The sequence below is a fragment of the Heterocephalus glaber genome, unplaced genomic scaffold, assembly GCF_053883595.1.
Source record: "Heterocephalus glaber isolate CG9 unplaced genomic scaffold, H.glaber_assembly_v1.0 deba00001472, whole genome shotgun sequence".
Taxonomy (NCBI): domain Eukaryota; kingdom Metazoa; phylum Chordata; class Mammalia; order Rodentia; family Bathyergidae; genus Heterocephalus; species Heterocephalus glaber.
Genome location: NW_028258315.1, coordinates 11,014,627 through 11,086,715, shown reverse-complemented (window position 1 = coordinate 11,086,715; position 72,089 = coordinate 11,014,627). Strand labels below are relative to the sequence as shown.

The 72,089-nt window shown below is 38.4% G+C and overlaps 1 protein-coding gene across 2 annotated transcripts; it reads right to left on the bottom strand.

The window, feature by feature from the left end:
- Positions 1-15,516: 15,516 nt before the first annotated feature.
- On the bottom strand, positions 15,517-53,389 carry Tmem170b (transmembrane protein 170B). 2 transcript variants are annotated; one of them, XM_004847693.3, is made up of 3 exons: positions 52,735-53,376; positions 32,246-32,416; positions 15,517-23,261 (listed from the first exon to the last, which is right to left on the bottom strand). In XM_004847693.3, the coding sequence occupies exons 1-3, from the start codon at positions 52,985-52,987 to the stop codon at positions 23,131-23,133; spliced, it is 555 nt and encodes a 184-aa protein (XP_004847750.2). In that variant the 5' UTR covers positions 52,988-53,376; the 3' UTR covers positions 15,517-23,130. The 2 variants fall into 2 exon arrangements, with proteins under 2 accessions (XP_004847750.2, XP_087037900.1); XM_087181774.1 differs by lacking the exon at positions 15,517-23,261 and adding an exon at positions 25,930-31,654 and having other exon boundaries at positions 52,735-53,389.
- Between the last annotated feature and the right edge of the window lie 18,700 nt (positions 53,390-72,089).

Here is a 72,089-nt window from a genome sequence, read left to right as displayed (position 1 = left end):
ACCACCTTAAGGAGAAAGCATTGTATCTTCTCCATTCACATAAGGCATTCTCACTGGAAATATGGAGTACATCTTTAATCTGTTGAAAAGGTTCTGTTCTACTTCTAGTCTCCTGATAGCTTTTACCATGAACAGCTGTAGAATTTAGTCCAATACGTTTCCTCCAACTAGTGACAGGATCATATGGCTTTTTCCTTTCCTTTGTTAAAATGATGACTTTTGGGGGTGAATCTTCCAATGCTGAACCAACACTGCCATCCCTATAACAAAACCACTTTCTACATACTGCCAGATCTGACTTCTAATAGTTTGTTTTGTTAAACAAATTTCTATGTTCATACTTTTTTCTATTATCTTTATCCAGTTTTAGGATTAGCACAATGTTGATTTCCTAAAATGAGGAGAGAAGTGTTCCTTCTTTTTTCTGCTTTAATTGTTTGATATAATTTAACAGTCAAAAGGTATATGAGCCTGCTGTTGTCATATAGGTAGGTTTTCAAGCTAGGAATATACTTTCTTTAATAGGTGCTATTCAAATTTTATATTTCCTCCAGAGTTAGTTTCATTAATTTGTCTTCCAAGGTACTTCTTAGAAGTTGTCAAACTTATTTCAAAAAATATTTTTTGTAATATGCTTTCTATATCCTTTTAAATTCTGTAAAATCTATGGTAATGTCTCCTAGGTCTTGATATTGTAATTTTAAAAATGTATAATTGATATTGTGTAATAGGAAGAAAAGGTCTAAAAGAGCAGGGGAAGTGGGAGGGGCAGGGGAAAGGAAAAAAGGGAAAAGAAAAAATATGAGAAAAGGAAAAAAATGGAAACAAAGTCTTTGCAAATAGGGAAGGGTGGAGGGGGTGAAGGGAGGGCAGGGAAAGGGGAAAAAAAGTAAGAACCAAGATACTCATGTAATGGTACAGGATCCCAATGATGAATGTAACTGTATTTTATACCTAAAATGCACCAATAAACTTAATGAAAAAAAAACCAAAAAACAAATGCTGGCAGGGCTGTGGGGAAAGAGGAACCCTGGCCCACTGCTGGTGGGAGTGTAGACTGGTGCAACTACTGTGGAAATCAGTATGGAGATACCTCAAAGAAGTAGGACTGGAAGTCCCATTTGACCCAGCTATTCCCCTGCTGGGGATCTTCCCCAAAGAATTAAAAGAATCATACCACAGTGATATGTGTGCGCCCATGTTCATAGCAGCACAGTTTGTAATAGCTAAAGCTTGGAAGCCGCCCAATTGCCCAACAATTGGAGACTGGATAAAGAAAATGTGTTTTTTTAATAAAATGGAGTACTACTCAGCCATAAAAAATGAGAGATTAGAGACATTTATAGCTAAATGAATGCACATTGAGGCGATACTCTTAAGTGAAATAAATAGGACACACATGTGTAAATACCAAATAGTTTCTCTGGTGTGAGAAACTGAAAGTGTAAATAAGGACTAAAAGGTATAATAGATAATGTGAAATAGGAAGAAAAAGGGCAAAGGGGAAGGGGAAGTGGGAGGGGTATGGGAAAGGAAAGAAGGGAATGGAATTCATATGAGAAAATGGAGAAATGGAAACAAAGTCTTTGTAAATAGGGAGGGATGGAGGGGTTGAAGGGAGGGCAGGGGGAGGCTGAAAAATAAGAACCAAGAGAGACTATGTAAAGGTGCAAATTTCCAATGATGAATGTCGTTATATTGTACACCTAAAGTGTATCAATAAAATTAATTTTAAAAAATCCCAGGCAGAGATCTATCAAACATGACATCATAGGCCCAGGAGGGCACTCAAGTCCAGGAGCCAGGCAGGGGACGAGGACCCATGTCAGCAGACCCTGGAGGGCCAGAAGGGAGGAGGCACTCTGGGCAGAGGAGATTGAGAGCACAGGTTAAAACTTAGACGTCAGAACCGAGGCTATAGCATGGCTGCCAAAGATCTTAAGGACAGGGACACCAGGCTGAACTCTAAAAATATGCCTGCAAATGTTTCCCAAGAAACCACAGAATGAGCAAGGAAGGTTTCTCTTGTTGCTGTTGCCATTTTCGGAGAATTGGTGGGAATAAAACAAAGTCAAATAGGTTCTTATTTCAGAGCTTCTCAAAGTCCTTAATATGGATATATGAATTATGAATCTCTAGGACAGTACAACAGAGGCTGGTTTTAGTAAACATTTTGGCCAAAGAATTCTTATTTTTAAGAGAAGCCTTCCAGGAATGTTCTTTGAAACATCCTTAATAAATGCCATTTACATTTACTCTGATCCATGTTTTGCTGTGGCTTAAAAAATGAAAGACTGGGCAATTTAGAGAGATGGGGCCATATTTTATCAAATTTTGCTGTATTAAAAACTAAGAGTTATTGGTAATATTGAACCAAAAACAATGAATCCAGGCTAGACTAAGAACAGCTAAGATAACCAAAGAATTCTTTGAGGTGTACATCATAAAACTGGAATCCTACCAAATGATTTGATACTTTTCTCAAGCTGACATGTTACTTTCCTGAGTTAAAAACACTGACTGGATATTTAAGAATAAACCAATTCTTTTTTCAGCTTGATTGTCCACATTTAGCTCATGAGTAAAGCTTGCAATCATAACAGAACCTATATCAAGGGCATAGTTCATTCACTTTTGGGTCAGTTTTTTTGTCTACTGTTTTACTCTTAGGGTTCTCTATCTATGGTGGATGTGAATTAAACTCTGACCATCTCTGCTTCCTTCTAGAAATAGTGAGTGAAGTCAAAGTTCATACACATTTGAGATTAGTATATTCAAAAATAGAATACATGTAAAATAGATACATGTAAAGCGATACAAATGTCATTGTCAAGCAAAAATTCTTTTGGAGTTATTTGCTAATTTATTATCTCTGCCTCTTGTCTCTTCTATTGTGGAAGTGACATAATGTTGAGCTGGTCTTTATATATGGACACCATTGTAACCTGAATTTTGGTTCAAACTTTTATCTTTCCTCAATACAGTCTCAAATACCACAGATTCCTGATGTCACAGGTAGATGTGTTTTTATTTGATCCTGATCCTGGGGATAGTGAGCATACTGTTCATTTTTTTCCATCCCAGCCGACAAATCTGCTGTGGAGATTCTTCAGGCTCTAGTGTACAGATGTCCCTAAAATACAGTATGATATCAAAAGTACACCCATTTCATTTTGTCTATTTTAGGCTCAAAATATCCAAACAAACTTACTTTTTTCTTTGACTTGGCAATTTTTCCCATCCAGATAATTGGTGGTGTGCAACAAGCAAATGAAGATGAATTAAAGGTCTGAAAATCATGCTGTTTTATTTATGAAAAAAAATAGTCTGCTTAGTTAGGATAAATTTTGAAACAATTTTAAGTAAACATGGGGCTTAGCTATTGATCTGAGCATTCTATCAACACTGGCACCTAACTCTTATGACTGGAAGATTCCATCCCAAGTAAGATATTCTTGGTAGAAGAAAGTCAGTTAACTCTCTCAAATAAGATCTCATGGAAAGATTTGGGGTTTTTGTATCTTTTCTTAATAAAATCTTAAGCCAAAGCTGTGGGGCAGGAGAATGAGCAGGTCACAGGTTACCCAGAAATGATCCATTTCTGAGAGGATTTATTCAGGCCTTTGAGGGATTCCTGAGCCCAGGCAACTAGGCTGTTGTGACCAATGCAAGTCTGTTCTCAGAAGTGACATCTTCCCAAACAGCCTTCCAATCTCATAAAGGCCTTTGTTTACTCAAGTAAACAAAGCATTTGGGATGGAGATGTAGCTCAGCTGCAGAGATGTTGCATAGCACGCGGCGGGGGGGGGGGGGGGCTGAGTTCAACCTCCAGCACTGGAGAAAAAAAGGCATTTTTTTACACAAACAAGAATAGATTAGGAGGATAAAATGAGATGATAGATGTGAAAAAGGTTCCACAGTAAAAGCTGAATATCACGATTACAATGATTATCTTATCAATTGTAAAAATATACACATAAACCAGAAATTATGGTTCACATTTAAAATGTTCGTCTGTTTTCATTTGCCTGGCAAAAACAAGAAACAAAATACAAGTTGAAATTAAGAAATCTGCAGATGGCTATGGGTTAAAATGCACTGGACATGGTAAATGTCAAACTCATAATGCCAACCAGGTCCCGTCTGGGAAAAATCCAGTAGTAAAAGGGCTCTGCTGATGCTGCCCCATTGAGTTTCCAGCTACATCCATGAGAAGAGAGGGAGTTTGTCTCTTTCTATGTGCACTGGAGGTGTTAAGTGTACTCTGAGGTCTCAGGCGCACAAGGGGCCAGGCCAGGGAGAGGACAGAGTCTCCTGCCTTCTGCCCCTAAGTAGCACACACAGGGCTCTCAAGTCCCAAGTCTCTCAGAACTGTAGTTCCCTCCACTCTACACCAGCCCCCTCCTCTGTGGCTCCTCCTATTTTCCTCTCATTGATAACATGAGTGTCTTCTTGTGTCACATTTTGGAGACATAGACTGACACCAGTTTCCACAAAACATCAGTAAAAAGGGCAGGTGATGGTTTATGAAAATGTGTCTGGACCTCTTTCCGGGTCTCTAAGTCCAGCCCTGATTTAAGACCCTCAGTGCATGGGCCGGTTTGTCTTCACAGCTGCTCCAGACCATGCTGTGTAATGAAACAGGTGCTTTTAAAGTCAGAAGCTCCGGACCTCAAAAGCCCAGCCCTTTCCTCTGAGGCTGAGCGAAGCTCGTCTCTGCAGAACAATGAACAAAGCAGAGAAGCCCGCTTGCAGCAAGAGCTGAGGTGGCCCATGACTATGTGAAGAGCTGAGGGGCCAGTCCTGAGCGTCCTCCAGGGGGACCTCATTCACGTTGGCTGTTTTGGCTTCCTCGTCTTGGACATACTTGGTATAGGGAATGCAAGGAATTTGCCAGCTGAGCAGGGTTATGCATTCTGCTTTCTAATGAGCCTCCTTGTCACTGAACTATGTCTCTAAAAAACAAATTCCCTCAGCAGGATCTGGTGCAGAAGCAGCATATGTTCAAAGGAACAGTTTAAATAGGAAACAAACCCTGCCAGAAAATGTACCCTGTTCCACCGGAACGCAGACTCTGGCTCTGAGTGTGAGAACAAGACATTTGCATTTACTACCAAAACTTGTAACAAAATTCTAGAACTACACCACCCGTCTACCTTTCTCGCCAAGTGTACAGGAGGAAAACCGACGGGACAAAGTGGAATGAATATATGCCACATGCTTACAATGTAACATGTCAGTCCCATTTTACTGATGTACAAACTGAGGATCACCGAAGTTAAATCATTTGGCCAAGTTGGAGCACTAGATGACACAGCAGGAATTTAAAAGCAACTCTTGCGATACAAGAAGGCTATGTTCAGCTTATTCCCTTTCTATCCCAGGAGGCTGACCAACTATGCACCTGTCCCTCAAAGTGTAGACTCTTCAATTTGATAAAATACCACATGTACTGTGAGTTGTCATTTAAGAATATATAAATCAGAACAGGTTAACGACTTGCCAAAATCATAAAACTAATATGATTTTTTAATTTGCCAACAACCTTGAACACTATCTTAACATTCTTTGGCCTAAAACTGGCTGGAGATGACACGTAGAACACTTGATTTTTCTCACGTTTGATTTACTCACCTCTTTCAGGAAAAATAAAATATTATTACATACATTGTATGGGAATGAGTCCTAAAGCACTGTATTAGCTTGGGTTCCTAAGAGCTAATGGCCAAATCAAAAGCAAAAGCAAAGGGGGCCGGGGATTTAGCTCAGTGGTCCCACCGCCTGCCTCATAAGCACAAGGACCAGAGTTTGATCCCCAGTACCAAAAAAAAAAAAAAAAAAAAAAAAAAAAAAAAGCAAGGGGAAAATAAAATGGAGCCGCAGCATCCTCTAGTGGTGAAACTGTTGCTTTGCAAGTAAACCACTTCCTGACCCTGAAGAATATTCATTAAATTGCCCAAAAGAATGTCTGGTGGCACATACTAAACTAAAATCAAAACAGTTCAAAGATTTAAATATTTTTTTTGTTAAATTCTTTTATTGATACATATTTTTGTTAAGTTCTTTTATTGGTACATTGTAGGTATACAACACATTTACATTTCTCATTGGGAATTGTACCTTTACATAATGCATCTTGCTTCTTATTTTTTCCCCATTCCTAGCCCTCCCTTCACCCCCTCCACCCTTCCCTATTTACAAAGACTTTATTTCTATTTTTTCCATTTCTCAGCATTTTTCCTTTCCCTTCTTCCTTTTCCCCTGCCCCTCCCACTACCCCTACCCCTTTGGACCTTTTCTTCCTATTTTGCATTATCGATTCATTCTAATCATTGGTACATTTTAGGTGTACAATATAATGACATTCATCATTGGAAATTTGCACCTTTCCATAGTCTCTCTTGGTTATTTTTCACCCTTGCCCAGCCCTCCCTTCAACCCCTCCATCCCTCCCTATTTACAAAGATTTTGTTCCTATTTTTCCATTTTCTCATATTCCATTCCCTTTCTTTTCCCCTACCCTCCCAATTCCTCTTCTCCTTTGCCCCTTTTCTTTCTATTTCACATTACCTATTACATATTTTAGTCCTTACACTTTCAGTTTCTCACACCAGAGAAACTATTTGATATTTACACATGTGTCCTATTTATTTCACTTGAGTATCGCCTCAATGTGCATTCATTTAGCTATAAATGTCTCTAATTTCTCATTTTTTATGGCTGAGTAGTACTCCATTTTATTTTTTAAAAACCACATTTTCTTTATCCAGTCTCCAGTTGATGGGCATTTGGGCTGTTTCCAAGTTTTAGCTATCACAAACTGTGCTGCTATGAACGTGGGTGCACATATATCACTGCGGTATGATTCTTTTAATTCTTTGGGGAAGATCCCCAGCAGGGGAATAGCTGGGTCAAATGGGACTTCCAGTCCTACTTCTTTGAGGTATCTCCATACTGATTTCCACAGTGGTTACACCAGTCTACACTCCCACCAGCAGTGGAGCAGGGTTCCTCTTTCCCCACAGCCCCGCCAGCATTTGTTATTGGTTGATTTCATGATAGCAGCCATTCTTTCTGGAGTGAGGTGGAATCTCAACGTTGTTTTCATCTGCATCTCTCGAATGACCAGTGATGTTGAACATTTTTTCATGTATTTATTTGCTATTTCTACTTCTTTGTCTGAGAAATGTCTGTTCATTTCAGATGCCTATTTTTGGATTGGGTCTTTAAATTTGGGAGGTCTGATCTTTTTAAGTTCTTTATAGATTTGAGATAGTAGACCTTTGTCTGAGGAAGAGCAGGTGATTTTTTCCCACATTGTGGGCTGTCTCTTCACACTGCTGGTGGTTTCTCTTGCTGTGAAGAAGCTTTTTTTCTTCATTAAGTTTATTGGTACATTTTAGGTATGCAATACAGTTACATTTATCATTGGGATCTTGTACCTGTAGATGATGTACCTTGGATCTTATTTTTTCCCCATTTGAAACAAATTGTTCATGAATAGATTTATTGATGTGAGCAAATTGGCCAAAGACTCCCATAAGGACAGTGCAAAAGCATTTGTTTAATAAGCTGGACAGCATCAACCTGGATCCACCCTTAGCCTATCATAGATCATTTTTTTTAAAGCCAGATGGCTCTTGCCATAATCTTTAAAAATCTTTTTTTTAATTCCAAGAAAAATGCTTTTGATCTTTGTCCATCTACTTATGCACTGTTACTGAGCACACGTGCGTGCGCGCGCACACACACACACACACACAAAACTTTATCTACAAGCTTTGGCTTAAGAATAGGCTACAGAGCAAAGGATAAGAACACTTTCAAATACTTTAGATGGTCTTCTCAAAATGCTTTAAATTCTGATGGAAAGAACTGGTATTGAGTGGACTTCCCACCATCAGGTACCTGGCAGAAATATATATGGAGTAGCCTAGGTCAGAATAGCCACAGACTCTGAGAAAGCACATTTTCACAATAAGTTGTTAGGAAATGTATTGCTGTGATCTATTGACTTTTTTTAATTTACTTTTTTCACTAATTTAAAAAAGTACCACCACATAGAAGTTGCTCAATGTATATTTGTGGAATAATGTTTAAATGAAGGATTACCATGTACCAAATCCTTTCTAAGACTTCTTGTAAGTGTTAATTCATGTGACCACCAAAACACCTCTAATGGTGTTGGCATTGTTTTTCCTCCCCCTATTAAGTTTATTGGTACATTTTAGGTATAAACTACAGTTACATTCATCATTGGTATCTTGTACCATTACATGAGTATCTTGGTTCTTATTTTTTTTCCCCTTCCCTTGCCCTCCCTTCACCCCCTCCACCCTTTCCTATTTGCAAAGACTTTGTTTCCATTTTTTTCCTTTTCTCATATTTTTTCTTTTCCCTTGAAGAAGCTTTTTTAATAAGAAGAGATCCCACTTGTTGATTGTTTGTGTTAGTTCATGGGCAACTGAGGTTTTCTTCATAAAATCTTTTCCTACACCAATGTCTTCAAGAGTTCTACCTAACCTCTGTTCCAACTGGTTCAGAGTTTCTATTTTAATATTTAGATCTTTAATCCATTTTGATTTTAGTTTACTGCATGGTAAGAGATATAGGTCCAGTTTTAATCTTTGGCAAGTTGAAGCCCAATTTTTCAAGCACCATTTATTAAAGACGCTATCTTTCCTCCAGTGAGGGTGTTTGGCTCCTTTATCAAAGATGAGATGGCTGAGGGTGTCTGGCATTGTTTCTGAATCTTCTAATCTGTTCCACTGGTCCTCAGGTCTGTTTCTTTGCCAGTACCATGCTGTTTGTATCACAGTAGCTTTGTAGTAGAGTTGCAGGTTGGGGATTGGGATACCCCCTGCCATGTCTCTGTTACCTAGAATTGCTTTTGCTATTCTGGGTCTCTTCTTGTTCCAAACGAATTTTTGGACTGTTTTCTCAAGGTCCGTGAAGTATGCTGCTGGGATCTCAATTGGAATTGCATTGAATCTATATAGCAGTTTTGGAAGTATGGTCATTTTCACTATATTAATCCTTCCTACCCAGGAGCAGAGGATGTCTGTCCATTTTCTGATATCATCTTCAATCTCTCTTTTCAGAGTGCTATACTTTTCAGAGAAGAGGTCTTTGATTTCTTTCATTAGGTTGATTCCTAGGTATTTCAGTTTTTTTGGATGCTATTGTGAAAGGAATAGTTTACCCTATTTCTCTCTCAGTGAGTCCGTCATTCGTGTAGAGGAAAGCTATTGATTTTTGTGTGTTGACCTTGTAACCAGCTACTTTACTGAATTTGGTTATTAAGTCTAGAAGACTTTTGGTGGAGTTCTTGGGGTCTTCTATATAGAGTATCATGTCATCTGCAAATAATGACAATTTGACTTCTTCATTTCCTATCTTTATTCCTTTTATTTCTTTCTCTTGTCTAATTGCTGTGGCTAATGTTTCCAGAACTATATTGAACGAGAGTGGTGATAGTGGACATCCTTGTCTTGTTCCTGATTTTAGTGCGAAGGATTTCAGGTTTTGACCATTTAGTATGATATTGGCTGTTGGTTTTTCATAGATGGCTTCTATCAGTTTGAGGTAGAGACCATCTATTCCAATTTTTGTAGGGTTTTTACCATAAATGCATGTTGGACTTTGTCAAATGCTTTCTCTGCATCTATGGAGATAATCATATGGTTTTTGTCCTTGGCTCTATTGATATAGTGTATTACATTGATTGATTTGCATATATTGAGCCATCCCTGCATCCCTGGGATGAATCCCACTTGATCAGGGTGTATGATCTCCTTGATGATCTTCTGCATTCTATTTGCCAGTATCTTATTAAGGATTTTTACATCTATGTTCATTAGTGAGATTGGCCTATAGTTCTCCTTTTCGGTTGGGTCTTTCTCTGCTTTGAGGATCAAGGTGATGCTTGCTTCCAGGAATGAATTTGGGAGTATTGCTTCCCTTTCAATTTCATCAAAGAGTTTAAACAGTAGTGGCAGCAGTTCCTCCCTAAATGTCTTCTAGAATTCAGCAGTGAAGCCATCAGGGCCCAGGCTTTTCTTAATCGATAAGTTTTCAATTACGTTTTCATTTTCATTGGTTGATATTGGGTTGTTTAGAATTTTTAGGTCTTCTTCGTTCAACTTTGGTAATTCATATGTATCTAGGGATCTGTCCATTTCTTCTGTGTTATCCATCTTATTGGCATATAGGTTCCGGAAGTAGGTATGGATGATCCTCTGGATTTCTGCTGAGTCTGTTGTAATTTCACCCTTTTCATTCCTAATTGCATGGATTTGGGCCTTTTCTTTCCTTTTTCTGGTAAAGTTGGCTAAGGGTTTGTCAATTTTGTTGATTCTTTTGAAGAACCAACTCTTGGCTTCATTGATTTTTTTGTATCATTCTCTTAGTCTCCATTGCATTGATTTCTCCTCTGATCTTTATAATTTCCTCCCTTGTATGAGCTTTGGGTTTGTCCTGCTCTTCTTTTTCTAGAAGCTTGAGGTTCAGCATCAGGTTGTTTAATTGGGCTCATGCTGTTTTCCTAATATGCATATTCACTGCTATGAATTTCCCTCGCAAGACTGCTTTCATTGTGTCCCATAGATTCCGATATGTTGGACTGTCATTGCCATTTAATTGAAGGAACTGTCTGATTTCTTCTTTAATTTCCTCTGTGACCCATTGGTTATTCAGAAGTGTGTTGTTCAATTTCCACGTGTTTATGAAATTTTTTGAGTTTCTTTTGCTATGGATCTCCAATTTCATCGCCCTATGGTCTGATAATGTACAGGGGATAACTTCAATTCCTTTGCACTTACTTAAACGTGTTCTATGTGTGAGTATGTGGTCTATTTTGGAGAATGACCCATGTGCAGCTGAGAAGAATGTGTATTCTGACTTTGTGGGGTGGAAGACTCTGTAAACATCTGTTAAGTTCATTTGTTCAAGAGTTTGATTGAGTTCTAGAATTTCATTACTTATTTTTTGTCTAGTTGACCCATCTATTTGTGACAGTGGGGTATTGAGGTCCCCCACCACAATTGTATTAATGCATATATGACTTTTCATGTCTGTATTTGTTTTATATAGTTGGGTGCACTAGTGTTTGGTGCATAGATATTTATGATTGTCATCTCTCCCTGTCGGATTGTTCCCTTTACAAGGATGTAGTGTCCTTCTTCATCTCTCTTAATCAGTGTTGGTCTGAAATCTACTTGATCTGCAAAGAGGATAGCTACTCCTGCTTTTTTTCGTGTTCCTGTCACATGGAGTATTGTTTTCCACCCTTTAACTTTCAGTCTATGAGTTTCATTTTGAATTAAGTGTATTTCTTGTATGCAGCATATTGTTGGATTTTGCTTCTTGACCCATTCTGCCAGTCTATTTCTTTTGATTGGTGAATTGAGACCATTAATATTGATGGTTATAACTGAAACGTATTGACTTATCATTGCCATGACTTATTCTTTTTGTTGGGTTCTCCCCCTTTGCATTTAATTTCTTGTCATGCCAGATGGGTTCATTCTGCTTTGCTTCCTGGGGTTGTGATCCTCAATGTCTGTTCCTAGGACATTGTGTAAAATTTTTTGGAGTGCTGGCTTGGTATTCACGAAGTTCTTAAGGTGCTCTTTGTCATGAAAGTATCTTATTTCTCCTTCAATTTTGAAAGATAGTTTTGCAGGGTACATCAATCTGGGTTGGAGGCTGTTTTCTTTTAGGGCTTGGAATTTGTCACTCCAAGCTCTTCTTACCTTGATGGTTTGTGTTGAGAAGTCTGCTGTGATTCTGATGGGCTTTCCTTTGTATATGATTTGTTTCTTTTCTCTAACTGCTTGTAGAACTTTGTTCTTCTGTTGAGTTTCTGGAATCTTAACAATTATATGCCCATGTGTAGATTTTTTTTGGTCAAGGATATTTGGAATCCTATATGCCTCATTTATCTGTATGTCAAGTTCTTTTCCCCTGCTTGGGAAGTTTTCTGCCATTACTTCTGTGAAGATTTTTTATGTCATCTGCACTCTCTCCTGTTTCTTCTTTGACTCCAGTCTTACATTATTCTTCTTTACATCGTCTAGCAGCTGCTGGATTGATTCCTCATGTTCCCTTATAATTTTGAAGCAATTTTTCTTTTCCTGGTCATTAATTGCAATCTTATCTTCTATATCTTAAATTCTGTCCTCACATTGGCTCATTCTGCTGCGCAGACTTTCAATGGAGTTTTTAATCTCCTGGAAATCTATTTGCACCTGTTTTATGGATTCCATTTGTTTCCTATGTTGGGATTCCATCATGTTCCTCAGCTCCTCTCTAGATTTATTAATCATGTCTTGGACTAGGAGCACAATCTCTCCTATTATCTGAGAAATTATTTCTGATTTTGTTTTTTCCAGATCCCCTTTTGTTGACAGTTCAGTGGGTCCAGGTGGTTGAGTATCAGGTTGTTCCATCTCATTTCCCTCTGGGGTTGCTGTAGGTGATCTGGAAGCCTGGTTTTGAGACTTATTTACGTGTCTTCTCATTTTGACTGGGGGGGGGTGCTGTTGGCACCTGCATGGGTGGCTCATCTCCTCTGAGCTGGAAGAGGTGGGACAGGGGCCAGGAGCAGCGGGAGGGATGGTGGCCCAGAAGCTCCTTCTTCTGGACCAGGAGCAGTGGGATGTCAGCTCAGAAGCCCCTTCCTCTGGGCCAGGAGCAGCAGGACCGAAAGATTTAAATATTAACACAGAAACACTTAACCTGCTGGAAGGTAAAATAGGTAAAACTCCTGAACTTAAAGGCATAGGTAAAGACTCTGAAGAGAACCCCAACTGCACAAGAAATATCAAAAAATCAACAAATGGGATTATAACAAATTAAAAGCTTCTGCACAACAAAGGAAACAACTAATGGAATGAAGAAAAAAACTCCAGAATGGGAAGAAAATTTGCCAGCTACTTTTCAGACAGAGCACTAATATCTAAAATTATTTTTTAAAAACTCAAGAAATTAGACCCGCAAAAATAAAAGACCCAATCAAACAATGGGCAACTGAAAGGAAGAGATACTTCCCAGGAGTACAAATTGTCAGTAAATACATGAAAAAATGTCCAACACTGCTGGTCATTATAGAAATGCACATTAAAACAACACTAAGATTCCATCTTACTCCGGAAAGAATGGCCACCATCAAAAATCAAATAAATGCTGGCGAGAAGGTGGAAACCATAGGGGAAAAGGAACCCTTCTACCTTGTCGATAAGAATGTAAACTAGTACAATGGAAAGCAGTATGAAAATTCTTCAAGCTAAACACAGAAATTCCATTTGACCTAGTTATTCTTACTAAGTAGATAAAGACATCATATTCCAGTGATACATACACAATTTATAATAGCTAAATCTTGGAAGTGGCCTATATATCCATCAACAGATGAATGGTAAAGAAAATGTGGTGTATGTACACAGTAAAGTACTTCTCTGCTATAAAGTAGGATAAATTTCAGTCATTTGTAGGAAAATGGATGCACCTTGAGACCATAATGTTGTGAAATAATCAGACACACAGACTGAACATATGGTTGCTCTTATATGAAAAACTCAACTATGAATAAAAGAACGAAATAAAAGACAAATAATAGGAAACAGGGAGATAGATCTTTTGCAAATAAGGGTACCAAGAGATTGGGGGGACAGAAGGGGACATAAAAAGAATTGTCATGTACATGTATCAACTCCTCACAACGAATGCGATCATTATGTATCACTAACACGTACTTAGAAAAAAAGAATGCCTAGTGGCAATGAGAAATGAAGAGCACATGAACTGGAGCAGTGGATAGATGCTGCTGCGAAGCAAACCCAGTATCTACTCCTTTCCTTTCCTCCCTCTATCTTAAAACTTCAGGTACTCTTTTTTGCAATCAGTAAGGGTTCAAGTTAACAGATCAATACCATTAAGTCCCTGGTCAGTAAATTTGAGATGTTCTTCCCCCACAAGTCTGACGGGACTTGTTTGCTACCATAAAGCTGTTTAAGATCAAACCATCTTTCTAAATTTTCTTGCCTTGGTTTGGATCTGCAATGTCCCCAAAAGTCATGAACTAAAGGTTTGGTTGCCAACTGACGGAATTTTAGGAAGTGATTAGATAGTCAGGGCTCTAACTTCATCAAGTGGGTTAATCCATTCATGAGTTCATAGGTTGATAGCATTCTTGGAAGGTGGTGGGAAAAGGAAAGAGCCCCCAGCAGGAAGGAAAGGACCACAGGGGTGTGACCTAGGTTCTCCCCCTGGCTTCTTTCCACTGCATCCTGTGTGCCCTGAGGAACGAGGTGACATCATGTGCTGCCTCCCTACAGCCCCAGAAAAAACGGAGCCATCTGACCATGGATTGAAACTTCTGAAACCAGGGGCCAAAATAAAGCTTACTTCCCCTAGGCTTTTTCTCAGGTATGTGGTCACAGTGACAAAAGGGTGACACCCTCCAGCTCTGTCCTACCTGGGTGGAAAGTGTGAAACTTAATGCCATCTTGAAACACTCACCAAGCATCAGAGAACCCAGATAGCTTACTTAGCACATAAACATGTACTTCAAGAGCCAAAGGTAAAATAAAAATCTTGTTTTATGATCTCAAAATTTAAATTTTGGTCAAAAAGTTTCTAAATTTGTGGTCAAGGAAAATATGTATTTGGTCGTCTTATAATTCATATGGTAGAATTAAAAAGTTACCTGGAAAAAAGTAAAATACCCTTCAATTTTATTACAGAAAATAAATGTCAGTGTTATGCATGCACAACTTGAAAAGGGAAGCTAGTTTTTATTCCCACAGGGTTGGTAACATTTACAGGCACTGGCTGTCAGTTCCATTCTCTCTGCGGGCAGGAGAGTAGCTGAGCCTCCTTCAGAAATTCCTAACAAAAATTCCAATTATGCATAACTTTGACAATTCAAATGATGAGTTGTTAACTTTTCCGTGTTTTTTTCTTTTTGTACTGGGGATCAATCTCAGGACCTTGTGCTTGCTAGGCAGGCGGCGGCAGCACAGAGCTAAATCCCCATTTTTCAACTATCAATAATGTCATCTGGTCCTCATATAATATCTCATTATAGGTAAGAGAGACTATTCTGGAACCAACAGAGCACAGTGGGGGAAATACAATAAGACAACAGAAAAACCCAACTCGGTAGCCATGAGTTGTGTGATGTTAAGAAATTTCCCACCTTAGATGCATTATCTACAACATGGGGATGGAAGACATCATTTGAAGGATTAGCTTCAGTGCCAAAGGGTACATATGAAATGTCCACCAGATACTCAAGAAATGGTAGTGTATTATTACTACAAGTGACAGCATGTTTCTTAATATAGTATGTGACTCAGGACTGGTCCTAGGTCAACCTAGAAATAGGGCTAAATTTGCCTTCACCTCCAAAATCCACAGGGAAAATTAGCCCAGAAAAAATAGACAAAAAGCCAGGAAAAGACACTGAATCTACCACAAGTACAGAAGATATATCACCAAGAGTCACACACCCTGTAAAGCTTTTAAAGACAGGTTTATTTATATATAAGTGCATGAAATTGAATACAGAAACTTTATTAAAATACTGTATATTACAAATTTTTAATCCAATAAATTCTGTGTAATGACATTGAAGTGCTGGATTCACTTTTAACAGATGTTTTGTGTGTTATCAACAGAGTTCACCCTGTACATTACAAAGAGGAGAGCCGCACGTGGACCTTAGAAGTGGTCCGTGATCAGACAGCGGATGATATTAATTGTGCATCTTTTCTTTAAAGTAATGAAATTGAAACCCAAATCTTGTCCCGTTAGACCAACTTTTTCATAATCAAAAATAACTTGCATACGTTATTGCTGCCCTGTGAAGAAAACGAGTGGTGAAAAATAATTTAAATGAAGATCAACATTTCTAAGGCTAACCTGATACTGCAATTAAAATACTTCAAATTCACTGCAAAATGTTCTCCGGGAAAGTATGCTATATACACAATGAGATTTGTACATGAATCGGGAAATAAAAAATTGCTTATATAAAATTAAAAATCAATAGTATACAATATTTACAGTTTGTTAGGTATTATATATAAAGTTTTTTTAAATAATCCTTCAAAGTTAAACTATTATGTAAACATGCAGTACACATACTCATACAGTGTAGTTTATAGTCTTAACAGAGGGGGAAACTGTGTTCACATAATGCAGGGTACTTCATCAAATATGCTTTTGTTTTTCTGTATTACCCCTCCAATGCTTATTCTTGTCTTTAAGCTTCACAGTACATTTAATATTTCTATAGTAAAAATAAATCCCTGATGATAAACATATTTCTAAAGTGTCTGCCCCATACTAAAATATAAAACTAACACAGTTCACACTAGGATCTCTAGTTTACAACAAAACTAAAAATCTAAATGGTTGACTACATTTTTCTCTGTTTCATACTTTGTTGGAAAAATTTTAAAAAAGAGAGGAAAATGCCACATCATGAGAACATAATGAAAGTAGTTGTCATCTGTCCTAGCTGATGGCTAAGTAGCTGATTTAGAGTGAACCGTAAGGAGTTAGTAGCCAGGACGTGTTTCCATGACACCCTTCATAACTCTGGGTCTCCAGTCACAAGTGATGTGAACACAGACACCTCATTGGCGCCAATTCTGACTTTTGCTAAACCACTTGGCAAAAGTATTTTAACTTCCAAGGCACTAAGGCATCATTTAGCTTTTAAAACTGGTACTGTGATTTAACTGACTCATCAATGGTCTTCTAATGCCTACCAGGTAAACTATATTGTTGGTACTTCAGTGAAGACATTTTATTAGCTAGTCAACTTTAAGATGAAGTTGCTCCCAGAAAGACTAGAGTCAAGGGCTAATACTTATGGTAGAAATCATATGAATTTTAACAAGTTGTAAATTTAAACGAAAAATACTGTGGAATTTCATATTTGTTCGTCTAAACATGCAGAGCCCCTGTGTGAAGGTATGTGGGCATGTTGGGGAGAGACCCATAATGTTTTGAATTCCTCCATGGTAAATGCACTCCATATTACAACACTAAGAAAATGTCAACAATTAGCTTATCAACTCACCCACTACTGAAAGTAAACTATTTTTATATGTACTCAAACAAGTACCTCTATTTGCTTTCTATGGAAAAACTTTAAAATGTCTCATCCCCAAGATACTCGATGAAATCTATATACTTTAATTTTTTTTTAAAAAAAGCTTTTCATCATCAATAGTACTTTCAAGCTAATATTCATTGAAACAGGGTTCTAAAACAGGTAATGACTTTTAGTAATCACCAATTTGTATTCAGGAAAAAAAGTTATGGTCATGAGATTCAGATAATTATGCATTTTAGTCTCTCTTTCCATACATCTGTGACATACTGCTTTCCAGTTTCAGTTATAAACCTAAAGACATTTCCCAAAATAAGACAGTCACGTTACTACTCATGGTTTATACACTTCGTACTGGTACAGGAGACAATCCAAAATGAAACATAAGAGCTGCATGCTATCCTGACTTGCCTATAGCTATTTATTTTTCAAAAAGATAATGGCTGCATAACCATTGGTGTTGAAAATTATCTTCTGTATCAGCATTCCAGCTTCTATCAAAACACTGTGCATGTTTAAACTATAATGTAGGACATCTGTTTAGAAAAAGGAGGAAGGACTTTTAAAAAACTGTCAAATTAGTTCTTAAAATCAAGGAAGGGTTATTATGCAAGTTCAACATATGTGCAATGCATGTGAAGAGTATGAAAGTGAATCCCCTAAATTCAGAGGGAGATGATTACTTTTATAGCTAGGCTCTCAGAAATTTGAGTGGTGATATTAATTTAATAAAGAATTCATCAGTACATCTCCACATTTAGTGAAACTATTTAATATATTAAGTACTATTTCCCCCAAATTCACAGCTATATTTTGAGATAAGTAATTCTGCAACTTTAATAACAGTGCATTTTCTGTAACAGAACAGAGATGCTCAAATTACAAGGGCAAAACTATAATCACACACACACACACACACAAATACACACGTAGCAGAACTTCAAATACACTGTGGTTAGGGGCACGCACACGGAAGGAACACAGCACTACGTAAACATGCAGGACGCACAGTCATACTGTGTAGTCAGAGTCTCAGCAGAAAGGGGAGCTGTGTGCTCACAGGGCAAGGTGCTTCACGTACCCATCAGACCTCCAACATTTCTTCCTGTCTTTAAACTTCCCTCAGCTACAAAACGCTACCACATTTGAAAAATGTTAAAAATTTTAATCAAATGATGTCCCTTCTATCTTGACGAGTTTTAAAGGATGGGACATGAAGGGAGATTACCAGACCATTTGATTACTAGTCAATTTTAGTCACTGAGAGTCTCACTCCTGATTATTAAAAGAAACAGTAATTTACCCAGTTACCCAACATATACACCAAATTCTCTGCAATCTAAATCTAATACTAATTTCTTCAGTAACTTTTCATGTTCCTCAGATCCTAAAAACTAGGTTTGAAGAGATTCTGTTTGAGGCTTGCTGGGAGAAAAATTTTAGCAAGAGAGAAGTTGTCTGTGAATGCTTCAGAAAGTGCTCTTGGCATCCTGTTACTTCCTGAATTATAAAATGGATATATATTTTAAATAAAAGCATTGCCTTTTGGGTTAAAGAAAACAACCAACAACCACCAGGGCCAACAACAGGCCCGGTCCACGGAAAGGACATAAACACTGAAGCCCAGCTCCGTGTTCTAACAGAATCGGCAGCGCAATGCAGAGGCTGACGTCCAAGATGGCAGGAGGAAGGTGGGTGTGTGGGGCAGAAAGGGCTGTATCTTACCCACTTTTCCATCTCTAAAACAAAGAGAATAATCTGCATGTATCAGAGGGTCAAGAAATGTTCTGAGTGAATCTAATCCCTAGGAAATAGGTAGGAAATGGTACAGGAGTAAATACTGGCCACTTCTATTCTTTCTACTATGACCAATGGCAACAGGAAGCCATAATTTAATCCTGATTGTCCTGGCCATTCCCACCCTACCAATTCCCAATGTGTTTTTAGATAAGTATCTGCTGATTTTAAAAATAAAGGGGTAGAGAAGAGGTGAAGGAAGTAAGATTACAAGAGAACTTTTTTAGTTTTTTTCATATATATATATATATATATATAGGAAAAATGTGGAAATGGAAGAAGAGTGAATTGTACAAAACAGAATCAACTGCTATGGTGAAATATAATTTTTAAAATATCCTGGTGACTAATTATTCACCATAATTACATATTGCTTTGTCATCATAAACAATTCTTATAATAATGATACAAAGTGTTAATACTTTCACAAGAAATGAACTGAAGCTCAGAGAGGTTTAATGAGTGTTTGGATCAAAAAGTTGGTGAGTGACAGCCTGGATTCAAGCCTATGCCTCTAGAGTCTAATGTTTTCACTGTGTCACAGCAACGGCATCTCAGCTAGTGAAATTCCATTTAGTAGACATATTGGGAAAATCAGAAGGGGAGTGGGGGACAGAATCTGAACTGCTAACCAAAATCATGAACTGAAATGCTGCCCCAAGCTTTTTAGGGTCTGAAATTGCTTTGCTAGCTCTTGGTGGGCTCGATCAAGGGCAGGAATCCCACTGTAGCCATATTTATTCTGACAGACAGCATTTCGTATAGCACTCTGCACACATGAGATCTGCAAGAAGTGTTTACAAAACTGAGTTAGCTGGCATGGTGGGTGCTGGCATGGGCACAAGAGAGTGGAAACTCCACCTTCCTCGGCTTATTTAGAGGCTCGGAGAACCTTTTCCAACAACATTCTTTGATTTTGTAATTATCCCTGTTCCTACATCACAAATAGCAAATATACAGGCCAACTCATTCTTTTTCCTTTCTCTCATTTAAAGAACACACACAACACTTGAGGGTTTGGAAATGTAGCAGGTGAAATGTATATAGCAAATCCTAAGACAGCATATTGGGTAAGACTCTAACACTGCTTGGTAAACATTAGGATCTAAAATAACAAGCTGCACGCAATGAATATGCCATGATTCAGAACTTTCCACAGCAACCAACCGAACTGTGCCATGGGGTGGGTTAGCTGTACTTCCTTCTTTTAAAGGTTTTGAGTACTGTCTATAGCTTACATGAGGCCCCCTTGGCTACTCTGTTCTATGGACATCTCTAACCAGATGTTATGTGGTAACTTTGGGCATCTAGGAGTTCCTTCTTAGGGGACCTGATTTCACTATCAGAAATATTTTGATAAATATTTTAAAGCAAGTGTCAACTGCAGAGGATTCTCTCACTTCCTTTTTGCACTTGTCACAAAGAAAACGTACTGCTAAATCACATACAAATTTTAAGAAAGTGTAGCCCAATTATGTCAGTAAGGGCTTTTGTCATGTCCCAAACAAGGATCTCCCACACTACTACACCAAAAAAATTTTCCCGGGATTAAAAAAATCTCAAACATCTTCAAATCTACTTAAAAGACCATTCAACCAAACAAGTGTAACAAATTCACTAGAACATCAAAGTGTTCATTAAGCAAAAGCTTTCCAATTGGAGTGTATCCATATATAGCTCTTTATATATGTATATAATGATATATATATCTGTGTATATATATCATTAAACATTTATCTCTATAAGAAAACCATTTACTTTTAGAAATGCAGTGTATAAACAGTTATTAAGACAATTGATAAATTCATACTATTCAACATTTCAAACATCAAAACAGTGAGAGATGCACTAGATCTCAATGGAAATAACTGAGAGCAGCAAAGAAATCAAAAATGTCCCCCTAAATATTAAAGTATACAACACACTCAATTCTTAATGTAAATCAACTTGATAGTGGCATAACTTCAGGGCATTCTACAAACTAATTATTAACCACTCAATCATACTTTCATCCTAGAGGAAAAATAAGAGTTCAAATCTCTTTGGTCCATAATTCATATAGTTAATGTATCCAAGGTATTTTCTGGATTATGAACCATATGTTCTATATTATCTTACCATGTAACTGTCACAAATCAAAAAATAACCATATGTTAAAATATTCAGTCTATAGATCTGAAACAATTTCCATATGCTATTAGTAATTTCTCTGGAAGAACATGAATGTTTTAAATTATTGATAGAACAGCCAAAGTAAAGGAAGAACACAATTCAAGTCTATCAGAAAAGGAGAAATCTAACTGACTTGAAAAAGTTATGTCTAAATTTAATTTGAGGAAACATCAGGAATATAAACAACATATGAAAATAATAATAGGCTTTTATATCATAAAAGAATTAAGTTTAAGATTTACCTTAAAGATCTCTATGAACTCACAGTTGCTCATTTTTTAAAACAAATTTCCAAGCCACAATGTTAGTAAATCCCTAAAATGGGCTTTGAGACTAAAAGGACCCCTTCCTCAAATCCTAGCTAAGTTTATATATTCACTTTGGTGGAGAAAAAGTATTTAAGTCTGAAATTTCACCAGATCTAAAAGAAATCTACTTAAAAAAATAAAATCAGGTCAAACAAAAAGGCTAGGGTGCTAGGTTATCTTTTGAATTTTCTTAGCTTCTGGGCAATGGCTCTTCTGCAACTGATGCCCAAAATGTCTCAGAGGAGACCGACTTGACCAGGGTCTGTGTTCTACCTACTTCTTGTATTTTTATAGAAAACTATGTACCTACCAACACTTCTTAAAATGTTTTATACAAAGGACATTTCCATTTTTAGTAAGTGTGATAAGATTCTAATAAACTTAAATCATAACTTCTCAAAGTAAATAGGCTTAAAACTGAACAGTATAAATCAAGAACTGAACAGGGCTGGGGATTTAGCTCAGTGGTGCTGCCGCCTGCCTCGCAAGCGCAAGGTCCTGAGTTTGATCCCTGGTACCAAAAAAAAGAACTGAACAACCGAACTGAATCACTTGAGTATACATTCTGTGCTGCACTGATATGCTGAGACTGACAAATTTTTAAATTATTTACTATATTCCCCATGATTAGCAGAATCATGACGCTGCAGTAAGATAGCTTATTATCCTTCCTATATAGCTTACTGGTTACTTATCTACAAAAGGAGCCTTTTACTTCCAGAGCCTAATTTAGTCCACTCTTTAAATAGTTAATACTCCAGAATGAAAAAGTTTTGTCAAAGATCAAGATGTACGATATAACCCCACTATAATATTAATTATAAAGATGGTTTCTCCATGAGATACAAGGCAAAAGCTTTCTTTAGAGGAGACAAAGAATGTAACATGCATTCCAGACGTTTTTCCCTTACAAAATCTAGAAAAAAATTTCAAATTATATTTTATGACACACAAATGACAATCAGTATGTGTGAAACATAACATTTTTGAATTCTTATAAACAGTATTTATGCATGAGGGAAACTATTAAAAGGGTGTTGTTAGTGAAAAGTACGCACCCTATAGATCTAATTTGAGTCCTTAAAACAGTTTAGCTAGTCTTCCATTAAGAAGACTATTATTTTTCACATAAGTTAAAAAACAATAATGCCTAAACATACTAATGCCCTAAATCCCAGAGATGCTCAACATTAAAAACCAAGCAATTTCTCTCACATGATATGATTCAGGGTTTAGCACTCAGACGGGATTTAGCATTACAAAACAGTCTCACTACATTACCTGGATTCATGTCAACTATGCTCACAGCACTCATCTACAGCTACACTTGCAAATCGTCACACGATCAGCGTGAACAAAAGCGAAGAGTTTGGCACATGTATCAATTCCTCTCAGAACGTCCCTGGAACTCAATACAACACTGGTAAGAACGATGATCCGAACACCAACGTTAACCTGATTGGCAGCTAAACAAGGTGCTTTTTCTTGCAGCTTCACGTAGGTCTCAGTGCACCTTGCCTGGAACAGAGGCACGTAAGGTGCAGGGCGGTAGTGCAATCGCTTGAACACCAGAGGGCAGTCTTTCCATACAGCGCGAGGGCTTCCTTAGGCTTTGACTTGCTCTGGCCTTGTTCTTGCACAACTTCATTTCCGCTTGCTAACAATGCCATTTTCAGGAAATCTGTACATCCGTTTTCTTGTGTGAAATAAGACATTCCCTCAGAAACCTCAAAGTGTAGCGAGGATCCTTGAGAAGGAGATGATTAATGTCAATACAGTCTGCCCGACGCCCCACACCAGTGCTTCCAAAGGGGCCATGTTCTTCCCCGCCACTCTATAGATGCCCGCAACCGCTGCACCTGCAGGGAGACAAAGCACAGCTCACCGTCTACCGCATACCTGGGCGGCCACTTAGGATCTCTGCTCAGTCAGCAAAAGCCTGTTCCTCACCGCTCATTCTCATTTGGTACATTTTCCAGGCTTCCGTGTGACTGGTAAAGTCACCTTTACTTTACCACATTTAACCACATAATTGAAAAACCAAAAGATGTATGTGTATAGTACATACTGAATATGTAATTCCAAATTTGCTCATAACATTAATAACCTGAATCAAGAAAAGGAATATCAAAGTAATTGCTAGCTCAGGCTGCCTGGAACTGGCAAACAATGCTGTCACTTCAAGCTTCCTATACTTCCATAAGGTGAAGAGCAAGGTTCTAAAGCTGGACTCGAGAATTAAAATCCAATTTCTACCACTTAGAAGCTCATTACACTGGGTAATCACAACCTCTCATACCTTATTTATTCAACTACAAAGTGGGTGCATGTCCACACTAAGAGGCCATATCATAACTGCATCAATAGTGGCCAGTCCTAGTACATGCCCCACAAATTTCAGCTAGTAGTCCTCGCAGTAAATGATAAAGGTTATTCCAGTAGTTTACCACTCCACAAATGGGGTTGGAACAACTGCATAGCCATTTGGAAGAAAGAAATTGAGATCTCTGTTTTACAATGTTCCCTACAGTAAATCTCAGGTGGATTAAAGAACTAAATGCTAAAAACAAAACTACAAATAATTAAAATATAAGCAGATGTGTTTAGGATCCTATGAAAAGAGATGATCTTAAACCATAAGAGCAAAAATTCTAAAGCTTTGACATCGTGGCAAAATAGAAAACTGTTACATGTGAAACGAACTGAGTATTAGCATCCAGAATATAGACACACACATACACTTGAACAAATACACATCTAATAATCAGTGCAGCACTTGCTGCAATCAAACAAAACAAAAACAACTGTCCTTCGGCTGGAAAACAGGTAAAGTATATAAAGTCCATACCGTGCAATGCATACAACTTCAAAATGAAAATACAGATCTTTACAAGGTGACACTGAAAGAACTTAAGATACATCATTGATGCGACAAAGACACAGTAAATAAAACATAAAACCATATGTAAGTCCCACAGTACAAATATACATACATATATGGTACCTATGTGTACATATGTACAAATGAATGTAATGCATAAACAAAACCTGGGGGATAAATACCAAACTCAAAGGAAGGGTGACTTTTGAGAAGAGCACTGACTTGAGAGTGCTCAAGGAACTACTTTATTCACATGTATTAAGTTTGTAATACATGTGGCACGCCAAAGCGGGATGGTGATGAAAAGCAAAGGAGGGAGGGTATATGGAAACCCTCTGCACTTCCTGTGAACCTAGAACACTCTAAAAATAAGGTACTGTTTGAAAACAACACAAAAAAGTTTTACATACAAAACACAGTGGCATATTACTTATATATTTAAAATCCAATTTCTGCATCTAATTTGACTAAACTTCCCTATACTTCTAAGAAGCTTTCCTTTTAAAGGCCAAGATATCTTTTCATTCTATTATTCAAACAAAAATATCTGTATATGAGGACAAAGTTCAGTAAACTCTTGATTTTAAGTAGCAAGGAATAAATGTACTCCAAATACGAATATACCACTGTTCATCCATTCTGCTGTGTGCCAGGTATCTTCATTGCTGACCTGACTGAATACAGAGACTCCTGGGGAGCTGATGGGGTCATGCAGCCAGATCAATCCCCAGATGTTCACACCAAACGTGCTGCTGCGAGGCCCCCAGGAGGAGGGGGTGATCACAGGGCTGTGCCTTTGGAGGGTGTGTCTCTTCCTGCTCCTCTTCCTCTGTGCTTTGCTTCCAGCTGCCACGCAGAGAGCAGCTGTGCTCCACCCTCGCTCTCCCACCCTGACGTTCCAGCTTTCCAGCAGCCATCCACAGACTGAAACCTCTCAACCGGAGCCAAACTAAACCTCTCCTCCTTGAACTCCAGAGTGTCAGGTATTCTGTCCCAACAATGTGAAAGCTGACCAATACATATTACTGATGACACTCCAGTCCTTGACAACCATAAACACTACTTCTATGAACATCCTTGTACCCCTTGCACACAAAAGCAGTCAAGAGTCTCTCCATGATCTATGGGTAGAAGGAGACTTGCTCAGCCTTATGGGATGGGCATTTTCAGCTTTACTAGGCAATCCAAATTGTTTTTCCAAATTAGTTGTACCAACTTACGTTCATTTCCTCAGAAGCAGTTGATAATTTTCTTGCCAATCTGGTAGGTGAGAAATCTAATCTCTATGATCAGTTATAATTCCCTGATAATGTCATTAGGCTTCACTTCATGTATTATTCCCCATCAGGTTTTCTAAGTCTATAAAATCCTCATCAAATCTTGTGTTCATTTTTCCACTGGGTCATCTTTTTTCTATTTGAGTTTAACAGTATAGTTTGATAATCTTTTTATATTTATATATGTTAATAAACATCTCCCTCTAATGGACAGTGTAGCTTTCAGTCCTTTTTTTTTTTTTTTTTTTTTTTTTGGTACCGGGGATAGAACTTGGGTCCTTGAGCTTGCGCAGCAGGCGGCGAAACCACTGAGCTAAATCCCTGGCCCGTAGTTTTCATTCTTTATCTTCTGCTAAGCAAGAGCTAGTAGAAAAAATACAGTCTTTATTTTCTTGGTGAATTAGGAGGCTAAATTAATAAACAAGAATAAAGAGAAAATAAATGGAACTGAAAATAAATATAAATATATAAATATAATATAAACAATATAAATGTCAAAATAAATGATATATATCTGGAATTTCCTCTGTGAACAATGGCAGAATCAGTTAGAAATAGGGAAAACCCTTAAGTGTTCAGTAGCAAGTGAAGACTGGCATAGTGAGTATAAAGTAGAGAAAGCAATACTGCTGAGCCACTCTGAAGGAGAGTAAAAGGAACCGAGAATGGAAGAGTCATCAGTGAACAGGGTGATTTGCTCTGCACATTTCCTGACAGAGAGCAAGTAATACAGGTACGGGCAGAATGTGCTTTAAGAGTGCATTGATTCTGTCAGTCTGTGTAGTCAGGTTAGAGGCAGGCAGCCTACAGTCCACGTCTTAGTCACTTTTCTCATCACTGGGACAAAATACCACTAAAAGGAAAGGTTTGTATTGGCTCGCATTTTAGTCCACAGTCCTGGCTCCAAGATGGCCTGGCACAGAATATGGTGGAGGAACAGCTACTCACCTCACCACACCCAGGGAGCAGAGAGAGAAGGGAGGAGCTGAGACAGGAGATAAACCCTTCTAGGCCACGCCCCCAGTGACCATCTCCTCTGACCAGGCCCCACCTTCTCTAACAGCAAGTTGGCTATGAGCCCCCACAATCTCATCTCCTTCTAAATTCCTGGCCTATGAGCTATGAGCCCCTGAGGCCCTTGGGGACATTTAGATATAAACCATCACATCACAGGCCTAATATGGCCCACTTCCTGCCTGTGAACTGAGAATGGTTTGTACACCTTTGAATGCTGGGGGAAAAAAAAACCTAAAGAATATTTTGTGATACATAAAAATTACACGAAATTTAAATTTTAGTGCCCACACATAATGTTGTATTGGAATAAGCTGCACGTATGTGTGACACTGAGCCACCTTTGCAATCCAAGGATAACATTTGCACAGTGAATGAGCCTCTACTTTTTGTTTAGCAGCACATTAGTGCTGGTCTCAGACAATTAAGCTGTGCACGACTTTCACTCCTATTTTCTACAATTAACTTGGTAAATAGGAACCATTTCTTGAAAATTTGATTGATCTCATCTGTGAACCCCATTTGGGCCTCAGGTTTTTGGGATAAAGAGTCTATAACATTTCTTTAAAAAATAATTATTGTTCTACTAATATTTTCCATGGCTAATTTTGATATTTTAAATTTAGGAATATATTGGTGTTCATAAAAGTATTTTATTGTTATAATTCTTTTGTTTTATCTTTATTACTGGAAAATAGTTATTTCTTCTACTATAGTGTATAATTTACTTTTCTGTCTTTACAGTTTACCAGCAATCTATCTCATCTGTCCAAATATAGTTTTTGTTAATCTTCCATAATGACAACTTGCAAAAGTTATAGTAACTCTCCATATCAATAAGACTAAACAATAATAAAAAAGATGTCATATGTAACAGTCCTAAGTGTTCAGGAATTAACTTAGTCAAAAACATATACAAATCTCTTATAAAATCTCTTAAATCTCTTTAATTCTCTTTAAACTAATAAAACACAAAGATGATCTCAATAAATGGAGATACATTACACGTTCACAGGTGGCATAATTTAATATGTCAATGAGTCCCAAATTAACGTCTATATTCAATTAAATCTGAATAAATATCAGAATCCATACTTTCTGGGGACTGCGTAGATATATTCTAAAATTGACATGAAAGAACAAAGGAGCAAGGCTAGCTATGTTAAATGTGAGAAGGAAAGTAACAGTAAGGACCTACCTGACAGACAGCAAGACTCACTGCAGAACCACAGGCCTAAGACAACACTGGGCCCACTGAACACAAGAAAGGACCGACAGGTTGGAATATTCAGACACAGAGCCCTGGACCTCGAGGGGGTAATGAGCAAAACGAAGGCACGAGGGAACGGGCAAGGTTTTAATGCCTGGTGTGGTAAAGACCGACTTAGCATGTGGGAGGGAAAACCCCACCTGGAGCCCTAATACCAAAGACAAAGGAAGACGCTGGGCTGGGGTGAACTGTGTGCTGTTTTGGTGAGAAAACGTCTCCATTGGCACAAGCTCTGCCTCTCCTTCCAATATGCCGCCATCTGCCTTTGTGCCACAGCGGCAGAACTGAACAGCTTTGACAGAGGCCGCTGACCCAGGAGGTCTAAAACATTTACAATCTGGCCCTCTAAGAAAATGTTTGCTAACTCCTGATCTAGATAAATTAAAGAGCTTAATATAAAACAAAAATAACAGAAGAAAATACATCGGGGTATCTTTTGACTTTGATATGAGAAAGAACTTCTTCAACAAAGCCCTAATTAGACTATAAACCATAAGGGAAAAAAAACTCTTTAAACTGATTGCACTAAAGTAAAGCATTTTTACTCAATAAATGACACCATGGATGAAAATAACTGAGCAAAGGCTGAAAGAAGTTATTTGCAAAGTCCAAGACCAACAGGAGAACAATCTCTAATACATGAGAAACACCTGTAATTTAATAAGGAAACAAAAGCATTCAAAGAAAATCGCAGACTTCCTGCCAATTGTTTTTCTAGGATAATCTTTTTGGGGTGGCTGATGCTAAGAAACAAATGCCATCTCTACAAATTCAGAGTCAGGAGAAAGAAAAACCCTTGGAATAACCTACAAAGAAAGGCTCTGCCTTACTACTTAGCAGTGATGAGATGAGTTATGGTTTCGCCTGAAGATGAGGAGCGTCTTATTGGATGGGATTGAAGAGTTACAGCTAGCCTGGGCACACTGAAGGGGACATTTACAAGATTGTGGTTGTTTTTAAAGACTAAAAGTATAAATAAAGATCAAAATGTATAATTGATATTGTGAAATACGAAGAAAAGGTCTAAATGAGTAGGGGAAGTGGGAGGAGCAGGGGAAAGGAAAGAAGGAAAAAGAAAAAATACCAGAAAAGGAAAAAAATGGAAACAAAGTCTTTGTAAATAGAGAAGGGTTGAGGGGGTGAAGGGAGGGCAGGAGAATGGGGCGAAAATAAGAACCAAGATACATCACGTAGAGGTTCAAGATCCCAGTGATGAATGTAACTGTACTGTATACCTAAAATGTACCAATAAACTTAATGGGAAAAAAAGAAAATCACAGAATTTAAAGAAGCAATGTACAGAAAAAACCCTAAATATATAATAAACATGGGAAGAGATGCTGCTCATTAGTACACACAGAAATGCAAATTGAAGGACCCTAGTTAGCAAGACAGACTCCATATTGCTGCTTGACCCACTCCCTGCCTTTTAGATGAACTCAGAAGGAGGAAGCTTAGAAACCTCCTCCCCTTAGAGAGTCTCTTAGAAACAACAATTAATCCACTATTGTTTCACAAATGTTCTAACAGCAGGACTTTCCACTTCTGTACCTTTTGCTTGCTTTACTAGTTCTATCCCATGGGGGGCCTAGAAACTGTTGGCCTAAAAGGTGTATAAAACATGTTTGTCAACCCCCAGTTGAGGCTCGAGTCCGATGCTCGGCTCGGGTCCCGGCCGGTAACAAACTCCTATGTGGATTTAATATTGGTCTCTGGTTGGTTCTCTCTCACTGGGTGTAACATAAATAAGCCAATAATGAGATATCACTTTACACGTGCAGTCTGGCTGAAATAAAAGAGCTAACAGTTAGACATAGATGGAAAGGAACTCAGTTTATACTTCTGACATGAATTACCAATATAAACCACAACAAAAAAAAGATCACTCGCTTTTAGAAATAAAACCCCAGAAGCAGCAAATATAATAGAGAAGTACAAAACTGATTGAATGAACATCTTAGTGAATATGGGTATTCAGCTGCTTGCTGAATGAAGAGATAGCTAATCTGTGTCTACAGACACACAGAGAGAGCTGTGAGTGACCTAGTACCAAGAGCTTGCATTAAGAAGATAAATACAACTCAAAATTCATGTTTACTAGTTTCAATTCAAGTCTTTCCAACTCATAAAATCAGTGAGAAAAATTTAAATATTTTATTAATGTAGGCATAAATTCTTCCTTGAAATTGTGTCAGACACCTATTTTCAAGGATTTTAAACTATAACACTGCAGTTTCTAAAATCACTGGCTTATTTTATTGACTGAATTAATAGTGGGATATGTGTGTGTATAGATATGTATGTATCATTAGAAATGAATAGAAATAGAATTACATTTCTCACATACTCTTGAAAGTTTTCCAAAAACATGTACACATGCAAGCTGCTCCTACACCATCCCTCCTCCATACGTGGTTACAGCAGTTGCCAACAATGGCAGCTCTTTCCCCTCTCTCTGAATGCCACCACAGTGAATAATAATTGATTTGGATTCACTATTCTTTGTCACAGTTCTTACATCAACTCCTTTCTTTTCTTTTCTTTTTTTTTTTTTTTGGTTGTTTGAGGCAGGGTCTCCCTTTGTAGTTCAGGCTCGCCCTGAACTCACTATATAGCCCAGGCTGACCTCGAACTCACAGTGCTCCTCCTGCCTCAGCCTCCTGAGTGCTGGGATTACAGAACTCCTTTCTTTTCAACCCACAGCCATTACTCTAGATCAGCTCTGGGTCTCAAGCTTAGAAGCTAATTGATACCTCATAAGTTCTTTCTCCTCTATTTTTCCTTCCTTGCCTCCCTTCATTCTTTCCTTTATTCCTCATTCTAACCATTCATCCAAACAGTACTCTTCAGGCATCTATTATGTTCCCTACTGTTTTATTGTTCGAGGTACGGTGGTGATACAGATAAACAAAGTCCCTACTCTTTGTGCATTTTCTCTTGGTTCTTTACCTATACTCTTATGTTCAACCATAAAACAGATTTTCCCATTGAACTCTGTCTCTTGCCCACCCCATTCAAAAATATCTACTTATTTTCCATGGCCTGCAAGATAAAAGTCCAAACCTTCTGGCTGGTCTGCCAAGGCCCTCTAGGATCTGGTGCCATTCTCTCTTTCCAGCTGAATCCTCTATGCCTCATTATGTATATCCTGTGCTTCAGCTAAACCTGAGTCTTTATTTAAAGCCCCAACTATCACAGAATAAGGTGGTACTAGGCTACATAGATAGAACAAAAGCACGTACAAAAACTCAATACAACATAGCACAGAACATCCAAATACCAAATAAACAAAGGATGAGAAAAGAGACTACTATTTCCCACGAATATTTAATGATCCTCATCTTAGTGGCAGGGGACATACCAAGAGACACGGAAACAGGACTTTCCTCTCAAGACAAGAGATGCCAATCACTCTGGATCAGGTGAAGGAGGGAGGCCCCTGAACTATGAAGATAAAAGTCTTCCCCTTAATTCTGGGGCAACAGTCCACTAAAAGGAAGAAGCCCTTCATGGAGAACCCCAAACAGATGCAGTGGCAGCAGTGAGCTGTCCAGACATTTGGAAGCAGCCAGAATCGAATGCAGTGGAAGCCTCTGTTGCTCAGTGGGGGGACAGAGTGAGTAGCAGCACAGAGAAGGGGCAGCTGCTGCACAACCATGTTGAGGGCGCAGCTGTGGCCCTCTCCACTCTCAGCAGGACGCATCCAAGCTCTGCTCAAGCAGCAGCTGCAGAAACACGGCTAACTCTGTGACAGCAAGGCTGGAGCTGGGGCCCGAGCTCAGTGCCAAGAGGAGAACGTGGGGAACAGGCCTGTAAGAAAGTGCAAAGGGCAGCTGAGGACAGCACCTGCAGATCATCAGAGGACCCTCAGTTCTGGCAGGCCAGAAAGATTGTGTGTGTCATCACAATTTGTGTATGAAACAAAGGCAGTTATATTTTGTCGTCACAAACAGATGCCACAAGGGCCGGGGATGTAGCTCGGTGATGCCACACTTGCCTGGCAAGCCTAAGGTCCTGAGTTCAATCCCTTGTACCAGGAAAAAAAAAGATATTAAGAACAAACAGATGACACAAAGGACCAAAGGGCTACATTTTCACTTTTTAAACAACAATTATATTTTTCTGCCTACCTTTCCTCTTTATTAGAGAGAGACTTTAAAAGCAGAAAGTACATTCACTATCGGATAAATTTTCCCACTGAATTTCCAGATTTTTCTATTTCCCACAAAACCTTGCATAGGGACAAATATCTGTTCAATGAGTAAATCATCATCTTTACCATGCAGGTGACAGTTGTAACATGCTGAATATTCCACATGAAAGATTCCACTAATGTTATATTTATAAGAAGATAGAACAGTGCATAAAAAACAGTCCTTTAGCGAAATCAAGTCAACTCACTAGTAATCATTGCTCCGGTTACAGAGGCCAGAAAGCCGACGCTGACCGCAATGACCGAGATCACTCTTCCGTGCCTGTGCCTCTGCAGCATCACAAACATCAACACTCCTGCAGCACCATGGACAAACAGGGAGGAGAAGAGAGCCCAGAGAAAGATCCAGTACCACATCTCTGAAAGGGAAAGCAAAGTGTTAATCAGTCCACTGGGATCCACCTGGGAAAATTCGTGATTAGGGGAAGAGTAGGTGAGAGACCGCACCTGCATGCCCAGCACAGTACTGACAGGCAGGGGTACTACGTGATCACAGCGGTCATCAGCATCATCACTAGTGCTGATGATGCTCTCCACAATATCAGAAGGCTAAGGTCACACTGTAATTTCGTCTTCGTGTCCCCATTGTATGGCTGTCTCCATCCATCATCTCCTAAACCCCATACACCTGCAAACCTCTTGGAACTAATTATAAAAGTTAATTCATTTCCATTTAATATAAACTTACTTTTTTTACACTAACGAGCAGTGTTAATATGTTTTTAAAAACCGTGCCTAATTCATTTCAGAGATCAGTCGATGTTTTTATCTGTTATGACTAAGATTTTCAGCTAATTCTCCTTGTGGCCTCAGCCTACCATACATACATAGGTGTTTTGGTTTCTTTTGCCGCTGGTCATCCTAATAGTGCTTCCCCAGAACTTCTCCAACTACATTCTTTTGTTCAGTGTATTCTCAATCAACTGTTCACAGATGTTTCAGTTCACAAACAATGGACAAGCACTACTTTCAATGTCTCTCTCCAGCATTCACTCTGTTTCCTCAGGTACCCTCCTGTCTCCCAGTCAATCCCCAGATTTCCCACAGATACAATCCTACAGAGCCTCCCTCTTCCTGGCCCTACTTGTGACTGTACAATAGCCCAGCAATTACTCCATGCTGGGTCAATCATTCTCTTCCCCTGAGAATTCTGGATTGGGACCGAGTCTCCTTAGCCTTTGGGTAGCTGAAGCAGAAGCCATCTCTTCATCATAGTATGAAAGCCACAAAGCAGGACGAAAAGGAAAAACAGATCCACCACAGTCTAGTGACAGCCAAATCCCTTATTCCAGTGATTTCTAAGGGCTCTTACATTACTCTCCTTAGATACAACACAGCATCCCAGTTTACTTACAATAAAAACCTCTCCTTTTATTTAAACAAGTTTAGGTAAGGTTTCTGTAACTTATAACTGAAAGAACTGACTCCAAAAATGCGTAGCTGTCCCCTTGAGAATCATTCCTGGTATACAAACACTCTACAATGCATTCTATAATCCTATCTGCTATGTGTGCTAACAAGTCACTCTGTCTAGTGTAAAAGTCAGAAAGATAGTCATTAAAGAGCACAAAAATGAATTAAAATAAATTTACCCAAACATCATTAAGGTATGAATATATAATGTTTGTGGGAATTTAAAACTTAAAATGGTGCAGCTAAGAAAAACAGTATGACAATACCTTAAAAAATAAAAACAGAATTACCATATGACCCAGCACTTTCTTCACTTCTGGTTATATACCCCCAAAATGAGCCCCCGAGAGATGCTGGCATAGCCATGCCCATAGCAGCATTATTGACAATAGCTAAGGGGCAGAAGCAACCCAAGTGTCCATCAGCAGACACATGGATAAACAAAGCATTGCACATATATACAGTGGAAAGTTACTCAGTTTCAAAAGGGAAGGAAATCCTGTCACACGTTACAACATGAAGAAACCTTGAGGACATTATGATCAGTGAAATACACCAGTCACAAAAGACCTAATAGTACGATTCTGCTTATATGAGGTCCCAAGCAGTCAAATTCGTGGAAACAGAAAATAGAATTGGCTTCCAGGGGCTGCGGAGGTGAGAACAAGGAGCTGTTGGGTCTAAATGGGACAGAGTTTCAGTTGTGTAGGCTTTAAAGGAATTGGAGATGTTGCAAAACAATGAAAATATACACAACATTTATCAAACTACACACTTAAAATGCTAACTTCTATGTTGTGTTATAGAAATATATTCATCTTTGTCCCTGGTTCCCACCCAGCACAGAAGGCCTTTATACTTTCCTGTCAGAGGTGTTTTCCTCATTTACAATGAGTCTCTTCTGATTGTAGAGTTTATGCTAATGAAGTGACAGGTTCGGACTCCTCCACAGCCTCAGCAGGGGACTGGTCACCAAAAAGACCCAGTGAGTGCAGGGCTGGAGCTGTCAGCCTACACCAACCTCTAGAAAGGAAGACGGGGCTGGAGGCTGAGCCCTCATGAACTACTAAGTCTGATGTGCTCTGGGTCACTCAGCACACACCGGGCATGAGGAGGGTGATGTGCCCAGGACACATGGCATCTCGATTCCCATACCCATTGTTGCTTGTCCCATGCATGTCTTTCACCTGCAGGTTCCTGAGTTGTGTCCTTTATAATAAACAGGTAAGAATTAATGAGTGGTCTCCGGAGAGACATTAGAGCAAATTTCAAACCCCATGGGGAAGGGCACAGGAATCTCAATTTACAGGGATTCAGACTAGACTGGCATCTGAAGAAGAGGTAGCCCTGTGGGACTGCACCCCAAACTTGTGGAATCTGATGACTGAATCCAGCAATCGAGCTGGTGTTCCAGAGAATTGCCTGGTGTGGAAAAACACATGTCTGGTCACTGAATTATTCTGTATAAGGGTAGAGGAAACACTGCATGGCTTTCATCATATTTGGGCTTTTAAACCACTATTTAAGTATTTAAAATAATTTAAATGAATATAAATTTAAAACAATTAAGTCAAGACCATAAATGACAGAAAGTTAACAACAAAAACTGTCTTAAAAATTAAAGAGAGGTGGGCTGAGGATTTAGCTCAGTGGTTCCTCCACCTGCCACGAAAGCGCAAGGTTCTGAGTTTGATCCACAGTACCAAAAAAAAAAAATTAAAGAGAGTTGTTGTTCTAAAAGGCAACAGAAGAGATCTTCATGGCAATGGGACTGCTGTGCAGTGAGGCTGTGGTGGACTGTACACAGACAAGTGATAAAACTGTTCAGAACTAAAGATGCAAACAAGTGAGTACCAATATACCAGTGAAGTCTGCTGAAGTCTGAATAAGGATGGTACATTGTATCAATGTCAGTATCCTAGTTATGATGTTTACCTTAGCTTTTCAAGGAACTCCCACTGGGTAAACTGGATAAATAGTATACAGGCTCCCTATGTATTATTCCTTAACTGCTGAATGTGAATGCTACAATTACTTCAAAATAAAAAGTTTTGTGCTTGCTTCGGCAGCACATATACAAAATAAAAAGTTTAATTTTTAAAAAGGGGGAAAGGGGCTGGGGATTTAGCTCAGTGGTTCTGCCACCTGCCTCATAAGCGCAAGGTCCTGAGTTTGATCCCCAGTACCAAAAAATAAAAATAAATTTTAAAAGGGGGGGTATAGAAAACCAGCTTTACCTTGCCATAATTCATATCATCTAGCATACAGAATGAACTCAAATAATTTGAAGTCATTTCAAAGGAGAGACATCTGATCTATTTATCTTACATGTGTTAAAATACCATGCAGACTTCCTGACGGTGTAAGATTTAGACACTAGTGATTAAAGAAAACAGATAAAGCTTGCCTTTTAGAGTTTGCTCTTTCAGCTTTCAGAGAAATACTGCTTTCCCATCAGACTGTCACTTCCAAATAGCTTCAATTTATAATAAATGCATTAAAAATTAGAAAGCTTAACTTGCTCAGAAGATATTTGTATATTAAAAGATACACTCTCCCAAAGTGAGCCTATTGAAGTAAGAATATAAGGATGCACTAATATAAAGGGGGAGAGGAGGAATTTTCTTCATGGAGCTCTTTCCAACTCTTTTTCTGAGGCAAGGAAAGACTCTTAGCCTGGTACTCTTCTGTAAGAGAAGTCAAGGATTTGCCTTGTATCCCAGGCCTGCTTAGGAAAGCTTAAAAGATCTACCTCCACACAAGGCCTTTTGTTTGGTGTTCTTGTAATACAGTTAAAGGAATAATTTCTTAACTGTAATTAACACTAAGAACAAGGCATTATCTAACATGGTAAAAAGTAATTGTTTGCCTATTGAATGTGCTCTTCTGAACCTCAATAATAAACATACCTAATAACAAGGAAAAGTATATTTTTTAAGTTTAATATTTTATAAAGATCCAAGATTGAAAAAAATCATACAACTAAAATGGAATCTTAAGTGATGACCAGTCTAAATTATCTCTCAAGCAGACTGAGCCTGAACAAATGACCCCAAACTCAAGGTTACTTTCATGCTTCTTGCTCATTTTTTAAAAAGCATACCGTACTATTTATCACGGAAAAAACTGAACTCTGCTGAGAATATTTTGGTATGCTACGCTTCATTTACTACCATTGTTCTGAATGACCTGCTGGATCAATGTAGCCTTACGCAAGCAGGGGCTCCCAAGGTCGTGGCCTCTCTGGGTAAGCATGTCGGTCTGAGGGTCCACTCACCCTGGCAATCACATGAAATCTAGGCTGGTTCAGAGGAAGAGAACTGCAGGACCATGCAGAGGAAGAACAAGTATCCAGGAGCTCCAGGAGAACAGGCTACTAAGAGGGCAGGGGGAGGAGTAACATAGCTTGTCTTACTTAATCTGGGGGACCCACTGAACACTGTATCTTATGATGGGTTCAACTGAACAACTAGTCCCTGGGTGATATTAAAATCTGCTAAAACATCGTATTAGTTTTAACAGGAAGCTTTTTCTGATACATGCAGTAAAACGAAATTGAAAGCATTACTTCTGCCTCATAAATTCAGCCAAATATTAAACCCACATATCAAAGAGGATCTTGTCTCATGGTCTGGCACTTTGCTTTGCATTACATTTTTTCCTAAGAACTTTATGTTTGGGTATGCATAACAAGAGGTGTCAGGAAATGGAAGCTGGGATCACTATGGTTAACCTTAGCATGTTGGAAACCAAAGAGATGCCGAATGTTATTAAATACAGCCTAAAAATCAGAGAGAATGCTAGAATCACACTAACCTTCTCATTCCAAAATAGGCAGCAAAATTTGGCCATAACCGCCACCAATGTCCGAATAACCAATAGCTGGTTGATAGGTATTATCTACAATACCCAAATCTTCCCTTTCCAGAGCACAGACAAGATGATACTTGATTCTGTGGCTAAAATAGGATTTTTTGATTTGCAAGTAATGACTTGGACCACCAAGCATATGGGATGCAGTTCAGCAATATTTGCTTAGCTTGAGACAAAAATGGTAGTTCTTGAATCAACGGCAGAATTTGAAGACTTTGACCCAACTACCTAGACTGCACAGCTAAAGTGAACACCAAAAGCCCACAATTTTCTCTTTCTGTCCATACCCCACTAGTCCAAGCGTCTGGAAGTTTGGCAACAGTAAAGGAAACCAGAGGATAACTCTGCTAGTGCTAAATAAAACAAACATTTAAAAACTGAAATACACAAAGGAACAGACACTTTACTGTAAAGCACCGCTTGTATACAATCACTTTAATGCACAGGGAAGGATATGCCTTCTTACTGGGCACGCCTCACAAAGCGTTCTTGGTAGTTTTCCCTTGCAAGGATGTCTGTAATTTCCACCTTAAGACAATTTTGCCTGGGTTGTCACAGTGTGTTCATTTGCTTTTCGGTGAGATAATAGGAGAGTTATGCTTTGTTCCAGCCTCCAAACAATACTAGAAAGAGCTCTGTTCCTAATCTACAGTGCTCATCAGCCCTGGTTACAAAGTCACTCACCAATTATCTTCTGTGCTTTTGTTTTTAATCTCTGAACAAATATAGTTATAAGAAATGAATTTCTCTAAATGTCTAGAAAATACTGAGTTAAAACAAGCAAAAAAAACCCCAGATATTATTTGGTTTTACTTGTCATAAACAAGTAGTAGACAACAATGGCTACCTTTACAGATAAGGGAGGAGATGGGTGATATTATTTTATACCTTCTTCACTGTTTAACAATCAGTCTGAAATAGTTTTTAAATTTTTTACTGCACATATACTGTTTTTAAAAATTAAAATGCTCTGCTATGCCAATGGCTGCTCCTGACAATTACCTACGAAATCACTAAAACAGTCTATGGAGGAGAGACCTAGACAACTATATATATATATATATATATATATATATATATATATATATATCAAATTCTTCAAATAGTCATAATGTGCAGTACAGATGGAAATCATTATTCTAGGCTAAAGTTACATAAGAGGTATTTCCTGAAATATCCCAATCTCATAAAAACAAAACATCTCATCAGACAAATACTAAATATATTTTTAATCTTCAAAAATAAGAGCATCCAACTTTTATAATAATGTTACTAACAAGCTATGCTGAAAACTTATTATGTTCAACATACTCTGTGCCTTAACATGAAAATACCATACCTATAAAAGACTAAATTTTAGAGATGTTCATAGCTTTCTACCTTCTTTATATAAATAGTCTATATTATATTTTTAAATAATCTGTGTTTAAATTACATGATGCTATGCTTTTTTTTCATTCTACAAAATCCAAGCTATGGGGCTATGTTGTGTTTCTCTCATGTGTATGATGTTTCTCACAGCAGAGCCCTCTGAATTTGAGGATACAACCCATGTATTTTATCAGGCTCTCTGGGAGATGATACACTGCAAAGGAAGGCTTGTGAGCCATATCTAGGCCACGACTTCCCTTTCAACAGTCTGTGAACTAAGAATGATTTTTACATTAGGAAAGGTTAAAAAAAATCAAACAAAAAAATAACAGTATGTCATGACAAGAACTTGCACAAAGTTCAAATTTCAGAATCCATAACATTTACTAAAACAAAGACATGCTTTTGCGTAGGACTATGTTCATGCTACAATGGCAGAGCTGAGTAGCTGTCACAGAGATATGGCCCACGAAGCCAAAAATATTTCTGTATTCACTATTGGCTAACACTTTCTTTTTATTTTTGGAGGATGGGAGTTGAACCCAGGGCCTCACACATGCTAAGTATGTGCTCTACACTCCCAGCTCTGAAAATATTATTTTTATTTTTACCATTTAGTAAAAGTAAAATTCTATTACTAAAAATGGAATATTTTCTTTATAAAAAGTTGAGTGACTTTTTGTCTACATGACTTAAATAATACATCTGTGGGCTGGGATCCCCACTACCACCAAAAATTACAGTCATGGTACTGTTATGTTTTATCAAGATTAACATCTGGCTGTTTAGCTAAGGACACTTCAATGGCCTCAGGCTGTTTTGAGCATGCCATGCATGCTATGTGACACACAGACTTCAGGTAGAGGGATGGCTGTCAAGAAAGATCTGAGAGGAGTCACTGCCACACTGAATTTTAAAAAACAAACAGGAATTAACTACATGCTAATAAGCATGTTGAAGGGGAGTGCGGCACTCTAACCCTTGGCTATGTGTAGGAGTCAGTCACTTGGAATGGACAAAAAAATGGTGATGACTTGATTCCACTCCCAGAGTTCTGATTTAATTGGTAATCAGAGATTGGGCATTAGAATTTTTTAGTTTACCGTGTGATTCTCAGAGTGAGAATGAGAAACCACTGCTCTAAGACAATGTGTCAAGAATGAGAAACCGCTGCTCTAAGACAATGTGTTCAAATATGACTGCAAAATTCTGTGATTCGGCCAAAGCCAAAAATTATGCAAAGAGGAGGGTATGGATTATACAGGTACATTGGCACCAGAAAAGGTGGGGATGGAGAATGTCACAGACTCTAAAGAATGTGGACTTTATGAAAAAGGGGAAGGTAATGAAAAGCCAAGAGAAGACATGGATGGATAGACAGATGGATGGATATAGTAGGGACTGAACTTAGGGTATGCACACTGGGCTATATTCCAACACTCTCCCCTCTTTTTGGAGACATGTTGCTCCAAAAGTCCCTAAATTACCCAGGCTGGGCTCAAATGTGCCACCTTCTTGCCTCAGCCTCCCAGAGTGCTGGGGTTATAGGCATGCACATCCAAATAAAACATTTTAAACAAGAAAGCTATACAATTAACATTTACCTTTTTAAAACATTTCTTTGATAGATACAGGAAAGTGGAACTAGATGGGAAGAGTGATTGTAAGATTATGTCAAGAGTTCAAAGAGAAATTAAGGGGCCAGAGATTTAGCTCGGTGGTTCTGCTGCCTGCCTCGCAAGTGCGAGGTCCTGAGTTCGATCCCTGGTACGAAAAAAAAAAAAGCAAAAAGAAATTAAGGTGTAGACTTAGGCACTGAGTATTTTGAGAAATCCTTAGGACTGCTGCAGCTGGGGATGAAGCTCAGTGGCACCATGCCTGCCTGGCAAGGGCAAGGTCCTGAGTTCAACCCCCAGTACCAAAATTTTAAAAAAAGTTAAAAAAAGGACTGCTGCACAGTGTGAACGATGGGAGCAAAGCAGAAGCCACATGTGGCCTCCCAGATACCTGATGCAGACAGCTGGAGAGAGGACAATGACATAAGATTTACAAGCACGGAGAAGTAGGTTTGGTCCATATCCAATACTCTCTAAACGTTAATGAGATACAATAAAGAAAATACAAGCAGAAAAACACCAAGGAGCAAACCATGGATACTTCCTACACATTTATATCACTGACCATGTTTTCAAAGTGGGTAAACCTCAAGTTTGTACTATCTGAAATTATTTCTAAATGTATCATTTGTCAAATTTAAAAATTTAAGATTACTAAAAGTTTAGATCTTAAATTTACATTTTAATAAAAAAAAAGATACAGAAGCTAAAAAGAATATAACTCCCACCCTAACAAGGGGTAAGACTTAAATTATAGAATTATAAGCTTTCCTTTGCCCAGCACCAGGGGAGGCTCCAAGACAACAAAGTTACCCAAATTCCAAAGAGGGACAGGTGCCCTAAGTAGAGGGGATATACACCCTGTGTCACCTGTGGCAAAGCTCAGGAGCTGGAGGTGCGTATCATACAAGTGTGTAAGAAGAAATCAGCTACCATTTCACAGATTGTTAAAGACCAACTGCAGGTCACCTCAGCCTTAGATAACTAAGAAAATGAGGAACTTCTCGGAGTGCGCCCCACAAACAGTGAGTGTCAGTGGGGGCTGGAGCAAGCCACTTCCAGGGATGCACGCAGACAACAGGTGACCACTGCTTGCCAGGGGAATGCAGGACTCCTTCCCTCTTTCTATAAACCCTTCTCTTACACAAATCAAATACCTTCAGCCACTGAGGGAAGGCAGAAACTCTTGTCATGCTCAGGAAAGAGCAAAAATCCCCTACAGCTCCAGTTTAGGGAAGGATAGAAGGAAAAAAATCTATCATTAGAGGAGAAGCAGAAAACCACCCAGGACCCAGGATCCTGTTCCAGGAAGAGGTCTGTTACTGCTGCCCCTGACCAATCACAGACACCAGGGGAAGTGTGGCCACCATGGTTCAAAAGGCAGGAGGCTGACAAGGTCCCAGCCTGGTGGCCGCACCACACAGACCACATCTGCGACTGAAATCAGGAGCAGGACAGTCCCCAACAAAAGTCTAGCACCAAGCACCAGGAGCCAGCAACCCAGCACAAGGGGAAAGCGCAGGCGTGCAGAGGGAGAGGCCCTTCCGTGGACAGCACACAGACAGGCTAGGGCTGGGGACGGAGTTCTACCCTGCAGCACTCGGCTCCTATCCTAAGCACAAGGCAACAACAGCCACGGCTAGAGAATATGAAACATGGGATGTGCCGAACAGCTACAAGCAACAGCAAAACCCAAACTCAGTTTAGCTCCTGAGTAGACTAACTCAGTTCAGCTCCTGTCTTGGTCTAACAGAAGCAGCCCATTTCCAGGAACAGCTGATGGGTACCTCATCTCTACTACTCTACATACTACATCCTGCATCCAAACAAAACAAAAAAATATGGGGTGCACTTAAAAACAGGAAGAGTAAACCACTCTTAAAAGATAAAGCAAACAACAGAACATAACTCACATATGGCCCAGTTTGTGGAACCACCACACAAGGACTTGAAAATAACTATCATTGGGCCAGGGATTTGGCTCAGCGGTTTCATCGCCTGCTGTGCAACCGCAAGGACCCGAGTTCGATCCCCGGTACCAAAAAAATAAATAAAATAACTATCATTAATATGTTAATGGTGCTAATGGAAAGGGTGGACATGTGAACAGATGGGAAATTTCAACAGAATGATGGAAACTATAAGAATCAAAAGGAAGTGCTACAATTACAAAATTATTTTTAAAAACTTGTATCTGAAATGAAAAATGCCTTTAATGGGCAGACTTCACACAGTTGAGCAAAAAAAATCACTGGAATTAAAGACAGATCAATAAAAATTATTAAAATTGAAATAGGAAAAAAACGGGAAAAAGGAGGAGAGACCTCAAGAGATATGGAACGATTTCAAATGGTTTAACATACATGTAATTGGAATTCCAGAAAAAGGAGACAGAGACTGGGAAGAAAAAGATACTTGAAAAGACAGTGGCTAAAATTTTTCAAAACACAATAAAAGGCATAAAACTCTCAAAGACTCTCAAAGAATTCAAAGCAAGATATTCTCCTCCCCAAACCAAACCCCCCAAAAAAGACCCAAACAAAAAAACCCAAACCAATAATAAGACATATAAACCACACAGACATAACACATACCCAGACGCATCACAGTTAAATGACTGAAAACCAAAGATACAGGGAAATACTGAGGGCATTCAGGAGGAAAAATGACACAATGCATAGAGAGGAATAAACAGTAGGTACAGGAAACCTCCCATCTGAAAGTATCAAATGGGAAGATGATAAATTGGCATTTGTGAAAAAAAATACTGAAAGGAAAAATACTACACAGCCAGAAATATACCCAGCAGAAGTAGTTTTGAAAACTGAAGGCAAAATGAAGGCCTTTTTTCAGAAAGAAAAAGCTGGAAGAATCAACTGCCAGCAGAACTATGCTACAAAACATGTTAAAGAAAGCTTCAGATAGCAGTATGATACCAGACACAACCTTAACTCTACATAAAGAAATGAGCAACAAAGGTTATATAAATGAAGATAAAATAAGTACTTTTATTTTTTAATCACTTAAACTCCTGTTTTTGTTCATTTGACACACTAACACATAAGTTAAAGGCTCCTGTAGATATTTAATAGTTGTCAGCTTTTATTTCTTGAGAGCAAAAACACTAGTTTTTAAAATCAACTGACATCTTCAAGAGCTGCTCTAACATACTGCCTCTTAAAACTTACAGCAATATTGTTTATTACCCACTTAAATTACCCTTCTGCTTGCTAATTATATAATTTCAGATTACAAATTATAATAGCCATTATTGAATCCTAAAAGCGAATTCTTAGGAAAACAAGTTTATAATTTAAAACAATCACTGTATCATTTGCTTTAAAGATATCATGTTAAGGTTATTTAAAATAGCTAAAACACTGCTTTCTACAAAAGCCATAGCACAATGCTCCTAAAAGATGCCACTTAATTTGTTCTTCCATATAACTGACTACTCAGTTAAAAAAGTATAAGGATTAAATATAAAACTATGAATCCATTATAAAGTTGTAACATAGCAATTATACAATACTTTTAATATTATTACTTACTTGTGGTCAAGCTACTAAAATGATATGTTATTAGAAAAAAGCAGTTGAGTCAGTAGCAACACTGTTGGAATCAGACACTGACCTAAAATATCTCAACAACAGGTAAAATATTTTCAATCTCATGTAACGTGCCCAAAGAACATTTATAGAGAACACTGAGCATACATACATTATACATACATCAACAAGCACAACTTATAATGAAACTCTCAATACAACACCTTCCTAAAATTAAATCTAAATACAGAACCAAATAAATGAATGGCAGATCAAGAAATACAGCACAAGCGGAAAAACTTAGTAAGTAATACAAAGCAAGGTCAGATAACAAATACCTTAAATATTATTCTGACAGTAATCCTGAAGAAGCAATTACATGACACTGAAAGGGATCTTTAGATATAGAATCCAAAACTGGAAGTGCTCTTCAGATAAGGAATCCAAAACTGGAAGGGCTCTTTAGATATAGAGTTCAGATGTTTCAATTCAAATATCAAGAACACAGATTTTCTTAGTTCTCAACACTACCCTATAAATAGGCCAATTAAGAGTCTGAAGAAATTCCTAAAAAAGAAAGTTACTTAACCTTAAAGATTAAAGAAACAAACTGATATGCTAATATGTAGGTTGTTTCCAAAACTCCAAATAAAATCTCCAAACATTTACCTCCATTAAATTTCCAAATCAGCTTTCCTTAACATCAGTACAATTACTGGCATTAGACGTATCACAGAGAAGGAAAGAGAGGTGTGGTGGTTTACAACTGTAAGGCCAGCTACCAGGACATTACAGGAGGATCGAAAGTTCAAGGCCAGCCTGGGCAGCTTAGTGAGACCATCTCAAAATAAAAATAAAAATGGCAGCCAGGTGTAGTGGTGAATACCTGTAACCCCAACATTTTGGGTGACTGAGCCAGGAGGATCACAAGTTTGAGCCCAGCCTAGGCAACCTGGCGACTTGAGACCTTGTCTCGAAATAAAAACAATAAAAAATAAAAGGAATGGGGATGTAGCTCAGTGTTAAGGCCCTAGGTTCAAATTGCAGTATTACCAAAAAATAAATAAGTAAAAAGAAATTTCAAGATTGAGCCTTAAAAATGCTAGACACTACTATTTAGCTATTTTATATAATTCTACGTATCAAGAATTGTTTTCTAGTCACCTCTGTTTCTCGTACAGATACTGCATTCCCTTGTCCTCTATGTTCTAATTTTCCCTTCACAGGCCTCCTACCTTTCTCCCATACCTACCCCTTAACTACTGCTGTTAACAGCCAGCATCCAGTAGACCCCCAGTGGTATCCACCGAAGTGTTTGCCTTAGTGCAGTTCTCTTACTTTTTGGTCTGTCTCTGTCCCTCTCTATGTCCCAGGCCAGCATGCAGAAGATGCAGGCAGCCCTAGCTCAGAGCTGGACTGAAGCAATGGGGCTGAGCCACAACCTGCATCCTGAACATCAGAAACTGTGAGAAATGTTGCTCATTCTAAGTAGCTAAATTTGGGGGTGACTGTTATTCGGCATTACACAACTAACACAGTGTATAAATTAATACTCACTAAAATAAAAACTTTTGAAAATAGTCACCATGTGTTACTTTCCTTTGTCTCAAGGACAACACCATGTCCAATGTAGTTATTCAAATGTTTGCTGAATTGGATTGGCAGTGATAATTTTTCAAGTCCTGACTTATGTGTTCTGTGAGCAGGGGGAAGATATTCTCTGCAGTGTTTCCTCACTTTTAAGATGGAGTTACTAACAGTGCCTGCCTCGCGGGATTATTACTAAAGATCAAATAAAATAATACCTGTAATATTCTTAGAACAATATCTAGCACACTAAAAACTGTTAGAGAAATATTAACTTACTGAAAGTAAATGTGAAAAGAACACTTTACCTCCACTTTTTTAATACTGAAATCCAGTGTATGAACTGTTCTATGTAAGAATTATTTACAAGCTACAGTGAATCATGAAAGAAATCAGAAAATGAATGTACATTTAGATACATGTGGCACTATACCAAAGGAAGAACAATAATGGAATGTTAATAAGATAATATTAGCTGACCCAGCAATCTACACCCTTCAAAACTATTTACATTTTTCTTCAACTCTTACTGAAATAAGTACATATAACAGTGATGGCAAACCTTTTAGAGCTTTCAATGACACAAACAGCCAGCTCTGGCATGCATGCCATAAGTTCGCCACCACTGACATATACGCTCCTAGATCTCATTCCAAGATTTACATTAAAACATAAGCAACTGGGCCCAGGTAAAAATTTGATTTTTCCTACTTACATAAAGCTTGGTGAAAAGTCTTTCGCTTAAGGCTTTACCTGCTTAGCTCGAGGTCATTAGACAGGATGAACCTGACATTCTAATGAAACCTGTTTTAAACATGTTGCTATTGCCACAGTGGAGTTTATGATTAATTTTATTGCTACAATACTGTGTCACTAAAAACACATAATTACGCAAGTACACTCTACATAATCACATATAATAAATTATATGGTCACTTTAATTTAATGAAGTGAAATAGGTGTGAAATACTTAACATAGTACCTGACACAGGTAAGTGTTGAATAATTCCTAACACATTTGATAATAAGTAAGTTCAAGGGCTACACTCTCTGGGCTCTCTTCTTACAGCTCACCATTTGTAATTCCAATTTCCTCCTCTGATTCCAATTCCTCTTCCCTCTTCTGTTCAAGCTTCTTTTTTATAGGGAAAATACCTGGAGTAACTGATTCTTCATGATTATCTTACTTTCCTATACCTTCCTTTCAATCACTAAACAAAGCAAAAATAAATGAATTTTTATTCTAATAGTTAACTATTAAAGTCAAAATAATAGTTTAAGGAGCCCAGAAAATTATTTAGAAACTCCTTTAGGTTTAAGAAATGTAATCTGGACCTTGGATTTCATATTGCCAGAGGTTAAAGATTTATGCATAACTCAAAAATAGTGGGATGGCAATTAAGAAAGTAAAAGTGTGATGGTGAAAATTCTCATTTGTAAAAGCTTACACCTATACTTCAAATATACAGTGTGCCTCCTAAAAAGTTAAATACTACAAAGTACAAATCCTACCAATAGGTATTAACTGGTTCTGTACCACAAAACATAAGGAAATTCTCAAAATACATTTTCAAAAACAGTAAATTATGGGGCACAAACACTGTAGAGTATAAAGGCTACATTTACAAAACATAAATAACTCTAGGTGGACATCTAAAATATATCTATATAAACTCATCTGGAACAGAACCCAATGGCAAAGAACAGAGGCAGCACAGAAAGAACCACGCTGCTCGGGAGCGCCACGTGTGAACTACTGCAGACACCATGGTAGAAACCAACTGTGGTCCCCCTCTTTCTTTTGCCTGACACTGAATTCTAACTCTAAAACAGCTTAGCAATTGTAAGGCTAAACGGGAACTACAACAGTATGCGTATGGATATCATGAAAAATAAGCATATGCGTGCATATGTAAACAGTCACCAACTTACTTATTGTTTGACATGATTTTTGGTTCAGCATGATTCTTGACCTTTACAGTGGTGCAAAAGCATGCCCATGTTTTTCACTTTCGATATAATTAATTACACGAGCTGTTCAGCAAGCAGTTCATTGTAAGAGACTTCCAGTAAGACGATTTATCCGACTAGGCTAATGTAAATGTTCTGAGAAAATTTAAGGTAGGCTGGGCTAAGTCAGCTCTGGTGTTTGGTAGGACTGATGTATTAAGTGCATTTTAAATTTACAGTGGGCTTAAAGGACATAACTATCAATTGAGGACCATCTGTATATACAAATGTATATACACTACACACAAATAAATATGTGTGTGTGTGTGTGTGTATATAAAACTTTTACTCTTTATTGCAGTTTGAGTTCCCAGCCTGCCAATGTTTATTATCAATAGAGAGAGGAAGCAATTGCCCCCATTTTGGCTGACGAAGAGTGAGGAAAGAACCCTGACTCAGCCATTGCCTTATTCCCAGGGACCAATCTTTTTCCCAGTACCAACCTGGCACTGCATTTATCCAGAGATTTCAGGACCCTGCCTTTTTCTAATTAAAAATTCTTCTCGAAATCCTTACCAACCAAATTTGGGTCAGAACACAAAGTTGGGAGCCAAATTAGTTGACAAAAATAAAAGTAAAGCAGGATACATTTGATTGTATATTTTTAAAAAACCTTCAAATTACCCATAAAATTAAAAAACTAGACAAACTACATACTAAAATTAGACTACTACTCTAATTTTAGATTGAGGGGTGGGAATCTAGAACATAATCAGAGAAATAAAAAGTATTTGAGAAAGGAAGCATTCATTGCTAGTAAACTGAAAAAAGCATGTATCTATTGACAACTGAACAAGTTAGAAATCCTGTGAACTACATTTAGGGAAGGGGCAGATACATAAGAGAAACTGGGCAACATATACAATGCAACTGAGACTAGATGTCGGGGGATTAATGTGCTATATACGGAATCCTCATGCTAATGTCTTCCAAAGGAGAGAAAAATAAGTGACAGACCGAACCTGCTAGGATTTCTAAAACAGAATATATAATACTAAAGGTGGATTGTTAACTTTTACAAAAGCAATGGCAACTTAAAATTTTATAAAGCATTAATTTTCAATATCTTCTATTTTCTAGCATCTTGTATTTGCCAGGCAAATTAGGGCAGCCACTCCTACACACACACACACACACACACACACACACACACACACACACACACACACACACAACTACTCAAGATTTCATTTTGTGTGGTTTCGGCTACCTGAAGAAAGCTGCGGTCCAAAAATATTAAATGGAAAATCACAGAAATAATTTCTAAGTTTTAAATTGTTCACTACTCTGCATAGTATGATGACATCTCCTACCGTCCTGCTCCATCCCACCCAGGATGCAAATCACCTCTTCATCTGGCATGCCCACACCATATACAATACCTGCCCGGTAGTCACTCAGCCATCTCGGTCATCATATGGGCTGTTGTGGTATCACAGGGAGTATGTGCAAGTAACCCTTATTTGACTCAATAATGGCTCCAACATGCAGTAATCTTGGCAAGTTACAATTGCTTTTATTATTAGTTATTATTGTTAGTCTCTTACTGGGCCCAATTTAGAGGTTATACTCTATGGTAAGTATGCATGTGTAGAAAAAGAACATAGTGTATACATGATTTAGTATTCTGAAGGCTTCCTCTGAGGGGCTTTGGAATGTAGCCCTTAGGACAGTGGTGGTGAGCCTACGGCACTTTAAGACAAAAGATGTTAAAGTATGACTTGTTTTCTCTAAACTAAAACCTCAGTATTCAGGTTTAATTGCAGTGTTGGCACCTTGTGATACATAAGTGGGTCTGGGGTTGCAGTTTGGGCGCTCGACTCTAAAAGGTTCGCCATCACTGCTCTAGAGTAAGATGGAGGAGACTATTGTAGTTCCATTCACACATTCTCAAGCTGACAGGGCAAATACTTACCAGGCTGACCTCTGTTTTCAAAAAACTGAGGATTCAACCCAGGGCTTCACACAGGCTGGGCAAGTGCTCTGCTACTAAGCTTCACCCTCAGCCCCAGGCTAATCTTAAATACCAGCACAGCAAGCTTTATAATCTCTCAGACTAGCTTGGGTTAAGAAGCTATGGGGACAGAAAAGAAAAGCAAGGAAATAAAGACTCAGGAGACAGCAGCTCCATCCCCACCTCTGCCATAAATAACCGCTGGATTCCTGGCAGGCCACTTCCCTGATGAATGGAATGATTCTTCATTGAGGGAGTGGTATTTCATTATTTCTAAAATGAAGTAGTAGTAGCTCTAAAATGTTAGGATGTTTCTGTTCTCATTATTTTATTTTAAATAAATAAAAAATTTTTAACTCAATTTTATTTCTATCAAAGTAATACATACACAAGACTCCTTAAAAGTCAGTCTCTAAGAAGGTCAATCTATTTTCACACTTTGCCTATAATATACAAAGAGAAAAATAGCATCATAAAAAGAAAAAAGAAATGACAGGTCATTTCCTTTTATTTGGTACTTAATAAACTAGATTTCTGTGATTCCTTCACAGTCTTTTTTTAAACCCATCAGTCTGATTCTACATTATGCTTCTTTCCATTTGCTGTTTCATTTCCAAGTTTATCACGATAACAAAAATGCCTTTTCACTTAATAGTATGTGTTACAACTTGAAAAAAGGTAATCGTTTTGCAATTAGCTATTAGAGAATCAAGTTACTCTTTAGTTTAATGTCTGAAACTATAAAATAAGGATAAACCATAATCCCTCTAAAGATTGTTGAAAAGATTAAGTAAAACACATGAGAGCATGGTGCCATGCACAGAATATGCCTGCAATCAGTAAACATTTGTATGTATTAAAAGCATGTGGAAGGACAATTATCTGTAAAAGATGCTTAACCACCTCATTCCTCTTTAATAGCATATTCACTTTGAGAGATGTAGCTGAAAAACAATGCAAAATACAATGTTTAAATTATGTAAGCATTAGTTATTTTAAAAATTCAACTCAATAGGCAGGTATTTAACATTCACTATGTGCCAGGTACTATACTGCCAGGATTCCAGAATTCAAAGATAAGTATGACAGCCCCACCCTCAGAAAGCTCCCAATCTAGAAGAGACAAAAAGATTATAATATAATTAAAAATATATAATAAAAATATGTGCAGAAGCAGAAGTAGGAGGATGAAGCAAGAAATGAATTCTGCCTAAAGGAATAAAGAGGAAGTAGCTAAATAAAGTAGCATGGTAGAGTGGAAAGAAGAATTATATAGGCAAAGACTTGGGTCTAAAGCTAGCTGGCCACTTATTAGCTGTATGATATGATGCACCTTAGTGTATCTGAGTTTCCTGGTAAATATTCTTTGCAGAGTTATTCTTGAAATTAGAAATAATATATGTATAGTATGTAAAACATAGCAGGCACTCAATAAATGGTAATTGTCTTGTTTTAGACAGAGCTGTGTTTGCTTGTTTTTAAGACTTTTAAATGTCACCCTACCTAGCATCTCCGGAATAATGACCAACCCACATACATGACTACAATGGTCACCTGTATGGTGAAGGCCACAAGAAACCATTTCACATGTTAACACTTAAAGACAGCTACTTTTTATAAGTAATGTGGTTCCTTCTGCGGGTACTCTCACCTGCTAAGAAAGACTACTTCTGTTACTTTCTGCATTTTTATCCTGACACACAGAACTTGTCTACTGGTTATTTAGTATGTTCCAGTGTTCCTCCATCCTACCGCAGCCCTACTTTTGGGGGCCCTGCACATCCTCATGAAATGACAAGTTCTGATCAGCAATTGCCAATTACCAAGATCATATCGGAGATAACAGAAACTAACTTTTGGTTGTTAGCTATTATCAACCTAATGGTTGATTTGTGGAACTGGAAGCCTTTATAATGATGAAAATCTTAAATATTTAAAAATATTAAATCTGGCAAAGAAGGAACCTTTACATTACATTTACTCTATGGCTCCCAAAAGCTTCTCTAAATTCCCACTGATGACCTTAGCTAATTATTAGCAAACACAAATATATCTTAAGAAGTCCTTATCTATCATTTCACACTAAAGCCATAAGGTGAAGCAATCTATCTCTAAATTATGAAATGGACTTTACACGTCAGTTTAGTTTTTCACAACTATAGATGCATGTTTCTGACCTGCAACCAAGTAAAATCTGCTTGCTCCAAGTTAAATAAGTACACCTTAAAAGTGAGGATACCATATAGCCATCCAAAATCTACCTTAATTGGAGTTTCCACATTCAAGGAAGTTAGTGCCCATAAAGTTGTCTTTATATAATTCCAAAACATTTTTCTCTGTGAATAAATGATTTCAATACCATGCCAAAATCTATACATATGCATATACGTATGCACTATTAGCCAGTTTGACATCATCTATTATGAAATACTGATGTTCAACTTAAATCGACAGCCCTACTCATTTTCAGTAATTAAATCGCATGTTTTTAAGTTTTTTTCTCTGAAAATCAGTCACTGAAGGCTCACCAAAAATTACAATTGAATCTCTTTATTGTAAATACTACTTTTTAGAGGCTGTATTTTAAAGTCAGAACTCAAGAGTCTAAGCATTTCCACGTTAAGGAAGCCTAAAGTTTCTTCACAAAGAAAACCTATGGATTCGATTTTTTTTAAATATTATGTGTATGATCCCTCACTCTAGGGAACAGCAACTGATGTTATCCTGAAGTTAGACCCCATTCCCAATAGCTCTAACGAAAAGAAACACCAAATTATCAAATGTCAAGGAAGGAACGGCCAGAGGCCAGAGGGAGAGTGACAGACAAAAGGAAATGGGGACAGAAGACAAATAAAGCTAAAAGGCTTCTAATGCACTAGACGCTGGCCCAGCCCCGACCCACTATAATCTACTTAGTCATCTCTACCTCCATATATGAATAAATAAAACACAGTCGAAGCAAACAGATCACTGTGAAAAGGGAATGTGTCCTGCATGTGGTTTGAGATTTGCCAGCAGGAGCTAAACCAGAAAACAATCAAAACAGCAGGAAGCGGCGAGTGTGCACCCGTGCAAGGGAGGGCGAGGGCAGACACGCTAACTGCGCTCGGTTCCCCTCGACGCGACGCGGCCCGCGCGTACTACAGAGGCGGGGCCGACCCTCCGGGCGGGCACGGGTAGGGCCCGGGGTCTCGAAGGCTCCCGGCGGCTGGGCCGGGCCCGAACCCCTCCCGGCAGGACCCGGGCGCGCACGGGGGTGGGGCGGCTCCGCATCCCTCTAGGTCGCGGCTTGGCGCGTCAATTACCCGTGAGGTTCCTCAGCACCGTCCCGTGGGCCCAGAGGCTGAGGACCTGCTGCACCGACAGGTTGATCATGGAGTGGTCGCCCCCCTCCGCCTTCATCTTCCCCGGGGGGCGCCCGCCGCCCTCTCGGGGGGCGCTGGGCGGCGGCGAGGCTCGGGGGGCGCCGGGCGGGGCGCTGCAGCAGCCGCCTACGGGCCTGGCGGGGGGGCCGCTCCGCGTGTCTCCCAGGCAGCCCCTTCCCCGCCGGGGAGACATTGAGGACGGCGGGCGGGGGAGGACAGGGGCCGGGTGCCGTCCCCGCACGGCCCCCGGGCGCCGACTCGGGCTAGGAGGCCGCCGCTCGCGCTCAGGGGCAGCGCCGCGCCGCGGGGGCCCGACGCGCGCCGCGGCCGAGGTCACGCCAGGAGGCCCGCGGTGATGGGCAGCCGGCAGGTGCAGCCTGCGGCCGGGCCCAGCTCATCGCCGCCGCAGGCCGAGAGGATGCGGGAGCGGGAGGAGGCTGCGGGCGGCGGCCGAGGCGGCACTTGCCGCCCGCCCGCCCGCCTTCGGGTCGCCGACACTCGAGGAACCGCCCCCTCCACCCGCGACCGCCGGTGGGCCGCTCGTGCGCGCGCGGACGCCGCTCCTCATCTCGGCCCCTCCGCCCCGGAGCGGTTGCGCATGCTCCCTCCCCAGCTCCACGCGACACCCCGCCCTCTTGGCTCCCGCTCCCGCTCGCACCTCTGCGGGCGCCCAGCATCCGCCCGCAGAGGGGCGGAGGGAAGTGTGGCTACGTCACTGGCGCCACCGCCGGATCTCGCTGCTGATTGGGTGCTCCCAGGGAACCGACTTCACGCCCCCCTTCCGCCCCCGAGCCCGGGCGCGCGCCCTGAAGACCTAGAGCCTGAGCCCGCGGCTGGGCCGGGTGCACGGGGTGCGCGGTAACTCTGACTCACCGTGGGGGTCGCGAAAATCGGGGAGGTGGAGGCTGTCTTTGCCTTCAAAGGACACGCTTTTCGAAAAGGAGTTTGCATGCAACTCTTTTTAAAGGTGAAATATCTCAGCGTTTAGATGTATTTAGGGTTTTTTTTGAGAGACAGCTCTGACCTGCGTAAGTCACTTACTTGCAAAATACGTTAAAGCCACTCACGTAGAAAAGGATCCGCTTTGTCATTCAACCCGCCTTCCTACCCGCACCAAGAACTTGTGAGCCTACCCCTCTCTCGGTTCCAGGATCTGAAATCACCTACTGACTGCAAGGCTTGGCAGATGTCCTAATCCTCATCTTATCTTAGCTCTTCTTTCCTGGCAGTATTCTTTGTATCTAAATTGTAAGTCTCCATTATTCCCCACCCCTATCCGCAGTATTTACATTAGATCCTTCTTTCCCTCCTGTTTTCCTGTCTTTTTAGAAGTGAAAGGTTAGCCTAAGGAGCATCTTTAAATCCTACTATATAAGCTGAAGTCTTTTTGGAAGTGTGAAACCTTGTAACTTTAAAAATAAAAATTCAGTTTTGTCAGTAACATAAACATGCACTAGCCAGCCACCCCTCCTCCAACTGTATCTCTTACAACCCCTCTGCCATCTGATACAGTTTTACAAAAGAAAGTGAAGAAATACATCCTGTAGCTAAATCATCAAGTATTTTTGATAAAGCACTGAGAGGTTGAGTCCTCTGCAAAATGGTGCTCTTGGTGACCACTGTAAAAATAGTAATTACATGCACAAGATACATACTCATATGTGTTGTTTTGATGTCATAACTCAGGAAAGGTAAATTTTTGGATCACTGTTGCAAATTGAGCCCAAACTTACAGTTTATCTTCCTCCTAGAATTTAGACTTAATTAGATCTATTGCTATATGATTATAGAATAGCAGACATGAAAGAAACTTTATCTTTCTAATTCATTTCATCTTACAGGTAGGAAAACTGCAGAGTTAAGTCACATACTAGAGATGCCCCTACTTCAGAGCTCAGTGTCTGAATTCCTGCTCTGCTATTCTTTCTAGCAACCACACTACCTGTCCCAACGCACTGTAAATTCCCTAACTTTAAGTTTCTGGATGTGGAAGTCAACATTATCAAAGGGTCATTAAGGGATCTGGCATTTTGTGATTAGTGATGTTAAGGAGCTTGACCACATTCAGTGAAGGGCCCAGAGCAGCCTCTCAGAGCAGGAGCTCATTACACTCTGATTTAGAAACTTCTAGTTAGTTTACATGGACTCTACTGGGGCTCTTTTGTGATTATGCACTAATATTTAAAAGAGTAGCATACATTTAAAACATTCAGAACCTGGGACAGTGCCCAGCACGTTGTGCTTGATAAAAGTTGTTGAATGAATAATTACAAGAACTTCATGGAAATTTCAGCATTTTTCTTGTCCCACATGATTTTTTTTTACTGTAACCTAAGTTTTGATGTCATAAAATGAAATAAGACACAGTAATAAAACCACAGGTTGATAATTCTCTTGCTAACCCAACAACTTTCCCCACTTTCCTATTCAGTTCAATTTAATAAGTATTGTTTTGGCATCTACTATCTGTAATGTTCTCTACAAAGCATTATCTGTAGGATTTGAGGATTAGTAAGGTTCCTACTCTCTAAGCTAATTTATTGAATTTAACTTGTTTTTGGCTTGATAAATCAAATGACACCCATTGAGTCGGAAGCCTGTATCCTTAAGGCAATTAAACATTTCCCCAACAGCCAGAGGTAGGAAACCCCAAACCAAGTCAATACAAATGGAAGTTATGAGTTTTCCTTGTATATTTTAAATATTGAGCTAATTTGTCATACACCTGCTAGAAGTCAGGGAACAGCCCATATAAATCCCAAGATAGCCCTTTCAGCCCTATGCCCTTGTGTGTGAAATGAACAAACTGTTCCTAGCTCATCCATATGTGAGAGAACACCCATATATATTAGCTATTCTATTAAATGCCCCGAGAGAGCTGAGAAGAAAGCTTTTACAATCAATTTGGATGTAAAAATAATATTGATCCCTTGAGAAAACATTAACCATCAAGGACATTTCTTGTTCTCCATCCTTCTTGCTCTATAGCACTATATGATAGAGTTCACATAAGATAGATAACTTAATTCCACCTTGTTAGACATTTCAGCAGTTCTACCCTGGGTAAATTTAATAGCTTGATATCTGGAAAATATGACTTGATCAGTGGCTCCAGCACTTACTAGTATTAAGTAGGAACAATAATAGTATCCCTTCAGATTTTTGTTCTCCTTTTAATAATAGTAATCATCAAGCCAACCCCACTCTAACGTCAGGCATTGTGCCAAGTACTATATATTAGCTTATTTAATTTTCAGAAGATTGTGTTGAAACTTCACAATACCATTAGACTAATTTTTTTAATGGCATATACCCCCAGACTTCTGCCTGAGTCCTGTTTGTTCCTGTACACAGAAAAATTAGGACTCTGTTGGTTGTTTTTTTCTTTGACTCTATAAACATGTGAATATTATTAGTGTATTTCCTAATATGCTTTCTTTGGATTCTTGGAATTAATGCTTACTTGGTTATGATTTTGTATTCTTTTCATATGCAACTTAATTCTACATCTTGATTATTACAATTTTACCATCAATACTGTAAGCAATGTTGAACTTACAGTGAGTACTGCTTTAGTCGTATTCTATAGTTTTGATATGTAGTGTTCTATTAATGTCGTATTGTCATCTTTTAAGTAAGTCTGCCATTTTAGTTTCGATTTTTACTTTAAAGTTACTGAAGAGTTTCTTTCTTTCTTTTTTCTTTTTATCAGTACATGTTTACAGTACATAATGTTTAGAATCCTTGTGTGGAGTAGGTGTATGTACATAACACGTCTTTAATTCCTTTTCAGCCCTTTTCCCTCCCTTCCCTTCCTCTCCTTCAGTCTCTGTCCCTTCCCCATTTGACAAAGAGCCATCTCCCTGCTTCCTGTTATCTTTTACTTTGCTCTTTATTTACACTTCAGGTTCCCATATAAGAGAAACCATGTGATATTTAAGCTTGGGTGTCTGATTTATTTCACTTGACATTATGGTCACCAGGTACACCCATTTTCCTACAAATGACCCAAGTTTCTCTTTCTTTATGGAAGAATAGCACTCCATTCTGTGGAGCATTTCTTTTTTAATTCTCGACTTTTGGAGAGAAGCAATTCTACATTTGTTAGCAATTGATAGTTTATAGTTTAGTTAATGAATATTACCTATAGTATTTCAGCTTTTGGGAATTTATTGAAGATTTCCTTGTAGCCCAGTACATGTACATGGTTAATTTCAGTTAGTATGTGATAAAGAGATATATTCTGTGTTTTAAAGAGTAGTGTTGGCTTATATGAGTAAGATCTATTATATTTTAATATGCTACTAAATGTCTTTTATAACCTCACTTATTTCTGTGTACCAGATCTGTCACAGGCTGTATATTAGGTTTCAGTAGCATTCAGTAGCCCATGCTCCATAGCAAAATAACTCAAAACTGCATTGACTTCAGCAGCAAATCTTATTTCTTGCTGGTGCTGATAGCAGAGTGTTTGCTGTTCAGCTGGAGTCGGCTCGGTTGGCTCAGTCCCCTCCGCAGGTCTCCTTCAGACCCAGAGCTGAAGAAGCAGCCATTCTCTGCATGCAGGGCCACTGTGGGACACTTGTATTGCCTGAAAAATTTAAGAGGACTCCAAAAACCTTGATGGTCATGACAAATATTCTAATGTAATGTTTTAAAAATTCAAAAGTAATGCAAAAATCTATCACGAACAAAATACCAAAATTTTAAACAGAAACAGAATCTGACATTGCACTTTGCATGACCCTGCCTTGCCTGTGTCACCCCGGTCTCAGCTCTGTTAGAACAGGAAGTGTAGAGCCAAACCATACAGGTCCATTAAAGTCTGTGCTCAGGTATGGTACCTGTCACACACATGTCACATGTCACTCACATTCCTTTGGCCAAAGCAAGCTGCATGGTGAGCTCCAAAGAGAAGAGGATAAAGAAATATATTCTACCAACAAGAAGGATGATATGAACTGATGAGTGGAGGAAACAAATGAGGCAGTCTCCCACTGGCTGAATAAGGTAAGTCTTCTACAAACAGTCCTGTGTTTCCTACAGTTTTGAGTGTTGTGGGTTTTCTTTCAATGTCTTTGGTAAACCAATATTCATATTGGTAAAATTTTAATTATTCATTTTTACTTCTTTAATTAAAATGCTTTTTAAATTTAATTTAATCTTCCTAATGATAAAGTCATGACTCCTGTTTTGTCTTTGTTTGCATGTGCCTGGGGCATTCTCTGTTTGTTTGGTTTTTTCCCCAGCTTTCGAAATTACTTTTTGTTTGTTCGAGATTTTCTTGTTGACTTTGACTGTGTGATCAACATTTTAATAGAAGAATTTAAATTTATTTATCTCTGTTGCTATGATAGGCATATGATCTCTGTTGTATCACAGCTGTATTATGTTGTTTTGCTGCTTTCTACAAAAGTATTTTATTGGTATGGTTTGTGTTTGCTTTATGTGTTGCTTATAACTTGGGGTTCTTTTTTTTAAGAGACAATTAAGGAGGATTTATTAGGCACTTACTATTGGTAAAGGCTGTTATTCCACTGTAGAATTTGAATTAATGCTGCTTCTAGGAGGAATACAATATAAAAACAAAAAGAAAGGCTAAGAATGTACCATATTGGTAGATTACCTGTGCAGCATGTGTGAGGCCCTGGGTTCAATATTGGGGCTGGTTCTGTGCTTTATTTTTTTTATAGTAGTCTCTATCAACCATTCACTCTAAACAATCTTAAAATTACATACTTCCTCAAACCTGTTCTACCTCTTCCCCATCAAATTAAAGTAGATTGCCAGGTGTAGTGGTGCACACCTATAATCCCAGCACTCAGGAGGCTGACGCAGGAGAATCACCATGAGTTTGAGGCCAGCCTGGGCTACATAGTGAGCTCAAGGCTAGCCTGAACCAATAGCCAGACCTTGTCTCAAAAAACAAAAAAACCCCAGTGGATTAAAGATTTAAATATTAAGACAGAAATACTAAATTTGCTGAAAGACAAGTTAGGTAGAACTCTTGAAGACATTGGTATAGGAAAAGATTTTATGAACAAAACCTCAGTGGCACGGGAACTTGCACAAAGAACCAACACCTGCGATCTTATCTTATTAAAAAGCTTCTGCATTGCAAGAGAAACTACCAACAGAGCTAAGAGACAACCTACAATGTGGGAAAAAATTTTCAGCAACCGTACTTCAGACAAAGGACTACTATCTAGAATATATAAAGAACTGAAAAAAAATCAGACTCCCCAAATTCAAAGGCCCAATTCAAAAATGGGCATCTGAAATGAACGGACATTTCTCAGACAAAGAAGTAAAAGCAGTAAATAAATATATGAAATTGGTGTAGGAAAAGATTTTATGAACAAAACCTCAGTTGCCCGTGAACTAGCACAATCAACAAGTGGGATCTCTTCTTATTAAAAGGCTTCTGCACAGCAAGAGAAACCACTGGCAGTGTGAAAAGACAACCCACAATGTGGGAAAAAATCTTCACCTGCCCTTCCTCAGACAAAGGTCTACTATCTCCAATCTATAAAGAATTTAAAAAGATCAGACCTCCCAAATTTAAAGACCCAATCTGAAAATGGGCACCTGAAGTGAACAGACATTTCTCAGACAAAGAAGTAGAAATAGCAAATAAATACATGAAAAAATGTTCAACATCACTGGTCATTCGAAAGATGCAGATGAAAACAACGCTGAGATTCCACCTCACTCCAGAAAGAATGGCTGCTATCATGAAATCAACTAATAACAAGTGCTGGCGGGGCTGTGGGGAAAGAGGAACCCTGCTCCACTGCTGGTAGGAGTGTAGACTGGGGAAACTACTGTGGAAATCAGTGTGGAGATACCTCAAAGAACTAGGACTGGAAGTCTCATTTGACCCCACTATTCCACTGCTGGGGATCTTCCCCAAAGAATTAAAAGAATCATACCACAGTGATATATGTGCACCCATGTTCATAGCAGCACAGTTTGTGATAGGTAAAACTTGGAAACAGCCCAAATGCCCATCAACTGGAGACTGGATAAAGAAAATGTGGTTTTTTTTTAAAATGGAGTACTACTCAGCCATAAAAAATGAGAAATTAGAGACATTTATAGCTAAGTGGATGCACATTGAGGCAATACTCTTAAGTGAAATAAATAGAACACACATGTATAAATACCGAATAGTTTCTCTGGTGTGAGAAACTGAAAGTGTAAATAAGGACTGAAATGTATAATAGGTAATGTGAAATAGGGAGAAAAGGGGCAAAGGGGAAGGAAGTGGGAGGGCTAGGGGAAAGGATAGAAGGGAATGGGATTAATATGAGAAAATGGAAAAATAGGAACAAAATCTTTGTAAATAGGGAGGAGTGGAGGGGTTGAAGGGAGGGCTGGGCAAGGGTGAAAAGTAAGAACCAAGAGAGACTATGTAAAGGTGCAAATTTCCAATGATGAATGCCATTATATTGTATACCTAAAATGTACCAATGATTAGAATGAATAATCAATAATGCAAAATAGGAAGAAAAGGTCCAAAGGGGTAGGGGTAGTGGGAGGGGCAGGGGAAAGGAAAGAAGGGAAAGGAAAAATGCTGAGAAATGGAAAAAATGGAAATAAAGTCTTTGTAAATAGGGAAGGGTGGAGGGGGTGAAGGGAGGGCTAGGAATGGGGAAAAAATAAGAAGCAAGATGCATTATGTAAAGGTATAATTCCCAATGAGAAATGTAATTGTGTTGTGTACCTAAAATGTACCAATAAAAGAATTTAATTTAAAAAAATAATAAAATAAATAAATATATGAAAAAATGTTCAACATCACTGGTTGTTCAAGAGTTGCAGATGAAAACAACACTGAGATTCCACCTCACCCCAGAAAGAATGGCTGCTATTAAGAAATCATCCAATAACAAATGCTGGCGGGGGTGTGGGGAAAGAGGAACTCTGGTCCACCGTTGGTGGGAGTGCAGACTGGTGCAACCACCGTGAAAATCAGTATGGAGATACCTCAAAGAATTAGGCTTAGAGGTCCATTCGACCCAGCTATCCCCCTGCTGGGTATCTTCCCAAAAGAATTAAAAGAATCATACCACAGTGATATATGTGCACCCATGTTTATAGCGGCACAGTTCACAATAGGGAAAGCTTGGAAACAGCCCAAGTGCCCATCAACTGGAAACTGGATAAAGAAGATGTGTTTTCTTATAAAATGGAGTACTACTCAGCCATAAAGAATGAGAAACTGGAGACATTTATAGCTAAATGGATGCATATTGAGGCCATCCTCTTAAGTGAAATAAATAGGACACATGTGTAAATACCAAATAGTTTCTCTAGTGTGAGAAACTGAAAGTGTAATTAAGGATACACACAGATGGAATGGCCGAATAACATATTTCTCGGATTGTGTTTCCATCGCATGTCATATGACTGTATCAAAATTTAATTTAGGGAGAAGTTTGGCTTATGTGGAGTCTGCTAGCTAACTGGAGTTTTTTTCCAGACCACTATTTGTTCAATGCTGGTTTGGGGGATCTTTCTGAAAGAAATCACATCCTCTGGGGCTGGGGATTTGGCTCAGTGGTTTCGCCACCTGCTGCACAAGCGCAAGGACCTGAGTTCTATCCCCGGTACCAAAAAATCAAAACAAACAAACAAATCACATCCTCTGGTGTCTTGTTGGTGCTTGAGATGCTTTTTTAAGTTATATGGAAAAATGTTTAAGTGCTTTTCAGTTTTGTTTTGGTTGAATTCTACTGTATTTGAATATTACTGTAATTTTTTTTCCCTGGCATTGTTCTTCTTTGAATGGTTTTAATTTTTGTATGTGTGTGTGTGTTTGATAATAAAGTTATTTAAAAAATTTTTTTTAAATTATAGTAAATTATCTATTTTGTCTACTCTTTTTCAGCTGAACTACTTAGGTTGCAATCCTAACTTTACTGCTTTAGCAAATGTGAACATTTAAGGTTCAATGAGTTACTTAACCTCTCTCAGCTTCAGTTTCATCATCTGTAATATTGGAATCATATTTCATCATATATATTTCATATTATTATTCATTATAGATATTATATATTTCATTGTAGTACTCCTTGAGCTATTCTAGGGATCAGAATATTTAATATTTAAATATCCAAAATAGAATCTGGAGCTAAAAATACTCATTAGAGACTATTTATTACTGTCACATTTAAATATTAAAGTTTTGGAACCCTATGGGCATAGCTCTCTTCTAAAGAATATTTCTTTCAAAGAACAAGCAGAAAAGACTTACAAAGGATTTTCTTGATGGGCAAACATCTACCTCTGTTTTCCTGCTTAGGAATCTAATAAGGTCTCATGACTCAGAACTCCCATCATGTGAAGTGTGCTCAATGAAAAGTCTGCCTCCACTCCTCTTTCCCCAGCCACTCACTGCTCTCAGCCAAACACAATTACAAGTTTTCTGTGGATTCTTCTCAGTTTAGTCACTTTATGTGACATCTTTTCAACTCTAGCTTTGAAAGATAAGGAAATATTTAAACTTCAGCAAACATGTTTAAACTTCCTCCCATTTTTTTCCTTCCCAGCTTCTGTTAGTTAGGCACTATTATTTTGTCACTGTTTGTTTTCTTATACTACAAAGCTATTGTGATAAAACAGCATAGTAATGGCAAAATAACAGACCTAAGAATCAATGGAACAGATTAGAAGATGCAGAAACAAATACAAATACTCCAAATACACTCAGTCATCTTGTTTTTGACAAAGGGGCCAGACACCTTCAGTGGAGGAAAGATAGCCTTTTTAATAAATGGTGCTGGAAAAACTGACTTTCCACATGCCAAAGATTAAAACTAGACCCATAGGGCTGGGGATTTAGCTCAGTGGTTCCAGCGCCTGCCTCACAAGTGCAAGGTCCTGAGTTCGACTGCCCAGTACCAAAACAAAAAAAACAAAAAAAAACTAGACCCATATCTTTCACTGTGCACTAGACTAAAATAAAAATGGATCAAATATCTAAATATTAAAACAAATACTAAATCTACTGGAAGATAGAATAGGTAGAACTAGAATAGGAAGACATTGGTGTAGGCAAAAACTTTATGAACAAAACCCCACTCACACAGGAAATATCACAAAGAATCAATAACTAGGATCTCATCTTATTAAAAAGCTTTTGTGGGCTGAGGATTTAGCTCCATGGTTCTGTCGCCTGCCTCACAAGCGCAAAGTCCTGAGTTCGATCCCTGGTACCAAAAAGAAAAAGCTTTTGTGTACAGCAAAAGAGCCACCAACAGAGTGAAGAGACAACCCACACTGTGGGAAATAAATTTTTCCACCTGTTCCTTGGGCAAAGGACTAATATCTAGAATATACAAAGAACTCAAAAAATCGGAACTCTCAAATTTAAAGACTCAATCCATAAATGGGCATCTGAAATGAATAGATTCTTCACAGATGAAGTACAACCAGCAAATAAATATATGAAAAAATGTTCAACATCACTGGTCACTTAAGAAATGCATATTAAAACAACTCTGAGATTCCATCTCCCTCCAGAAAGAATGGCTGCTATCAAGAAATCAACCAATAACAAATGCTGGCAGGGCTGTGGAGAAAAAGGAACTCTTCTCCGCCATTGGTGGGAGTGTAGACTGGTACAACCCCTGGAAATCAGTGTGGAGATTTCTCAAAAAACTAAAGCTAGAGGTTCCATTTGACCCAGCTATTCCCCTTCTTGGTATCTTCCTGAAAAAATTAAAAGCCTCATACCACAGCAATATATGTGCACTCATGTTTACAGCAGCAAAGTTTGTAATAGCTAAATCTTTGGTACTTGGGATCGAACTTGGGACCTTTGGCTTGTGAGGTAGGTGCAATAGCTAAATCTTTGAAACAGCTCAAATTCCCATCAACAGATCAATAGATAAAGAAGGTTTTTTTTAATACATTGGAGTCCTACTCTGTCATAAAAAGGATCAGCTTGAGACATTGCTAGCTAAATGGATGCACTTCAAGTCCATACTCTTAAGTGAAATAAATTGGACACACATGTTTAGATACTACATTGTTTCTCTGGTGTGAGAAACTGAAAATGTAAATAAGGACTAAAACATATAATAGATATTTGGACATGGGAAGAAAATGTTCAAATGAGAAGGGGAACAAGGGAAGGGGTTCAGGAAAAGGAAGAGAAAGGTACAAGAAAAAAAACAGAAGGAAAAATGGAAACAAAGCTTTTGTAAATAAGGAGGGGAAGAAGGTTTGAAAGGAGGGGAGGGGAATGGGAAAAAAAGAAGAATCAAGACATATTATATACAGGTATATATATTCCTGATAATGAATGTGATCATTATGTATACCTAAAATGCACCAATAAAAATTCTAAAATATTTCAAAAAAGTGACAAGAATGATGGAATAAGTGTGTTCCAAGTGAAAGAGGATGTTTTGATAGTTATTAATGGCAATGTGTCTTGCTGTAATAAAATTATTTTTAAGTTTTAACATTCAACATAGTTTCCAATCACACCTCATAAGTGCTAATAGAGCTTGCTGTGGTTTGGATCTGGAATGTCTTGAGTTAAATGTTTAGCCCCAGCTTGGCAGTGTTAGGAGGTGATGGAATTGAGGGTATATCTTTGAGGAAGAGAGTGAGACCCCAGCCTTTTCTTTTCCTCTCTCTCTGGTTCAATGAGATGAGCAGCTTCCTCCACCATGTACTTCCCCCATGATGTATGACCTCCCCACAGGCCCAAAAGCATTGAGCCAAGCAACCGTGAACTAAAGCCTCCAAAACTGTGAGCCAATATAAACCTTTGTACCTCTTAAGTTGATTAACTCAGGTATTTGTTACAGTACAGGAAAGCTGACTAACAGTTCTAGAAGTCCTACTGTCTGGGCTTGTGGAGAAGAAAATGGTCTCTCAATACCACAGAGACTGAGAGAAATTCCCTGTTTTATTGTTCTTTTCTTCATACTCTTATACCCTATCCCCAGATAATTCCATGACTATGGCAGTGCAAAAAGGCTGCAGAAGGTCAACGCTTTCAGAGTGTTCTTCCCTCGATGAAGGAACTCTGGTTCCAAGAGGATAGGAAAAATTGTGTTTTGTTTGTTCTTTTTCTTTGTCCTTTCATTAGGTGCCTTGGGATGCAGGTACAGTTATGGGAAGTGTACTGTAAGGAGGGATAAATAAAGGTTCACTCTTTGGCCAAAGGCTTGAAAAAGAAAGCCTCGGTGAGACAGAAACTATTGGAGAGACCGTAGAGATGTGAGAGTTCATGAAAGAGATGCCATATCATGGTTAATAAATGTCTCAACTTGTTTCTGGGTCGTGAATGCTTGGATCTGATCCTAAATAGCATAGAACTGAACTATAGCATAGATCGTGCTCTAGACACGATGTTTGCATCCCCCTAAAATTCATACATGCAATCTTTCATCCCCAAAGTGATGGTGTGAGGCAGCGCTTTGGGGAGGTAATTAGGTTGTGAATGTAGAAACCTCATGGATGAGATTAGCGTGTTTTGAAGAAGAGGGATGAGAAGGATGATTTCTTAGCCACATGAGGACACAGCAAGAAGGTGGCCATCTGCAAACCAGGAAGAGGGCTCTCAGTAGACATGGATTCTGATGGTACCTTGATCTTGTACTTTCCAGCCTCTAGAATTCTGAGAAATAAATGCTTGTTGCTTAAACTACCCAATCTATTGTATTTATTATGACAGCTCAGTCTCACAAAGCCAGACCACAGTCCACTCACCAGACTAGCCATAAGGCGACAGCCATGTGGGAAATCTCTGAACAGTGCTGCCAGGCTCTGAAGTCACATCCCACAGAAGCCCTGTCCAAAGCTAGTGTGGCCTGAATCCAACCACCTTGATTTCTTGTTTTTAAAAAGTAGTCAATATTCTAAATAAAATTTTCAAAAGATACAGTCTTATAATATTCAAAATGGTCAAGATATAATCCAGTATTACTAAACATAAAAAGAGCCAGGAAATTTTCAGTTTTCGTGGGAACAGAAGGTGTTAATTCTGAGATGACACAGATGTTAGAATTATCTGATAATGACTTTATAAACAGTTTTATGACTATGCTCGAGCAATTAATTTCAAACAAGCAACTGCAAACAATTAACCATCAATGAAGAAATAGCAGATATGGAAAAGAACCAAGTGGAAAATTAAGAACTGAAAAATACAATAACGTTCATCTCTACTCTGGCCCCAGATGTTGATGGTCTGCAAGGCTGTGGAGGGGCAGGAAGTATTTGGGGACTGCTTTACTTTCTGCTCTGTTATTCTGTGAACATAAACCTGCACTAAAAGAAGTCTAATAGAAAGATATATACAAAAAAATACAATAACCCAGATGAAAAGCTCACTGCTTGGACCCCAGCGCAGAAAATTTACAGCCGACCTATTCATTAGCACCAAAATGTGAAAGTAACTCAGTTGGCCTGAAGTGGGTGAGGGGATGGACAAGCTGTAGTCCATTCAGAGCGTCAGATTCTGGGCCAGGGATTTAGCTCAGTGATTCCGCCACCTTCCTCACAGTCGCAAGGTCCCGAGTTCTATCCCCAGAACCAAAGCAAAACAAAACAAAAAAAACTTCTCAGAACCTCAGATTCTAGTTAGTAGTAAAGACAATGAAATACTAATATGCTCAATGGCTCTGGTGAAGCTTATGGGTATTGTGCTGGATGAAAAAGCCAGTGCCAGAAGATTACATGTTGTATTTCCATTTGTATAACATTCTTCCAAAGACGACACTGTGGTGATTAATAACTGATCTATTCTCAGAGGTTAGGGTGAAGGGAGGGTATGCCCAAAAAGGAGTATGAGAGTCTTGGGCGTGATGCTATTTTTATTGCATTCAGATGAACCTAATTATTCATTAAGCACAACGGTATATCCAAAAAGTTCAAGTTTAGTGTATCTTAATTAAAAATATGTATTTCAGGGCCAGGGATTTAGTTCAGTGGTTTCACCGCCTGCTGTGCAAGCGCAAGGACCCGAGTTCGATCCCCAGTACCAAAAAAAAAAAATTATATATATATATATATAATATATATATTTCAAATTAACAAATCACATTGTCTTTTCTAAAGCATTTCAGATATTCCCCCACTACTTTCTAGAATTAAGTAATGATTAAGAGTGAACCTTTTTTGACTGTATCGGTATTTGGTAGTTTTTGCTTGGGTGCACAGAATCATTTTCTTATCTTCAAAGTCCAGTAATTTTACCAGGATACAGCTCAGGGTTAAGATTCACAAGGTAATAGGTTGTTACAGAGTAAAGCCACCCCAATGGCCAATCCCCTTTCTATTTCTCCACCCTGTTGTGACACAGCCAAGGCACCCTTGCCAGAGACTGAACAGATGAAACTACCCACCTGATTTTAACTTTCAAGACTCCAAAACTGTGAACTAAATATAAATATACAAAATACTGAACTTAAGGTAGTTTGTTCTAGCAACAGAAAATAGCCACATACATATAATAATACAAATATACATATACTCCATAAATGCTTCATATTACATTTAACAGATGTGTACTCAAAATATATGTGCACAGTCACAGACGTTTCTATCTATTTTCCATAAATCTCCAGGGAATGATGAAGATAGAATAAGACTAACATGTGGCCCATTGTAAACATGAGATTGAAGGCCTTCCTCGTGACCAAGCCCATATGACCCAAAGCCAAGGTTGAGATCAACTAGAGCAGACGATCACCTCCCTCCCTGAGTGCCTCCACCTTTTCTGATGACCAAAGGAATGGAGGACAGATTTTTCAATCAAATTAACAAATATTTATTGAGAAAGACACTGAGTTAGGCAATGATTGAATAAGCATCATATCAGAATTAGGCCAAAGGTTCTGTGGAACCAAAAAATTGCACAACAAAATGCAACTTCCTGCCTGCAACCAGGGAGCATTTCTTGCATCTCAGAGCCTGCCTGCCAAGGGAGCCTCCCCTTTATGTTCAGCCTCCTTATGTTTGCCCTGGATTTTCAACCTCAAATATAGTACAATGTAGTATTTCATTGTAAAGTATGGCATACAAAGTACAGTAAAGGGTGAATAAAGAACTTATTTACTCAAAGGTGAAGACTAGGCATTGACAAATTCTTGTGCCACATGTAATAAGGGCCATTTAAGATCTCCTGTTTAAAGGAGGATATGTCTCATGTTAAGTGTTCAAAAAGAAATCATAAAAGCAATGAAAAAAATCTCTTGTGACTTTTTTTTTCTTGCAGTGCTGAGGATTGAACCCAGGGGCTCAAGCATGCCAGACAAACACTTGACAACTGAGCTACATCCCCTGTCCTCACTAGGACTTTCATTAATGATTCTTCCCATCCCTTGAAATCTATGGAGAAATTACCTAAAGAGGGGACAAAATTTTTAGTCTCCTTGCTCTCTGCCCATTGCCGTTCCTTGTCTTGGAATGTAAACATGATGTGAATAGATTATTAAGCATTTTCAAACCAGCGTTTGAAAACCGTTGTTCATTCCTGCTTACTCTTTGTAAACCTTTGAGAAGCAAGGCCATTTCCTTCACCTTTATACTGAACTCTAAGGTATGAGGAGGAATATCTAAATCTACATATTTAAATTGGTCATTTATTTTGAAATTGCTGAGTAGACCTCAATTAAAAATACACCACTGCTCCAGTCAGAGTAGCCACTTAGAGCACTTAAGTATAAGGGAGAAATGGTGTATATTATACACTTTTAAAGAGTTATATTGAAAAGCTTGTCTGTTTTTAAGTCATTGAGAATTTAAGCCAATAATGTTGACTTTCTGTTGAAAATCAGAATGTTTTATTTCATGTCATTACTTAAAACTAGCTTTGAGAAATACTTGGCATACTTTACTTGGCATACTTTTAAAAGATGCCTTCCATGGTGCTTATGGTTATAATTTGAGGATGAATTTAGTGTTCAGAAATTCTGAAGTCATATCAAGCATCCAACTGAGAAAATGCTTTTTTTTTTTTTTTGGTACTGGAGATTGAACTCGGGACCTTGCACCTGCAAGCCAGGCAGTGGAACCACTGAGCTAAATCCCTGGCCTGAAAATGCTTCTTTTGATTTAAAAAAAAATGTTGTAAGAGGTAAAACTTTGAGTAGTTTATAACCTGGATTTGAAGAAAAGTCAAAAGTATTTGAGATAATGGTAACACTTTTAGAATAAGGGTCTGATATTCCAGATTGCTTCTCTGAAGGCTAATATCAATTTGGAATTATAAATAATAGGGGATTATTTTACTATGTGGTATTTTATTTACAGACACATCTGAAATCTTTCATTTGCATCAGATTTGGTCCTTGATGCTGATATGTATTGTTTTCAGAATTCTTTGTCCTCTTCCTGAAGATGTTATTTTTTGTGTGCATTTAAATATGCACAATAACTTGTTAGGAAGAAAGTACGGGAGGGAGGGAGAGAGGGAGAGAGAGAAACTTAACTTTATTGTCTACGTGACTTATCTGGGATCACCTTTTCTGTTCTCTTACAACCAAATTGTTTAAAGAATAAGATATTGCCAACATTTAACTGAGTTCTTTCTGTATGGCAGAAAAATGCTAAGCCTTTTTCAGGTCATATTTCTTTTTTTTCCCATTAACTTTATTGGTCCATTTTAGGTATAAAATACAGTTACATTCATCATTGAGATCTTGTACCATTACATGAGTATCTTGGTTCTTATTTTTTTCCCCTTCCCCTGCCCTCCCTTCACCCCCTCCACCCTTCCCTATTTGCAAAGACTTGATTTCCATTTTTTTCCTTTTCTCATATTTTTTCATTTCCCTTTTTCCCTTTCCCCTACCCCTCCCACTTCCCCTGCTCCTTTAGACCTTTTCTTCCTATTACACAATATCAATTATACATTTTTAAAATTACAATATCAAGATCTAGGAGACATTACCACAGATTTTACAGAATTTAAAAGGATATAGAATGCATATTTCAAAAATCTGTTTTGAAATAAATTTGACAACTTCTAAGAAGTACCTTGGAAGACAAATTAATGAAGCTAATTCTGGAGGAAATATAAAATTTGAATAGCACCTATTAAAGAAAGTATATTCCTAGCTTGAAAACCTACCTATATGACAACAACAGGCTCATAAACATTTTAACTGATAAATTATATCAAACAATTAAAGCAGAAAAAAGAAGGAACACTTCTCCCCTCATTTTAGGAACACAACATTGTGCTAATCCTAAAATTGGATAAAGATAATAGAAGAAAAAAGTACGAACATAGATAGAAATTTGTTTAACAAAACAAACTATTAGAAGTCAGATCTGGCAGAATGTAGAAAGTGGTTTTGTTGTAGGGATGGCAGTGTTGGTTCAGCATTGGAAGATCCACCCCCAAAAGTCATCATTTTACAGAGGAAAGAAAAAAGCCATATGATCCTGTCACTAGTTGGAGAAAAAGTATTGGACTAAATTCTACAGCTGTTCATGGTAAAAGCTGTCAGGAGACTAGAAGTAGAACAGAACTTTTTCAATAGATTAAAGACATGTACTCCATATTTCCAGTGAGAACACCTTATGTGAATGGAGAAGATACAATGCTTTCTCCTTAAGGTGGGGAGCAAGGGCAGATATGCTTACTCTTTATCTGTCCATTAAACTTTGAAACCTAGGCCCAATCAAAATAGTCTGACAATAAAATGACACAATTAGGATAGGATTGGCAAGGTAGAAGCAAAATCTTTATATGTAGATGAAATGATCATCATGAAAATACTAAGAAATCTCTAGGAGCCCCTAGAACTTGTATTTGAATTTAGCAGGATTAGAAAACACAAGGTATATATAAAAATTCAAATCTGTGTATACTTGCTATAAATGAAGAATTGGATATTGAAATTTAAAAGTTATGTAGGAGTATAAAGGACCTAGAAAAGTTAAAAACAAAAAACCAGTGTTGGAAGATGTTTAGTACCTAATTTTAAGACTTCTTCTAAAGCTACAGTAATCAAGGCAGTGTTGGTGTAAGGAAAGACATCTAGATCATTGGAAAAAAACAGAATCTAGAAATAGAACCACACATATATGGTCCACTGAGTTTTGAAAGATTATTTAACATTAGCATTTTATAGAATATAAACTCAATTCAAGAGCCAAAGAAGAGACAGTGTTTTCAGCAAACGGCACTAGAACATCTGGTATCTGTATATAAAAAATTAACCTCAACCCTTTTTTTCCTTACATGCAAATAACTTGAAGGGATCTATGAACCTAAATATGAAAGCCTAGAAGTATAAAACTTTAAGGAGAAATTATAAGGGAAAATGTTTATGAATTCAGGGTAGGCAAGAACTACCTAGGATACAAAAAACATGATGTATAAAAGAAAATAAATTGATAAATGAGATTCCATCAAAATTTAGAACTTTAAATGACATCATTAAAATGAAAAGTAGTCCTTAAACAGACCATATTTACAATGCATATAACCTATGACCAGAATATATAAAGAACTCTTAGAGCTCATTAATAGACAACCCAATTAAAAAGTAGACATAAGAAGATGATAAATAGCCAGTACAGCACAAGGAAAGGTGTGCAACTCTAGAATCAGAAAAATACTAATCAGTACAATAAGAAGACTGAATTATACACTCATTAGGGAGATGAAGTTAAAAGTTTTAAAAGCCTTGTCATGACTTTTTCATTTTGTTGGATTCTCCCCCTTTGCATTTAATTTGTCACATCCAATGGATTCATTCTGCTGGGTTTCCTGGGGTTGTGATCCTCATTGTCTTTTCCTAGGGTATTGTCTAAAATTTTTTGGAGTGCTGGTTTGATATTCATGAAGTCCCTGAGGTGCTCTTTATCAGGAAAATATCTTATTTCTCCATAAATTTTGAAAGATAGTTTTGCAGGGTACATCAATCTGGGTTGGAGGTTGTTTTCCTTTAGGGCTTGAAATACATCACTCCAAGCTCTTCTTGCCTTGAGGGTTTGCATTGAGAAGTCTGCTGTGATTCTGATGGGGTTTCCTTTGAATGTGATTTGTTTCTTTTTTCTCACTGCTTGTAGAATTTTGTTCTTCTGTTGGATTTCTGGAATCCTAAATATTATATGCCTATGTGCAGAGTTTTTTTGATCAAGGCTAGCTGGAGTCCTATATGCCTCCCTTATCTGTATGTCAAATTCTTTTCCCCTCCTTGGGAAGTTTTCTGCCATCACTTCTGTGAACAGTTTTTTAAGTCATCTGCACTCTCTCCTCTTTCTTCATTGACTTCATTGACTTCATTCAGTCTTATGTTATTCTTTTTTGCATC

Bases quoted from the DNA above. Each gene is read 5' to 3' on its own strand.
- Tmem170b (XM_004847693.3), bottom strand. From the start codon at position 52,987: ATGTCTCCCCGGCGGGGAAGGGGCTGCCTGGGAGACACGCGGAGCGGC. The intron at 32,417-52,734 runs GTAATTGACGCG...TTTCCCTTTCAG, and splicing joins GGTGCTGAGGAACCTCACGG to AGATGTGGTACTGGATCTTT. The intron at 23,262-32,245 runs GTGAGTTGACTT...GTCTCCCTGCAG, and splicing joins AACCGGAGCAATGATTACTA to GTGCAGCGGTTGCGGGCATC.